The 63,197-nt window shown below is 48.1% G+C and overlaps 1 protein-coding gene and 1 long non-coding RNA gene across 2 annotated transcripts; one reads left to right on the top strand and one right to left on the bottom strand.

Annotated features, from left to right (window-relative positions):
* The first annotated feature begins 33,048 nt into the window (after positions 1-33,048).
* Positions 33,049-37,899, top strand: PDYN (prodynorphin). Its single transcript, XM_042930154.1, has 3 exons — positions 33,049-33,086; positions 35,343-35,490; positions 36,785-37,899. Exons 2-3 carry the CDS (start codon positions 35,362-35,364, stop codon positions 37,424-37,426), a joined length of 771 nt encoding a protein of 256 aa, XP_042786088.1. The 5' UTR covers positions 33,049-33,086; positions 35,343-35,361; the 3' UTR covers positions 37,427-37,899.
* Positions 37,900-38,578: 679 nt separating this feature from the next.
* LOC122214947 lies at positions 38,579-45,975 on the bottom strand. The gene is made up of 4 exons (XR_006200164.1): positions 45,759-45,975; positions 40,008-40,010; positions 39,801-39,896; positions 38,579-38,647 (listed from the first exon to the last, which is right to left on the bottom strand). It is a non-coding gene; the product is annotated as an uncharacterized LOC122214947 (long non-coding RNA).
* Positions 45,976-63,197: the final 17,222 nt, after the last annotated feature.

Below are 63,197 nucleotides of genomic sequence, written 5' to 3'. Positions count from 1 at the left end.
CCTGGGGGACTTGACTTCATCTTGGAGTCAGGGAAGGCTTCCAAGAGGTGATGGCTGAGAAAGAGCCATCCATCCACCTGGAACCCCAAAGGAGCTTTCAGGGCAGAGAGAAGAGCCCAAGGACAGCTCTGAGGTGGAGAAGAGCTCGGGGTGAGCTAGGGGCAAAGAGATTTGGTGTGCATTAGGGACATTAGAATGACAAACGACTGGGTGGGGGGTGGGGGCATTGGGAAGTCCGACTGGGGTGCTAATGGAGGATTTGGTGTCTGGAAATGTTCCAATTTCCCTGTGGTTCCCTGTGGTTTTCTCTGAAGTGGGAGTTTCACAGCCTGGTTTAACAGGAAGGCAGTAAACCATGGTGGAAAAGCACAGAGCTGGGCTGAGCCGTTGGCTTTACCATGCTTCAGATGTATGACTTTACGAGGCAAGCCCTTTAACCTCTCGATTAAATGAGATAATGCAAATAAAACATTCAATACCGTGCCTGGCCCACTGTATATGCTTATTAGATGGTGGTTGTTTGGTTATTATTTTAAAATGTAACCGAGGAACACCTTCCCAACGTTGTTCAGTATACTGAACGCCCCAAGGAGATAGCAGGTGGCATTTTTCTCTGCAGTCCTCACACCCCCATTCACCTGTTCTGCCAGCTCAGAAATGAGAGGCATCCTTTATTACTCTCTCCTCCTCATACCCGATAGCCAGTCACCAAATTCTGCCCTTCCTGTCTTCTAAATATCTCATAGGTACCCACTCATCTTCAGCCCCCATTCATTGACGTAGCTTGGGGCTTTTCATCTCACACCTGTCTGACAGACACTGTCAACTGCTTACCCAAAATGTACATTCCCTCCTTCTTCTACACTGAAAGTGTCGTTGTTTGTGCCTGTAATGCCCATTATCTCAGGTTACTCACATCCCCAGCCTCTTTTGCTCTTAGGCACGAGAGGTATGACCAAGAAGAGGGAAACAGAAGTCTCCCGGAGGTAAAAGGGATAGGTGTGGGGTCTTATACCTGTGCTGAATTTTTCTTTCTTTTTTTTTTTAAAGTAGGCTTCATGCCCAGCATGGAGCCCAGTGTGGGGCTTGACCTCATGACTCTGAGATCAAGGCCTGAGCTGAGATCAAGAGTTGGATGCTTAACTGACTGAGCCACCCAGTGCCTCCTGAGTTTTTCTTTCTTTAAACATGGATGTGATGTCTGGAGCTGTGGCAGTCATCTTGGAACCGCATAGTGTTAAGATGGACCATAAAGACAAAAAAAAAAAAAAAAAAAAAAAAAAATCCTGGATCCTTGGTGAAATAGCTTAACACCAATAACTGCCAACCTCTAAATTTCTCGTGAGAGGAAGAATAAACTCGTCTTTTGTGTAAGCCACTGTCAATCGGGTTTTCTATTAGTTAGATCTCAGTGGATTCCTAAATGGTCTATGTGTTGTCTTATAACAGCTTCCCAACTTGCCTCCTTCGGGTTGAGCCCCCTAATTCATTCCCTGCATAGCAGCCACAGGTATGTTTTGAAGCATACAGATCAGATCCCTTCTGCGCTGAAAACTTTTCGAAGGCTTCTCATCGCCTACAGTAGTCCCTGGGCATGGTGTTATTTTCTGGCTAAATAAGGGTTTTCAAAGAGCATCTCGGCACTTGATTCGTTTTTTTCTGATGAATATTGAGGCAGTAATCCCTCATGCAACTCATATGACGCTGGTGTTATTGCAACAGTATTGTAAATAGAGTATTCAATTTTACCCAACTTGAAGGAAGAAGAACCGAAAGTGAAATTGACGTCATTGCTCTTTTTCAAATAATGTTTCCTCACACAAGGGATCTTATGTCTTAACAGACTCTCTAAGGAAATTATTATTATTTTTTTAATGTTTATTTATTTTTGGGAGAGAGAATCAGTGGGGGAGGGGCCGAGGGAGAAGGGGACAGAGAGGATCTGAAGCAGACCCCTCTCCCATAGCAGTGAGCCTGCTGCGGAGCTCGAACTCAAGTACTGCGAGTCAGATCAGGACCCGAGCCGAAGTCAGACACTTACCCGGCTGAGCCACCCAGGTGCCCCGCTCTAAGCAAATTATTAAGGACACGTGACCACTGAGTGCCATGTGGGATCGGGATCAGATTCTGGACCAGAAAAAAGACATCATTGGGAAAACTGGCAATATTTTAATAAGACCTGTAATTTTGTTAATGGTATTATATCGGCGCCGATTTCCTGGTTTTGATAACTCTATCTGGTCATGTAAAGCGTTAACGTGAGGGGAGACTGGTGAAGGGCCACAATGAATCCTCTATATTATTGTTTCGACTTCTCTGCAATTCTAAGATTACCTCAAAATACAAAGTTTTTTTTTTTTTTTTAAACCACTTTAAATTTAAGAAAACATTTACAAAACACGAATGATTAGGTTTTTTTCTGCATTACAATGGACATACGGGATTAGAGTGGTTTTTAATTAGGTTTTTATTCAAGAGGGTATGGAACGCCCCCTGTGGTGAAACATGATGGCATCCGCACCCCTAGAATTCTTCTCATTTTCTCCTCTTAAACGTGCACATTTTCGTTAATTATCTTGATGGTGTCAAGATTTTAGAACATTGACTTCTTTGTGGCCGTCATAATTGTTACCAGAGCTGTTTAATCTTGATTATATATTGAAATAATTCTGTGCTCACCACTGTTTGTTTGGTTTAACTCTTTATTGTCTGGATTTCATAAATAAATACTTTTTTTTTTTTTTTTTTTTTGAACTGTGTCTCTTTGCTCCTGTATTCACACACACTTGAAAATGTCTTTGTGCCTCCATGTCCGTTACACAAATGAAAACTTGACTGGGTATGAACTTATGGGGTTTTGGTTCAGAACTTTGTAGACATTGCTTTACTGTTTTTTCTGTCACGGGGTGTTTTCCTTCTTCTTTTTTTTTTTTTCTAAGTTTATTTATTTTGAGAGAGAAAGGGCGTGAGCAAGGGAGGGGTGGAGAGAGAGAATCCTAAGCAGGCTCCGCACTGTCAGTGCAGAGCCCAACTTGGGGCTCATCCCACAACACTGGGATCATGACCTGGGCTGAAACCAAGGGTTGGACGCTCAACTGACTGAGCCACCCAGATGCCCCGGTCATCGGGTGTTTAAAACAATTTACACAGGGTTGGCACTGACGATTTTTGCTACACCGTTTTATGAAATTTAACACATGTAATGTTGATATAACCACGACCAGAATCAGAATACAAAACAGTTCCGTGGGGCGCCTGGGTGGCTCAGTCGGTTGAGCGTCTGACTTCGGCTCAGGTCAGGATCTCACGGTTCGTGAGTTCGAGCCCCACGTCCGGCTCTGTGCTGACAGCTCAGAGCCTGGAACCCGCTTCCAATTCTGTGTCTCCCTCTCTCTCTGCCCCTCTCCCGCTCATGCTCTGTCTCTCTCTCTCTCCTTCAAAAATAAATAAAAAACATTAAAAAAAAAAAAGAATACAAAACCGCTCCATTATCCTCCCAAATTTCCTATTTTTTGTGTTATTACTGCTGAATTTTGAGAGTTCTTTACATATCCTGAATAAAAGTCCCTTGCAAGAATATGTGATTTGCCAATATCTTCTCCTTATATGTAGCCCGTTTGTTCACTCTCTTAGTAGAAAACAAAGTTTTAAATTTTCATGAAGCCCAGTTTACCAGTAATTCTCAATGGGTTATGTTTTTGGTGTCCTATCTGTGAAGCCTGCCCAACTAAAGGTCATGGAGAGCTCTCCTATCTTTTCTTTCAGATCATTTAGGTTTTACATTTTACGTGCGATCATGTTGCATTAATTTTTGCATAAGGTATGAGGTACACACTGAGGTTTAGTTGTTTTTGTTTTTTTGTGTTTTCTTGGTGCATATGAGTGTCCTATTATTCCACTATCATTTGTCAAAAAGACTGTATTTTCTCTACTGAATTGCTTTTGTGACTTTGTTGAAAAACAATTGGCAATGTTTATGTGGGTCCGTGTCTGTACTCTCTATTCCGTTCTGTTGATCTATGTGTCTGTCCTTTTGTTAATACCTCAAGGTCTTTATTACTGTGGCTTTATAATAAATGTTAAAACTGGTTAGTGCGAGCCCTCCAACACTGTTTTTTTCATCAAGATTGTTTTGGCTGTTCTAGTCCTTTTGTATACCCATATAAATTTTAGAATTATCTTGTCTGTATGTACAGGGAATTCCCTGCTGCAGTTAGTTGGGGGATTATTGACATCTTAACTATGCTGTCTCTCAATCAGTGAGCATGGTGTGTCTTTTCATTTAGTTTAGGTTTTTTTAAATCAACATTTTGACATTTTCAGCATACAGATCCCATGCATGTTTTGTTAGGCCAATGCCTAAATATTTTACTTTTTATTTATTTTTATTTTAATTTTTAATTTTGTTTTACTTTTAATTTTTTTATTTTAAATTAAAAAAAAATTTTTTTTAATGTTAGGGGCACCTGGGTAGGTAGCTCAGTCGGTTAAGTGTCCGACTTCGGCTCAGGTCATGATCTTGCAGTTTGTGAGTTCAAAACCCTGCATCAGGTACTGTGCTGACAGCTCGCAGCCTGGAGCCTGCTTCAAATTCTGTTTCCCTCTCTGCCCCTCCCCTGCTTGCTTCTGTCTCTCTCACTCTCAAAAATAAATAAACATTGAAAAAAATAATGTCATAAATTTTTTTTTAGTTTAAAATTTTTACTTTTAATTTTTTTATTTAAAAAAAATTTTAAAGTTTATTTATTTTGAGAGAGAGAGAGAGAGAGTGCACATGCATGCAAGTGTGGGAGGGGCAGAGAGAGAGAAAGAGAGAGTATCCCAAGCAGGCCCCGTGCTGTCAGTACAGAGCGCAATTCTGGGGCTCAGTCCCAGGAATGTGAGATCATGACCTGAGCTGAAACCAAGAGCCTGACGCTTAACCAGCTGAGCCATTCAGGCGCCCCTAAATATTTTACTTTTTAAAGACTTACTGTAAATGGTACTGTTTTTAAAACTTCCGTTCCTAATTGTTCATTGGTAGTATATATAAATACAGTCAATAACCATTTTTAAAAATAACAGTTTACAAGTTGACCTTCTATCTTACGACCATGCTAAACTCACCTATGAGTTCTGGAAGGGTTTCCTTTTTGTAGCTTGTTTGAAATTTCCTGTATAGACAATCATGTTGTCTGTGAATGCAGTTTTTCTTCCTTTTCAATCTGGATGGCTTTAATTTCTTTTTCTTGCCTTTTTGCAGTGGCTAGGACTTACAGCGCAATGTTGAGTCAGTAGTGAGAGCGGACATCGTTGCCCTGTTCCCAGCCAGGGAAAGCATTTAACCTTTCACTCTTATGTGTGATGTTAGCTGCCTGTGTTCTGTAGAAGCCCTTTATCAGGTTAAGGAGGATCCCTTCTAATCTTAGTTTGCTAAGAGCCTTCAAGAAAAAAAAAAATGGATCTTGAGTGTGGTTTAAGTGCTTTTTCTGCGTTAGTTAATTTGATCATGTGCTTTTCTTCTTTACTCTGTTCATGTGGTGGGTTACATGGACTTTCAGATGCTGAACCAGACTGCACTCCCAAGATAACCTGCACTTGGCAAAGATATATTATGTGTACATGTGTGTATATATACACATTACACACACACATTTTATATATATATATATATATATATATATATATATATATATATGTTTGATTTGCTAATATTTTGATGAAATCATGTGGCCCTGGAGTTACATTGTTCAGAATATTTTAAGCTGCTTATTTGATTTCTTAGACATGGGAATATTAAGGTCATCTATTTCTTTTTGGGTGAGTTTTGGTAGTTTGTGGTTTTTGAGAACCACAACTTTTCAACTAAGTTGTCAAATTTAAGTTCATAGTATTTTTTTAAAATGTTTATTTATTTATTTTGAGAGAGAGAAAGAGAAAGAGAGAGCACAAGCAAGGGAGGGGCAGACAGAGGGAGAGAAGAATCCCAAGCAAGCTCTGCACTGTCAGCTGCAGAGCCCAACTTGGAACTTAGTCTCACGAACCATGAGATCATAACCTGAGCCGAAATCAAGAGTTGAGCTCTTAACCAACTGAGCCACCCAGGAGCCCCTTCATAGTATTTTATTATCCATTTATTTCTGTGGGGTCTGTAGTGATAGAATCTATTTCACTCATTTGATAATTCATGTCTTCTTTCTTGTTTTCTTTGTTAGACTGGCTAGAGATTTATCAATTTTATTGATCTTTTTGCAGATGCAGTTTTCGGTTTGAGCAATTTTCTCTATTCTTATTTTCCAATTCATTGATTTCTGGCCTTTATCATATGTATCTTTATTATTTCGTTCCTTCTGATTATTTCTGGTTAATTTTGCTCTCTCTTTTCCCCGTTTCACAAGGTGGAATCTTAGATCATTGATTTGACACCTATGTGACACCTTTTCAATATATGTGTTTAATGATCTACATTTCCCCCTACATGCTGCTTTAGCTGTATCCCACACACTTTCATTTTCCTTCAGTTCAAACTTTTCTAATTTCCCTCAAGACTTCCTCTTTGACGCATGGATTATTTACGAGTGTCTTGTTTGTTTGTTTGTTTCATTTTTTAATCTTTCTAAGTGATTGGGGGATTTTCCAGATCACTTTTTGTTGTAAATTTCTATTTTAAGTCCGTTATCTTCAAGGATATGTCTTGGATATTTTCAGTTTTTCAAACTTGTTAAGGCTTTTTTTCATGACCTGGAATGTGGTCTATTTTGGTGACTGTTCCTCAGACATTTGAAAGGAATGTGTATTGTGCTGTTCTTGGATGAAGTGTTCTATGAATGTCAGTTGGATCTAGTTCCTTGATGGTGTTGTTTGGTTCCTCTCTGTCCTTGCTGATTCTCTCTGTGCTTGTCCTGTCACTCACTGAGAGTAATATCACATCTCCAAATATAATTATGGATGGTGTTCATTTCTCCTGCCAGCTCAGCAGTGTTTACCTACTTTGAAACTCTGTTGTTAGATATGCAAATTTAAGAATATTGGGCCTTTTTGTGAATTGAATCTTTTATCATTTTTAGTGCCCTCTTCATATCTTTGGTAGTTTTCTTTGAGGTGTAGTTTGATATTAATAAAGCCACCCCGGTTTTCTTTTTCTTAGTATTTGTTTGGTATATTATTTTTCATCCTTTTACTTCTTTTTTTTTTTAAGTTTATGTATTTATTTTTGAGAGAGAGAGAGGGAGAAAGAGAGTAGAGGAAGGACAGGGAGAGAGAGAGTCCCAAGCAGGCTCTGCGTTGTCAGCACAGAGCCCAACTTGGGGCTCAATCCCTTGAGAGACTGAGCTGTGAGATCATGACCTGAGCCAAAATCGAGTCGGATGCTAACTGACTAAACCACCCAGCCACCCCAAATTCTTTTTTTTAAGTTTCTTTCTTTCTTTCTTTCTTTCTTAAATTTTTTTAAGGTCTATTTATTTTTGAGAGAGAGAGATAGAGAGACAGAGTGCAAATGGGGGAGGAGCAGAGAGACAGGGAGACACAGATTCCAAAGCAGGCTTGAGGCTCTGAACTGTCACCACGGAGCCTAATGCAGGGCTCGAACCCATGAACTGTGAGATCATGACCTGAGCCAAAATCAAGATGGACACTTAATGGACTGAGCCAAAATCAAGAGTCAGACACTTAACGGACTGAGCCACCCAGACACCCCTTATCCCTTTACTCCTAACCTACCTATGTCATGAATTTAAAATGGGGTTCTTCTAGGCAGCTTGTAACGGAGTCTTTTTAAACTTTAAATCTGATCATCTCTGTCTTTTAATTGGTGTGTTTGCACTATTTTCATTTAATGTGATTATTGGTAAGTTTGAATTTAGGTCTTCTATTTTATTATTTTTTTTCATTTTTGCCTTCTGTTTTTCTTTGCTTTGTTTTCCTTCTCCTGACTTTTTTGGGGAGTTTGTGAATGTCTTTTAGTATTCTATTTAAATTTGCCTATTTTTATTTACTATATCTCTGTATGCAGGTTTTAGTGGTTGCTGTATTACAATATACATACTTGAGGTAGGGATTACAATATGCATACTTGACTTTTAACAGTTTACTGAAATCAAGAGGATGTGGTAATTGACTTAATGCGAGGACGGGAGGTAAAAAGAAGGGATTAAGTATGACACTGAAGTTTCTGGATCAGGAACAGGGTATAAGGTGATATCATCCACTACCAGGGCGAATTTAAATGGAGGAGCAGATCTCAGGGAAATGAGTTTTGTTTGGAACGTGCAGAGTTGGAGATACTCGTGGATCATTTAAGTGGAGAGGTCAGGAGGCCATTTATCACACGGATCTCAAGCTAGGACAAGGTTCTGGGACTGAAGGATAGATTTGGAAGGTCCTCAGTTGCACTTGGCATCCTTTGTTTTTGACACTTAACACCTGTTTGCCTCTGGCACCCCACCCCCAACTCTTGGCTTCATGAAAGGGACTAACCCACTCTCAACTGTAGAAGTGGGCCTTGAGTGGACTCAACTAATTATCATGTCCCATTCCACCTGGCCACAGGGATTGGCTCAGGGTTAGACCTGTAACCAAATGTGGCCAACGAGAATAAGGTCCAGTTCTTCTGTCCCACCATCTTGGAGAGACACACTCTGTTTCTAGTTGGAGTTAATCTGACAGGTGTAAGATCTGAAGATGCTGCTGCCATCTTTCATCACTGAAGGAAGAAACATCTGTAAATATGTGAGCAAGAGAGGAGGCAGAGCTGAGGGATGCTGGGAATGAGTGGGTCCAGGGGATACCGTCTGAGCCCCCTGGCCAATCTGTGCTCAGGCTCTGGACTTTTCAATCACACGAGCCCATATATGTTCCATATTTCCTAAATTATGTTTCATTAGGCTTTTGGTTCCTTTTGAGGGAACGAGTTCTGGCTGACGTGTAAGCATCTAGCGGGTATAGAAGCCATGGTGGTGAAAGAGAGGCTGAATAAGAGTGTGTTGTGTGAGAGAAGAGGGGTAGGTAAAGGAAAAGGAGACCATGAAAAAAAAGCATGACAAGAGTGCTCAGAGAGACAAAAAGACAGTTCTTTGTCTTAGAAGCCCCAGAAAGAGAGTGAGTCATGAAATAGAGAGGAATTAGCAGTGTAAAATACTAACAGGGGATCAGTCAAGATAAGGACTGAGAAGGGTCCTTTGGATCTTCCAACAATGAGACTGTTTGCAAAACAGTTGTAGTTAACCAAACTAGAAGGATTCTCTGAAATCATCACTCTATACCCTCTTCTGCAAATGAGGGAATTGAGGCAAGGAGATACTTAGATTTTTTTTTTTTTTTTTTTTTTTTTTTTAGTGGCTGATATAAAATTACAAGTAAAGAACAGAACTCTAAGGATCCTTCAAGGTCTCTTGATCTAATTACTCATCTAATACTTGAGTCTCTTATACAACATGTCTCCGAAGCCTGTGCTTAAATGCAGCTACTGAGAAAGAACTCATTACTTCCCAGGTCTGATGAGAACCCCTGGTTTCCGACTTCTTAGCCATGTTCTCTTTACAGAGCAGACACATACCAGGAGACGGTATGCATCCTTAGTCGAGCCCTTGGAAAGCTGGTTGGATTTGGGAAACTCAGAAGATTAAGTCAGATTTTGGATTTTAAGGAGGGTTTTGGTGGAGATGGAACCCTCTTTTCTTGACTCCATCCACTCCTTCAATAAAGTCAAATCCTTCAGGAATTCCAGGACCAAGACAAGACATCCCAGGCCCAGCACAAGATTTCCACGTGTATGCTCATAGGTAACAGACACCCGGTATACCAGAAGTTGAACCCCTCACCTTCCTCTAGTAAAACCTGCTTTTACTCTTGTGATTCTTGTTTTTAAAAATATTTATTTATTTATTTTAAGAGAGAGAGAGAGAGAGAGAGAGAGAATAAATCCCAAGCAGGCCCTGAGCTGGAGCTGTCAGTGAAGATCCCAACGCGGGACTCCATCTCATGAGCGGCAAGTTAAGGCCTGAGCCAAAGTCAAGAGTTGGATGCTCAACTGACTGAGCCACCCAGATGCCCCTACTCTTGAGATTCTGACTGCCCCTTACATCAAGGTACTGGAGGTCTCCTCGACTCTTCTCTCTCCTCCACTCTCCATTGCTTGTGAATCACCGTTATTCCTCCCAGGTATCCCTAAGACTTGTTAACTTCTCTTTGATCCACCATCACACTCAAGAAGAGGCCACCATTACCTCCTACCTAGACAACGATCAGTCTTCCAACTGGTTTCCTACCACCAGTGTCTTCCCATGTAATCTGCTCTCCACCCTGAAGCTTTATCAGGCCCCTGCTCAATACCCTTCAGTGACTTTCCACTACCCTCAGGAATGGTCCAGAGTTTGTCCTTAACCCTGAGGCTTCTGCCTGCCCTTTAGCCACATCCTGTGCCTCCTTTTCTCACCCCCGTGTCTTCCACATCCTTGAAGAAGCCATGGTATTTTTATCTTTCATTCCCTTGTGCTATGTGCCATTCTTGGGACTTTCTTGTATCCCCTCCTGCTCTCCTTCAGTAACACCTTAGAATCCTTTGTTTGGATTTCACCTTCCCAGGAGAGCCTCCTCTAACTGCGTCCACCACGGGCAGAATTGGTACCACCAATTCTCACTAACCCTTGGAACTCCTCTGTTCCAGAACTTGTGCTATTCTCTCCCCATTTTGGAATATTCCTCCTGCTTGACTTTAAGACCCATGAGAACAGGGAACACGTCTGCCCTCTTTATCACTGCATTCTTATAGCCTGGCACAGTGCCTAGCACACAGTGTGTGTTGTATATACAATTCTGTGGTTTAATTATTTGTTTAATGCTTATGGCGCTGTTGGCACCATTTGGCTGAAAAGAAGCTGAGCTCAAACGAGTTAATATTGAAACATTGTTACTGCACCTTATAAAATCCAGCTGGAAGTCCTCTAAATCCTCCACTGCTGTCTCAGAAGGTGCTAACTGTAATACCTGAAATGGGAATCATTAAGGCCTCTCCAAGAGACCAGCCCTCAAATGTCTATCATCTTTAAGACTGGAAACGTCTTCCCTGAAGACCAGGAAGCCCCATTGACGACATCAAAGCCAATGAGATCTTCTGATTCGTATCAACTAATTTCTACTAATAAAGGTGACTCAAGCCCACATCTAAAGCCTTGAAGGTCCAACAACCCATTCACCCATTTTATTCAGCAAATATTTATTGAATGTTTATGTCAGTCTCTCTGCTAGATGCTGAGGACGCAGAGTGTTCTTCAGGCAGAGGAAGCAGCAGAACAAAGGGGTTTAGAAGATGGCAGGGGGGTGTTATGCTTTTAGTTGCTGGAGGGAGACAAGTGGCAAGGCACTTGAGAGAAATGGGCAAAACAATGTTGGAGAAGAAATTACATCCAGACCATACGGGTCCTCATACAACACAGTAGGGATTCACAGATTTTTATCCGAGAATAATCTAAGACTAGTGACAAGCTCTCACAATGGACTATTCAATCCTCTGAGGAAGCAGGAGTAGCTGGTGTCAATCATTTGACAAGCATTTGATTGTTATGACGTCCATGCACCATAGGTGTGGTGGTTTTAAAACTTGATTGCAAATTGACACTCCTTTCATTTACAGCTGGGGTCTATGCCCCCTCCCCTTAATCTGGGTGCTTTGTGACGGCTCTAACAAATAGAATACAAAGGAAGTGACACAAGGTGACTTGCACGAAGTTGCCAGGTCATAAAAGGTCGTGCAGCTTCAGCCTGTTGACTGGAACTCTAGTGCTGTGGGTCCTGAGCCACCCCCTGAGGCTGCCATGCTAGAGAGAGCAGAGCTAAGTGTTCCAGTCATTGTTCCAGGTGAATTTAGCCTTTGAGTCACCTCAGCCTGGGACTCGATGAGTGAAGAAACCTCCAGGCTATTCCAACTCCCATCATCTGGGTTCTCCCATTTGAGGTCTTAGACTTCGTGCAACAGAGACAAGCCATAACTCCTATGTCCTGTCTGAATTCCTGACCTAATAGTCTATGAGCATAATAAAATGGTGGTTTTATCCAGCTGGAGAAAGTATTAGTGTGGTTTCTTTCTTTCTTTCTTTCTTTCTTTCTTTCTTTCTTCTTTCTTTGTTTTTAAGTTTATTAATTTTTTGAGAGAGACGCAAGGGCAGAGAGAGAAGGAGAGAGAATCCCAAGCAGGCTCTGTGCTGTCAGGGCAGAGCCCAGTGTGGGGCTGGAACCCATGAATGGTGAGATCATGACCTGAGCCGAAACCCAGAATCGGACACAACTGACTGAGCCACCCAGGACCCCCTTAATGTGGTTTCTTATGCAGAAATAGACAATTGGAAGAATAAACACTGTTATCACTATCCTGTTTTACAAATGTGGAAACTGAGTTTCAGAAGGATTAAGCAACCTGATCCAGGTCCCACAGGTAATCAACAGCAGAGCCAAGATCAGAACTAAGATCTGGCTACCTGTAGGGCTTGTTCTCTTCTGGTGATTCTAGATGTGTCCGACGGAGTCAGGCCCCTTGACAAAATCTCCCAAGTCCCCCATTACTGTCCTTGAATCTGGAGATTAGCCTTGGCCACTCTACATTTCAATGGCTAAGATATGGTTAGAGAAGCAGCCTTTATGAAACATTTGATTCACATCCTTTTCAAATAATTTAAAGACATTTACTCTGTGATCAGTTCTTTCCTGGTTTTATTTTCTCCTCCACACTCCCAGGCAGGATCCAGATACTTCTGCTAAGCCTGACGGATCTGTTCCTCCTCTCCCCGCACTGCCCCCGGTGCACAAATACCCACTGGCCCCCATTAAATCCCAATCAGGCCTGGAGGTAGCTGATTCAGCCCCCCTCCCCTGCCTCCCAGGAAGAGTTAGGGATGAGCAAATCACTTATTGGAGTAATTCTGGGAGCTGAGGCAGAGCCATGGCTGGAAGCCACCCGCTAACTAGAAACCCAGGACATCAATCAACCAAACTGATTTTTCCGCTGCTGCAGCCATTTAAACAGTTATCTTTGCTCAGGGCTTTGTCCAAAGTTACTCAACCAGTGGGTTCCTGGGCGATAAGTCACTGCAACCTCACTCCACTGTCTCTGTGTCCTGGGGCTGCCTCTTTACTCACTCCTCAAGAGGGGTTGAAGTTCATTTGTTGTACTTGAAAAAGAAGAGAGCCTGTACTACTTGTGCACACGTTCCGGTTACAGCAGGAAGATGAAAAGGGAGCCCAAGGTCTGTTGGGATATCAATATACTTCTCATTTGGTGCCCTGCAGAGGCTGGGGAAAGAGGTTTTAAATTCATTTTACACCGCCCCCTGCTGGTCCCCTCGCTCAACTGCAAAGGATGCATGATTCAGCCAGCGGATGGGGGTGGCTAGGAGTGGGGAGCCCTTATAAACCAGGTGCAGGGGGAGGAGAGCCTTTAGCCACACCAATCTCCTTTCCTCCCTTCACCTATGGGGAAGCTGATGCCAGAAAGAAAAATGTGATCTCCTCAAGGTTGTGATTTATTCAAAGTCATGTTAAGGTTAGAACTAGTCTTTCCACGGCTAGTACTGTTTCTAGGTTCTAAGAGTGCTGAGCACATACTAAGTATCTCTGATTGGCCTCGTAGCATGAAATCAGAAGGTCTTAGTTTTGAATCCAAGCTCTGCCACTTAATAGCTGCCATGAGAAGACAGTTCTCTGAGCCTCTGCTATCTCATCTGTAAAATAAGGGAAATAGAGGAAGGTATAAAATAGGGTTTTATAAGAATTCTTTTGTCTACACATCTATTCAAAAACTGCTGAGTGTTTACTCTGTGCCAGGCACCGTGTTGAGTATTTGGAATATGACAATGCATAGGATGGCGCATTACCTGTTCCCTTTGAGGGTGGAAGTCCAGTGAAAAACTTAGATGGCATGAGTCAACACACAGGCAGAAATTCAACAATTGTTGAGAAAGAAAACATTTTCCGTTTGATTCTCCAAATTCTCAACTATCAGGAGGCTCAGGGCCTTGCCCCAGCTGTATCAGTCTAGTTGATGACTCGAAGAGATTAAGTTATTTGAAGGTCAAGACCACATAAATCTTTGTATTCTCTCGTGTGTCTGGCCCCAGGATGTGCTCAGTAAATATTTGTTTGGCTGCATAGATGCCCCAAGTTCTGGCTCCCTCTGCCTTCCCGGCTGCCAGGCGATTGCTGTCCGTGGTGCTGAAAAGCAAATTCCTGCTACTCACCATGAGGCAGCGCAGGTGCTGAGGCAGAAAATGGAGCCCAGGGGAAGTGAATGGAGAGGGGGAAGAATGAGCCAACTTTTCACTGGCTATTAGTGACATCTTCATTTTGCCATATCTTGGAATCCAAAGCTGGTATTTCTTTTTCCAGCTGCCCCCATTTGGCATTTCTTGCTAGCTGGGAACATTAGGTAGATAGGTGTTCTTTCTAATAACCACACAGCGTGATAACCTCTCCAATGGGTGGGAGAGTGGTTTCTGGGAGCCCACAGCCCTATAAAGCACTGCTTGAGAAGGTTCTTGAAAATCGGTCGTCCTTTTTCCAGTCTCTTCCCGGGCAAGTAAAAGGCAGCAGTTACAGATGTCCCCCAACCCCCAGTTGATTTCACCCATGTCTGTCACCCAAGAATGTGTGAAGCTCTGAGTTAGAACTGACCATGGGGAAACCAGAGAGAGGCCAGACCTGAGATTGACAGTCTGGAGCTGGGTGAGTGCTCCAATCGGCTAAGGATTCATTTTGACCGGTATTTTATATGATAATATGTTTGTTCATTCATTCAGTCTATAAATATTTATTGCGTACCTAGCATGGCCTGGCATTGTTATAAGAGCTCCAGATAGAGTCAAGTACAAGAAAGTCAAGGCCTCTGGCTTCCTGGAACTTGCATTCCAGTGGGGGAGAAAAACAATAAACAACTATATAAATGAATGTGTCATATAGTTCCAGGCAAGAGGAAAGATCATGATAAGGTACGCTCTTTTAGGTAAGATGATCACAGGAGGCCTCTTTGAGGAGGCAAAATCTGAGCATAGATGCAAATTAATTGAACATGTAAATATTGGGGAAGGGCAGTGTTCCAGTCAGAGGAAACAATAAGAGTAAAAGTCTTGAGTGGGAAAAAGATGTTCAAGGTACAGCAAAGAGGTCAGTGTGAGTGGAGCAGATTTATCAAAGGGACGTACCTGCTATGTACCCAAAGATCATTGTCTAATGCAAGTCTCCAGTCTAGGCACTGAGGAAAAGAGGGAATGAATCACTGGATGGAACCAGAATATCTAAAGGCAAGTAGGAAGCTCCAGAGAGCAGAAGGCTGAGGTCAAGCCACTTCTCTCTGATACTTATCTGCTCTCCAATAGGGCTCCTTGAGACATAGGAACAGCAGTGTTCTAGAATAGGCTACATCTTAAAAACAGGTGCTTTAGTCGTCCCCACCGCTGCGGTTCAGTATGAGTAAAGCAGCGTGAGCTACATTCTGCCAGATGGCATAGGGCAAACAGCTCACATTTCAGGCATCTTTGCTGAGGATTTTATTTAGTCTTCACATCAGTCCCATGAGGTACTTGGAGTCTCCTTATCACTCCCATTAGGAGACTCCCAAGTCCCTGAAATAAATCCTGCCAAACAAGAAGAGTCCCCCTTTCACTGGTCTTAGGTTGCAAAGGAATTTTATACGCCCTGCCTTGTAGCTGGAGGACTGTCAGCAACTTTGAGATGTTAGCAGAGTAAATCTATTCACTTGACAAATGACAAACCAAAGTTTGGACAAGTTAAGCGACTTCTCCAGAGTCACAGATTGCTTAAAGAGCAGTCACAGATTGCTTAAAGAGTCACAGATTGCTTAAAGGGACCCAGTCCCGAATCTGCCTGACCCCAAAGCCATTTACAGTCCTAGTATGTTCTTGGATCTCAAGCTTGGAGCTCATGTTTGGCTTAAAAAAAAAAAAAAAGACCAATCCCCTGGATATTCAGAACCAACTCTGATACTGGTCGCACCGGACATCTCTGCCCCCCTCCACACAATCTCATTCTTAATCTCTCTTAATCCTCCCAGCAGTGCTGGAAGGCAGCAGTGATAACATTGATAGCTGGCATTCGCTGAGAACTGAGGATGTCCCGGGCACTTTCCTAAGCATTTTGCAGATACTAATGCCCTATTTGCCATAAACCCATGAAGTAAGTGCCATTTTATTCCCATTTCACGTATTTTATTTCCCATATTCCGATGAGAAAAATTGAAGCCCAGAGAGGTTAAGTAACTTGCCAAAAGTCACACAGCTAGTCAGGGGCAGAGCCAGGTAGTGTGATTCTGGGGCCCTTGCTGTCCGTCACTCTACTCTGCTGATAAGACAGCCATTACTCCAAGAGGTCAGCAACATGCCCAGTTGTGCATAGTCCAGAAATGACGGTTCAACTCAAACCCGGGACCAAGCCCCAGAATATTTCCACGGCCCCACACTGCCTTTCTCAAAGGTAAAGCAGAAGAAAGGAGAGAGCCTGTTCTATGACCCCTTCATAGAGGCACAGAGTGATTTTAACGCTGCCAAGGGCCCCCCTGGGGGTTTTATTTAAACGACGATCTGCACGGTGAGGTTGTCTGATATTCCCACCCACTCACTTTTCTCAAATGTGGAAACCATGTCGCTCTGTGCACCCTTCCCAGCACATAAATGCTTCACCAGGGAAGCTGAGCCTTTTTTGTACAGATTGGAGGTGCTCATACAGCTTCCTCCTTAAGTGCTGTTTTTTCCAGCGACCTATAATGATGACTCAGAGAGGGAGAAGCTATAATGGAAAATTAATTATTTTATCAGAGATGGGACCCAGGCTGAATACTCAGAATTAGATTGATGAAGGCCTTTCCACAAGGGCTGGGAGTCCTGCGTGGTCACGGACCAGTTAGTTACTCAAAGGGAAGTCGAGAACGGGGCTCCCCAGCTTTGATTCCGTGCAATTTTTAATACCCCTGCTGTGTCCCAGAGCTGTGAGGGTGTGGGGGGTGCCTGTCAGAGGGTGTGTTTGCAGGTGGCTGTCATGTGCGTGTTTGGGTGTGGTTGTGTCTCTCTGAATTTGTGTCTGGATTTGTGTGAGGGTCCTTGTGGGTCTCTGGGTATAAGCGTCTGAGGACCCCCATGAGGGGATATTGAGTTAGAAGTTGACACGCAGGTAGGCCAGGACAGGGGACACGGTCATAGAGCGGGGCTTTTGATGCTGCTGTGATGGAAGAGAAGAAAAGGACATAACAGCCTAAACCACTATAAAACCTTCAAAAATTTTTTTTTGTTGTAAACAGGGGAAGATGAGCTACTATTAATAATAATAGCAGGGGGCGCCTGGGTGGCTGAGTTGGTTGAGCGTCTGTCTCTTGATTTCGGCTCAGGTCATGATCTCGCGGTTTGTGGGATCGAGCCCCACATCCAGCTCTGTGCTGGGCGTGGAGCCTGCTTACGATTCTCTTTCTCCCTCTCTCTCTCTCTCTCTCTCTCTCTCCCCCCTCCCCTTCTCTTTCTTCCTCTCTCTCTCAAAAAAAATAATAGCAGTTTAGAAATTAATAGTATAGTAGAACTTGTCATACTAGCTCTATTTAGAGAGTACCCACTGTGTGCCTTTTTTATACACGTTAGCTGCGTTCTTGTCACTACTCTGTGCTACCATTATGTCCGTTTCAAAGAGGAGGCTGCTGGGGCTCAGAGAGGTAAGGTAACTTTCCTGAGGTCACACACCTGGGAGGACTGGGGCCAGGAAGAGAACTCGGGTCCATCCGACTCCGGGGCCTGAACTTTCCCCCCATTCCGGATTGCTTTTTTCGCCTGCACCGGCTGCCACTCCCAGCTCCAGCCAAGCCCCAGCCATGGCAAGATGCACCCCAGGACATGAAGGAGAGGGGCTTAGCCTGGCTGGCAGAACAGGTGCCATACGACAGGAGTAACTAAGTTCCAGGCCCAGCTGGCCTCTTCTCTGGACCTCAGTTTCCTCGTTGCTAAGATGACAATTTGGATTCATCTGGTTTGATAAGTTCTTCCCATTCTGACCATGTGGGCCACAGGGCCGAGGGCTTTGTGTGCACGGTGGGGGGGGTGGGCCCACATTATGTGGGGAGTGTTGACTGGGAAAGCGGGTTCTGTACTGGGGCAGACAAAGTTCAAGACGTGCGTCCACCCAGCCTACGATACCTTCCTTTCCGCGTGCAGTGGATACGCCAGCTTGGTCGTCAGGACGCACTCCCACCACCTTCTCCTACTTCTCTCTCCCGTGCCTTCCTGGACTTCAGCAATGCAAACTGTTTTTCTCAGACTCCCTTGCAGCTAGGGTTCTGGATGCAAATCCAGTTCTGCCAATTAGCAGAGGTTCGGACGACAGAAACGAACTGGAGGCCATCTTTCTGCTGCTTTGGCGGTTTCCTCCAGCAAGAGCAGTTGTGGAGGTGCTGGGTGGGTGGGGGCGGGGGTGCTGCAGGCCCATTTCAGAGACCAGTGGCACCCCCAAGTGGGTGGAGAGCCTGTTGTGATGGCGGCACGGTGGCTCCCTGGATCATAGTGTTATTCTAAGTTCTTGAACTCACTGTGTGCGGGGACGGCCTCCTGTCTGCCCACTTTCTGATGGTGTGACTGGTGGCCATACAGTGTTCTGAGAGTCATTCCTGGAGGCCATCTAGTCCTCCAGCACATGCCCCCCACCAAAAAAAAAGAAACCACCTTTTTAAATTTCCCAGTTTGCCGCATGAAGTCTCTGCTGATGAAAGCTTGGGATAGTTTCTATCATCTGCACTGAACCTTGGTGGACCAGAGTGGCGCACTCCTACTTTACCTTCAAAACCCAGCCTCATCCTCCAGGCCGGACATGACATCCCCTCTCAGCTGGGCTGACCTAGGTATCTCCCCTCTGTGATCCCACAGTCTCCCTCCCCGCCCCCACCCCTATCTCCGACTTTTCCACATGGGACTGAAATGAACTGTTCGCTTTCTGTCCTCCCTTGCCAAACCATCATCCCCAGATGGCAGGGACCGAGTCTTCTCCGCGGTGCCCACCCCACCCCCCCCAGGTGTTTAGCAGAGAATCTGGCCTAAGGCAGGTACTCTGTGAGCATTTTGTGGCATGAATACAGAAAAGGTAGCAACCTGCTAGGGTAATGGGATTTAGGAGAAACTCCGAGAATTACAGGCTGAGAATAAAGCGATTTAATCTCCCCTTTTGGCAAAAAGAAACTCGCGTCTCATTAAGAGCTATTGTTAAGGGTGACGGGCCTCACGGAGCTCGTGGGGTGATGAGGGGCACTTCTCATGTCAAAGCTCTCATTTCGGATCAAATATCCAGAATCCCTTGGTAGATCTGTCCTCCCACTGATGCCCGGGCTCCTCCTAAGGGATGTAAGAACCGGGGGCTTTTGAGAGGCCGTGTGATGAGTGAAGAGACAGACCCGCCGGGATTTACAGCTCAGCTCTACTGCTTCCTGGCTGTGCAACCTTGGGCAAGGGACTGCACTGCTCCGAGCTCAGTTTCCTCATCTGCAAAGTGGACCTAATGCTTTCTGCGTCATGAGGTGGTTGTGAGGGCTCAGAGGGGTGGTTTCGCAGAAGTGCCCAGTGCCTAGGGGAAGCCTGGTACGCGGTGGCTGTGATAAGACGTGGGTGATTGGAGATGCCAGTGTTTTTCTCTTCTTCATCTGGGCAAAGACATTTCCCACCATCGGCCCCTTGTTTGACGGGTGGCAGAGGTCAAGAGCGGGCCCCAGATAGGGGAAGTTCTCTCCAGGCTCAGGCCACCGACTCGGCTATCGGCATCCATCTGTGCCACTTGGCTATAGGAGGAAGCAACCGCTTTTTCTCCGTCGTTACCCCAGAGCTGTCCTCAACAAGGAAAGCAGACACCTTCTCCCGTGCCTCCGCGCCCTCCATTTTTAACCATTTAAACGTGCACCGTTCGGCGGCCTGAACTACATACACTGTGCTGTGCGTTCATCACTGCTGTCTATTTCCAGAATGTTTTCATCGCTCTCAACCAACACGCTGTGCCGTTTAAGCAATACCCTGCCCCGTGGTGACCTCTGTTCCACTTTCTGTCTCTGTGAGGTTGCCCGCTTACAGAAGCACTGAGCTGGGCACAGGTCAGGTCCTGCAAGAAAGGAGCGTGGATCTTATCCTAAGTGGGATGGAAACCACTGGAGTGTTTTAAACAGGGGGGTAGCACAATCGGGGTTATGGGTTATTTTTTTTTAACTTTTTAATGTTTATTTATTTTTGAGAGACAGAGAGAGACAGACCCTGAGCAGGAGAGGGGTAGAGAGGGGGAGACACAGGCTCCAGGCTCCGAGCTGTCAGCACAGAGCCCGACGTGGGGCTCGAACCCATGAACTGTGAGATCATGACCTGAGCCGAAGTCGGACGTCCAACCGACTGAGCCACCCGGGCGCCCCAGGGGTTACGGTTTTAAAAGAATCTCTCTGGCTGCAGAGGAGCCGGTAATAGGTGGGGGCGAGAGTGGAAGCAAGACCCAAGGGGACAAGTGGTGGGGGCCAGGCCAGGGCGACAGAGCCTTGGGCAGTGAAGGCCTCTGATGGGTGGGATGTGGGGCGAGAGAAAGAGGGGAGTCAAGCAGGAGTCCTCTCCAGGATGGCACCCTCCTCAACTCTCCTTGCCTCTCGGCCTTTGCCTGGGCCATTCTCTCTGCCTGGATGTCCTCTCCTCCCCTCTGCCTGGACAGCTCCCACTTGTGATGAGTTCTCACTTAGCTCTCCCCCCATCCTCCAGGAAATCTTCCGTGACTCCCCTCCTCCCCCCACCCCACCCCTGGCTGGGTTGGGAGCCCCTCTTCTGTGTTCCCACGGAATTTCTGGTCTCCTCCCAGCCCGGAACGCGTCATGCTGCCGGGCACTGCCTGTCCCTGCGTCGCCCCCCAACCTGGACCATGAGCGCAAGAGACAAAGTTAGGTGTGGCACATTTCACTCCCAGGGCCAAGCACAGAATGGCACACTGTGACATTTCAATATGAGAGTAGGAGAGGGAGGCAGAGGGAGAGAGTGAGAGGCAGACAGAGATGGAGTGCTGGGACCCTTCAAGCACAGCTGCTGACTTTCTGGTCTCTGTTCCCGTGGCAGCCACACACAGCCATGGTCACCACGCCCGCAATTCACTGCAGCATGAGAGTGATCCAGGAGATCAGAAGCCAGCTGGAGACGGGGACCGAATTCCACCCAAATGCTCCGGACGGATCCATGTCAGCGGCTCCTACGTTCCCGGCGCAACAGGGGAAGAGAAAAAACACACAGAGCTTTGAGATGAGACAGAGCCGGGGCGGAGAGAAGCTGGGAGACCCTACGACTCATGCTTGGGGCCCAAACCTGGGACCCGCCGGCCTGGTTTCAGGCTGGGCCCTGCCCTTTTTCTCCCTGCCAGTGACTTAACCTTCTCCCAGCCTCTGCTCCTTACCTGTAAAGTGGGGGTAGGAATTGCATCCAATTGCAGGCTTGTTGGGAAAATCAAGCGTGTTAATAACTGAATGGTTTCCAACAGGGCCTGGCGTGGAGGGAGGCCTTAAGAAATGCTGGCTTTATTTGTTCACTTTTCTGCTCTCTGCCAAGTTCTTCCTTGTTCCTACCTAACAGAATGATTCAAGCTGGTTGTTTCAAATATTTCCTTCCCTTCAGTGTTTGCTCTTGGCCCACTTCGAGATCTGAGTTGGAGCCTCGTCATGCGGGGAGGAACATGGCGGGGCTTTGGAATGAGTCCCGACACCTGCATGGAGCTAGTCTGCCTGTCTTCAGATGACTCAGGAGCCCAGGGGGGCGAGGGACCCAACAACTGCCACGCAGTGAGTAAGGAGGAGCATCGGGGCTCCACGTAACCGATTCCATGGGTTTCCTGTCCCACCTGCTGCTGCCCGTGGCCCTGACGTGACCCTGAGCACCACTGAGCCGGGGAGAGGGCTGAGCTTTACGACAAGCTTCTCTAGAACCGAGGGAGAAAGCTGTTCCTGGCCTCGTCCTGCATGTGTGCGTAAAGGATGCTCCAGAAGGAAAGGCAAGGCAAATGAACAAAACCATTTGTTTCTGGGGCTGACAAGAGGCTCCAGGAGTGAAAGATGCTAAACACCGATGGCATAAAGCAGGCTTCTCGCAGGGTCTCTACCCTGGCTGCCCTTACTCCTCTCGAGGATCAGCAATGGTCAAGAGAGTCACCTACTCCTCTCGTCCGGTGCCGGCTGGCCCCCAGGAATGGGAGCCGTTGTACCCCATATCGGAGAGCCTTTCTCTATGCCAAAGTTTTTACCAAGAGCTTCTAGAGATAGGGGTGGGGAGGACGACCGGGTATGGATTTGGCCTTGCAGGTGAGGACGTAGCTGTAGCCCCGGGCTCCCAGATTCCCAGGGTGGCAGTGAGCGGACTCCACCCAGTCCTCTGGGTCCCCAGGCAGAAGCCAGCCTGAGGTGCGGCCAAACTCTCACGGAGCCTGGGCCATGGCCATCAGACGCTGGGGACGGGGGCTTCCACACTGGCACCCGAAGTCCTTTGCACCTGCCTGTCGGATCCCGCGTGCTGCCTGGGAAGAGGGACAAGGAGGAGAAGAAAGACAAATTCGGATCCTGAAGAGCCCTCTCCGGAAGGGAGGAGGTAGACCTCAGCTTGAGGCTGGAGGGGCGTGTGCGGGGGCTGAGCTCTGGGGTGCGAGGCAGTGGGCTCAACTCCTCCTCCCTCCCTGTGTGGCCGGGTTGTCCCCGAACTCCAGCGGCCTTATCGGTTTGAGGATGCATCGCGATATCCGTGCCACACGTCTGCTCGTTGTGAGGATACGGCGCCACACGAGGAAGCGCGTGGAACATAGCAGGTGCCCGGCAAAGGGCTCCTGCCATCTTCCTCCTTGAAATGAATCAGGCGCGGGGAGAGGACAGCGCCCCAGGGAACGTGGGTGCGGCAGAGCTGGAACCACATGATCAGTCACAAGGACAGATGGTGGTGGAGGACTCATTAAGTGTCTGCTGCGTTAGGTGATGTTGCCCACATCCTCTGTCTCACCTCCCCCCTCCCCGGAGCCCGATGAGTTCATTACTGTTATGTCCCCATTTTACGGATAAGCAAACTGAAGCTGAAGGTGGAAACTTCTCAGTGCTCTCTGCTGGTTGAGCTGGCAGAGCTGGGGATCAAACCCACATCCTCAATACTCCCAGGCACAGCCCTGTCCTACGTTGTAAGGGTGGAGAGACAGTCCCCAAGAAAGGCAGCCCTGGGCCCCCACCCCTCCAGGTGGGCAGATGCAAGGCTTCTCTCCCAGGAGGGCTGAGTGGGGGCGGGGGAGCAGGGGACTCTGGGGTCCGACAAGCCCGCATCTGGACCCTCCCGGTAGCTGGATGACTTAACCTGCTTTACGTCTTTGGATACGTTCCTCAGCTCTGGGACCTGTCTTTCCTCACCCGCAAGACGGGAATCATATTCGCTACCTGGCCAGGTGGTGAGGACAACTTTGGCTGACGGCCTGGTACAGCGTCAGCTCCCGGGGCGCGGGCAGTCCCCACCAGATTTCTGCGACAATTGTGCCTCCCACCATAAACTCCGTGTCTGCTGTTGACTGAGGAGAGAACATGTTCTCCTCCAAACTCAGTCCCCGCCCCTCCCCCGGCCGCCCTCCCCCCCCACCCCCCATGTTCTGGAAGGTATTCGTAGCCACAAGGGTGCAGCCTTCAAGCTGCTGCTGGCAAGGGCCGAGGGCTCACATGAGGTAGGGATGCCCCCCACCCGGAGTGCAGGCAAAGGCACATCGCAGCCCATATTTTGAGGGGGATTTCGTGATCTTCATTTTGTGTTGCTATCGGAGGAAAGTAAACTGTGGCTCCTGGCTGCCGGGGAAGGGGCTGAGCTCCTGCCAGGGCTGCTGGCGGCTGGCGCCGGCCCAGGCCCGCACCCGCGTCGACTGCGGGCGCAGGCAAGGGCACACACAACGTTCCAGCACACGCGTGACCGGCCGCACACGGAGGTGCCCGGGGGCTCAGCGCAGGGCGACGCTTGGCGGCCGGCTCCGTCCACCTTCCCCTCCTCGGCACTTGCCCTGTCTGGGGACCCTGCCTCTTCTGTTGTCTCCAGATGGCTGTGGGGTCTGAGCCTGTCCTCCGTCCTGGTTTCCTCATCTCTCTTCCTCTGGCTCTCCCTCCGTTTCCCCCGGTGTCTCTGGGTAGCCCCGTTCTCTGACACGCTGTGTCTCTCCGATTTTCTCTTTCCTCCCCTGCTTTGTCTGTATCATGCCCGACCTCTCTGCTGACACTGTCTCTTTCTCTTTCTGATTCTCTCTGAATCCTGTTTCCCTGCTTCTCCAACTCTCTCTCTGTCCCCATCTGTCTCCATATCTGTCTGATTCCCTCTCTCTGTCTCCATATCTGTCCGACTCTATCTCTTTCTGTGTCTCCATCTGTCTCTGTATCTCTCTGTCTGCCTGTCTCTGACTCTCTGGGACTCTCTTTTCCCAACTCTTTCTGTCTCTGTCCTTCCTACCTCTCTCTCTCTCTCTCCCTCTTTTTTTTTTTTTCCGTGACACTCTCCTGGAAACGCATCAAAGACTGAAGTGGCCGGATTTCAAGTGACAAACAGCACTACACCCAGGATCCAGCCCCCTCCCTGCACGGCTGCTTCCTCCTCCACATCCCCTGTCACGAAGAGAAGCCTATTGTGTCAGGCCCAGGGAGTTCGAGTTGAAGGGCCCGGGGGTCTGCGCCTCTGACTGCTCTGAGCTACTTCCCCATTGGCTCCCAGCAGCCTGTGCTCAGCAAGGGCTGAGCGACAGGAGGAGGCTCTAGTCCATAAAAGGGGGGGCGAGGCACCAGAACTGCCATTCTGAGGGGCTTTGGTGGTGCTCACAGCTGCCTCTTTGGCACCTCCTTCCCAGCCAGAGTCAGGGAGACCCCTGAGCCACCTGCCACCACCCTCTGTCCGACCTGCTCGGCCAGAAGCTGCCCAGGGACGAAGAAGAACACAGGTAATATCCACAGGGGCAATGGAACCTCTCTTTTGATTGTATTTGTTTTTCCCGGTCCTCTGGATCTGGGGGCTGTAGGAGCACGGGCTGGGGGATTTCAGCTCTGGGTCTGATAATCTGGCAAATATAGTTACAGTTACGAGGCTAGTTTACAAACGCCAGATCAGTTAGCGGGAGACAGACGGTTCTTCGGAATTTCCCTCTCGGTACAGCCCCGGCTTGCACAGGTGGGTACTCCTCTCCCAAGAGGACCACCCCTCGGTTTCAGCTCCAAGGTCGTCTTCTTCCCCAGCAGTCTGCACACATGGTGCCCAGGTGAGGATGGGAGGCCCTGGGTGGAAGAAGTGAGTTTAGCCACTCGGGGCGGTTTTAAAGGTCAGTGATTCTCGCCGGACGTAGAGAACAAGGTCTGGGGGATGTTAATGAGATTCAGGGCTCTGGCATTTACCAAGTATAATGTACATCAGTGTACAACCAAGTTCAGCCTTTTCATTCTTTTTTGGATCGTGTTTAATTGCTGACAGGGTGCCGGCTTGAGTGTTTCCTTGGGCATGATTTCAGGCAGAAATGAAGTTGGGGCTTATTTCGTCGGGAGGAAATGGGGAAAGAGAGTGACAGCATGCCAGGAGACTCAGGCTGAGCAGGATTTTTCTTGTGGGTTTTACTTCGAAAGGACTTGTTGCTTTCATGTAAATTACAGCAGGGAAGTGGGGCAGGGAGGAAAGCTCAGATGGCAACGCCATTTGCTCCCTGGTAAAGATATCCATGTTCAAAGAAAGTATTACAGAATCCCAAAGTTTGACTCCAGCAAAACAGGCTGATGAGTTTCGGAGGAAAGAAAAAAGGAGGAAAAAAAAAAAAAAGCCCGGTGACGACATAAAGGTTGAATAGTAAATTCTGCGACCTTGTACTTTTTCCCCGGGTGTCTTTTATCTAGAATCTCTCCAAGCTTTACAAACATTCCTTAATTAAGTCTCCAACCTTCCCAGGGGAAACACGCTCTTCAGGTTATTGGATCTGATTTCAGTTCCCTTCCCACAGACTGCAGATCTTCATTTGGTAAAATATACAAGTCTTTCTCCTTTGACAGGCATTCCAGGCAAGATCCGTTGCAAATTTCAGAATGTCAGTCCTCTTTGCCCGCCCCCCAACCCCCTGCCTCCCCCTCCCACAGCTACCTTTTCCCTCTCTTCTCCCCTTTCTTTCTCCCCTCTATCCCACCCCACCTTGCCTTTTGTTCTATTTTTGCAGGTCATTTATCTCCAGGCTTTGAGATGTGCGTGGGGGAGCTGTTGCAGCAGCCCAGGGGCGGGGGGGGGGGGGGGGGGGGGGGGGGGGGGGGGGGGGGGGGAGGGGGGGGCGGGGGGGGGGGAGCTGAGCTGCCCTGGGGGAGGTTTGCGTTTGCTGCCGGGCTCTCAAGCCCACTGCTTTGCCCCAGATGAGCTAGAGGTGTGATGGGGGGCAGGCAGATCCTGTGTCTCAGCTGCCAGCTGGGAGCGGGGTTGTCGGGGATGTCGCAGTGCTTCCTCGGGAACCCAACATGCTTTAGCAAGAGCGGGCACAGGGACTGGCTCCGGGGCTGTTTGAGAAATTTGCATTCTCCATAAAGCAAATGGAAAGGGGTTAGGGTCTTGAGATAACTCCTGGGAGCCATGAACGTTCCATGTATTATCTACATGAGTGTCCCACAGATCTGGGTTCAAATCCCAGAGCCCATCTGTCATTTGCTGTGTAATTTGGGGATGATAGCTGAATGTTCATTTCCTCATCTCCTCAGTAAGGATGGTACTGTTGGCCTCCTAAGGTTATTGTGAGACTCCCATAGGATGCTGGCATTCAGTAAGTACTCAATAAATGCTAGCGTTGACTGCTCACGTTCTCCCTGTCCACCCTGGCAATGTGTTATAATATCCTTCATCATCCACTCCACGGAGCCGTGTGCTATGTCCGGGAAGGATGTCTAACATCTGGTATTTCAGTTTGTGGGGCTGGCACTCTCCTCCCCTTCCCACCCCATAATCTCCACACCAACAGAAGACCATCCCTTCGTCTGTCGCCTCGGGACCATGAAGTCTCTTCCCGATCAATCCTCCCGGGCCCCCCTTCCCACTGCCTACCTCCTTGGGCCATTCTTGCACAATTGTTGTATTTATTAGATGTCTTCCATCATTCTAAGCAGGATCAATAGTCCGTGGTTTGATTTCGATGCGTGTCTGAGAAAGCACAGGCAACTAGCTGAATTCTCTCACCGTTTTCGTTCATCTCAGCCCATCTCGCTGCGTCTGACAAAGGGCTAAAAGGATCTCACCGAGGCTGGGTGGCCGGCTGAGCCCGGCCATTGAGGGCAGGCAGTAAATATTTCTGGGGACACCCAGTAAGCCCAGGATCAGGCCCTGGAGACAGAGAGGTGTCCTGGGTCCTTTGATGTTGGGCCTCATTAATCTTCCCCAGCCCAGGTCCAGACTTGTGCTCCTGGCAGAAGGGTAAAGAGCCCGGTCCACGAGGCACAGGAACGTTCTGGAGGCTTCTCCCTGAGGCCGTCCGGCTGTCCCACCGGTCTGAGTGGGAGGCTGCGTGCGGCAGGCACATTCATCGTGTTTGTCCACCGTCCTTTGGCTCTTTGACCTGTTACTGGACAGTTCAGTTTAAACCGAGAAGGGTTTACTGAGCAGTTACTACGTGGCTGGGTCTCTGGTCCACTGACAGGAGGAGGGATTGATATTTGTGACTCACACGGTAGGTCAAGGCCCCGAATCCAAGTCTCTCTGTCCCTTCCTCCTTCCTTCCTTCTCCTTTCTCCCCTCCTCTGCTCCTTCTTGTACCTTCTCCCTCTGGTTCCCGGCACCTCTTCCAGCTCTGTTGAGTTTCCATCATCTCTCTGCTTCTCTGGTGTCTTTATCAATTTCTCTGTGCGTGCAAGAGTCTCTGCCACTCCTATGGGCACACGCGTGTCTCTCTATGTGCATGTCTGTCTCTGTCTCTCTGTTTCTCTTTTTTTCTTCATCTCTTCATCTCCACCCCTCCCTGGCCCATCTTCCTTGGCCTTTCTCCCCATCCCTTCATTGCGTCAAATAACAAAGGGTGAGGGTTTCATGTGACTCCTGCTCTTAAAAATCGTTCTTCTAAGGGGCGCCTGGGTGGCTCAGTCAGTTGCGCATCTGACTCTGGATTTCCGCTCAGGTCATGATCTCACAGTTGGTGAGTTCGAGCCCTGAGTCTAGCTCTGCACTGACTGCCATCGTGGAGCCTGCTTGGGATCCTCTCTCTCCCTCCCTCCCTCTCTCTCTCTCTCTCTACCCCTCCCCTGCTCATGCTCTCTCTCTCTCTCTCTCAAAATAAATAAACAAAAGCTTAAAACACATGTAAAAAAAAAATCATTCTTTTATAAACGAGGTTAATAATCCCACCATGATCCCTGAGTGCAGGTTTGTGCTTCTCTCTGGTCCCTGAACCGCAAATGGCCCAAGAGAGGCTCTGCGCTTTGAGTCTTGCTGGACTCCATAGTAGGTTCACTTTCCGTCCGGAATCCGAGGCCCCTCACCGCCAGCCAGGTGATAATCCATTCCTTGTTAATGACCCTAAAAACCTCACGGGGACAGCAGCCCTCACTTCTCAGGGTCTCCCTTTGCCAGCCCCTGGGGACCCACAAAGGTGAACTTTGTGGTTTGGGGTGGTCTAACACTCCAGAAGACTGTCTCATCTTCAGGAATGTGGGGGCTCCGTGGGAGGGTCTGATGGACACTTAACGTGACCCCTTGCCCCGGGGATGGTTTGTAGGACGAGCAGCAGGCTGACTTTTTAAACCTGCTTCTTCTATGTCCTTGCCTCTCGGCCCTGACCTGGTGATCTTGCCTCTCTAAGACTCTATGTGCCCATCTGGAAAACGGAGCTGATCGTGCCAAGCCTACTGGAGTCTCCAGAGGGTGAACGTGCAGTCACGGAACTGACATGCATAGCAGGGAGCCGGGTCCCGTAGTGGTGCCTTCACCAGGGATGCTATGGGCTCAGAGAATCCCAGCTACGCCACGCAGGTGCTCGGGACCCTAGGGCGCTTTGTCACTTGGTCCTCCTCGCTCTCCCCACCCGGAACCCGAGCCTGTAACAGTAGCACCTGTCCCGCTAGAGGCCAGGGGAGACCAGGGGAGGCCAGGGGCCCGGCACAGGGAGGCAGTGCAGTGGGCTGTGGGAGGGTCATTGAAAGCCTCAATGCGAGTCAGTGCGAGTCATGGCCCGGGTGTGGGAGGCCCCAGCTCTGTCTCCGCTTCCCTCCTGACTCATGATGTGACCTTAAACAAGTGACTTCATTCCTACCTTTTCCCATTTCCTCTTCTATCAAATAGGGATAATCATATGCAATAAAGTGCTGGGAGAGATAATTGCAATGTTAAATCAAGCCATTATTATTCCATGCTGGCTTTTTAATGCTTGCTGTTCCTCTGAGCCCTCTGACTACAATATAGAAATATTGCCAAGAGGAGATGAGAGGGCGGGCAGGCAGTCCCTTCCCTTTCAAGAACTCTGGGCCCTGGGTAGGAAAGGGGACTACAGCGTGCTGGCCCTTTAAGTGATGCCCTCTGGGCAGCCCTCCTGAGGGACAGGGGGGTGACACGGCCCACTTATAGACCAGAAGTGAGAAGCCCAGACTCAGGGAGGAGAGCGATCCCTCTCTGATTTTTCCCAGAAAAGTCAGCTTCCAGATGACGAGAATAATCCGAATTAGAAAATGGTTATGTAATTGATGAAAGCAGGGGTCAGCACGGCTTGTCCGTAAAAGACCAGCTAGTATATGTTTTTGGCCTCTGGGCTGTGCGGTCCCCGTTTCAACAGCCCGCTGTGCTTTGTAGCACGAAAGCAGCCGTGGACCGCGGTGAGCAGTTGGGGTGGGGGTTGTGTTCGTTCTCGGGGTTCTCCAGAGAAGCAGGATGTGTACGTATTGAGAAAGAGATTTAGTAGAAGGAATTGGATCATGGGATTGTGGAGGCTGGTGGGTCCAAAATTTCCTTTTCTGCCAGGGGAGAATCACCGCTCCTCCGCACTGGCCCCTGCGTCCCTCACTGGGCTGTCACTAAGCCCACGAGGCAGTGGCCGAGGAAATGTTTTATAGACCTGCAAGGGAAGAGGGTTTTTCCTTGGGAGGGCTGTGAGGACCCTGCGTCCCCCCACCCCACCCCCGGCCCACCCAGTCCGTGAAGGAGGCCCCTCCTTCCCCCTGGGCCATGCACACTCTCCACTGACCTCTATGCACCTGATACTCGCCCCCCGGCTGGGCTCGCTGCCTTGTCTTACCCCGGGAGCATATCTTTTTCTCCTCAGCTCCTTCCAGATCAGGCCTGACTCGCAGGCAGGGCTACTAATCTGATGCATGACTTCGAGCACAGCCCCAGAGCAAAGGTGAAATGCGCTCCCTCAGGACCCATCTGATGTGACCCGATCCTTTGTTTAGCCAACGATAAGGAAGGACATCAGATTCCTCAGGAAAATCCGCAGGGCTGATGTGTCTTTATTAGAGTCGCCTTTTAACCCCGAGAGATCTGGACAGAAGCCTGACTCTCACTTACAGGCCAAGCGAACGTGGCCAACCTCTCCTCCCCCCAGCCTCAGTCTTCTCCTCTGTACAAAGGGTACAGAGACACTCACCGTGCCCCCCGCCCCCCCTGCCCCGGCTGTGGTGACGATTCGAATCACGTGTCTAACAGTAATGCACAGCTTGGCACCTAGTAGGCTCTTCAGATGTGCTGGCACTGTTATTGGACTGGTGTTACCAGGAACAAGGAGCACTCAGCCCTGCCTGGCACACAGTAGGTCCTCCATATGGCAGTTGATTCGTTCACCAACTTTTTTTTTTTTTGGAATTTCAACTGCGTTCCAGGACTTTTTGCCGTCTTCTTTTCGCGCCTCCTGTAGCCCAAGAGTCGAACGGGGCCCCAGCCTCTGCTATGAAGCCCATCATAATATCACTGTGTGCCAGGTACCCCCCCCCCCAACGTGCCCTGTGCGTGATCTCTTATTTGATTCCACCCACCCCCTAAAGCATTATCGTTAGCCCCATGATGGGGCTGAGGAAACGGAGACCCAGCAACGTCAAGTAAGTTCCCCCATCTGGTGGTAAGTGGCAGGCTGGGATTTGAATCCACATAAACTAAGCACGTGGTGACCCTGCTTCGGGGCCAGGAAGGAATTGGAGGCGCCCCCCTCTTTTCTCTCCAGCTGCACCCCTCTGGCCCCAGGCTGCCTCTCATGGTTGTTAAGAGACGACAGTTCAGGGCCGGCAGACTCAACTATCCAACTCTGCTCAGCAGTGGAGATAAAGGAAGCTGCTGGGTGGGGACAGTGGCGACCAGGCTGCATGTGTCCCTTGGGGCGACTGTTGCCATACTGTAATGCAGGCCCGATGTCTCCAGGACTTCTGTTTTTTTAAGGTAAGGTGGAAATTACGACTTTGAAGTGTAAAAATTTCCCAGTTTAAAAATGTTGGCAAGAGAGTTTAAAAAAAAAAGAAAAGAAAAGAAAAGAAAATCCCGGTGCAAAGTCAAAATACCCAGTGCCCATTTTACTGAGTTTGTCCTGCGGGCAGTCACTCTGAAGTGTCTGGACTTTTGCAGGGCTTGGGTTAGGGTTGGTTAGGGTTAGGGTTGCTGGCTGGGTAGGAGGATGCCAGAGGTCTCAGCCCTGCCCCACCCTGCCTGACCTCCTTCCCTGCTCTGACACTTCTTGGGTAGCCCTCTGTTCTATCTTCCATGCCATCAAATTCTCTCTCCAATTTCTTCCTGGGAGACCCTCTGCGGCCACAGAGCCATGGCTCTGATGGTGGAGTGTGGGAGCCTGGGGTGATCTGGGCTTTCTCGGAAGCCAAGGCCTCCTAGACCATGCCCTTCATGGGTCAAGGAGCCCCTCCTCAGATCATTGCTTTGAGCAAGTGAGGGAAAAATTCAAAGCTTCAGAATAATGTCCCTCATGTTCAACCTGTGACCTGTTTCCTTGTGTCTCCTGTCTGGGACCTCCCTCTTTTTGTGTCTGGTGTCTGTAGTGTTAGTCTCTCTCCCTACATCTCTCTATCTCCCTCTCTGTCTCTCTCTGGACCATTTTGCACTGTCTCTCTCCTTTTCCCCTCCCTCCTTCCCTCTTCCTATGTGAGGTTTTCCCTTACTTCCTCTTCCCTCCCCTCTCCTGGCTACCTGGTTTCATTACCCTTTGCTGAATATCCGTTGGCCTCATTGGTTTCAGACAATTGCAGACTCCATGGCTTCCTTCCTGCCTTATGCCTCCTCGTCCACCCGGGTGTCCTTATCATCCTCCAATGCACCACACACCCTCACTGTAGGGACCTTCACTTACAGAGATAAAGTGCCCTCTGGGTAGGAAACTCAGAAAGTGAGCGGCCATTATTTGATAGAGCCAGCATAGGTGACTGTGGGAGTTCACAGGAGGGGCCCAATACAGACAGCCTTCCTGGAGGAGGCAACTGAGGTTGAATTTTGACGAACAAGAGTTATCTGGTCAGAGGGAGATGGGAGTAGATGGGTGGGGCGAGACAGGTGTTCCAGGCAGAGGGAACCCCTTGGGGGAAGCTTGGAAGGTGGGGCCCATGGGGCACTCATTTGAGAATTGCAGGTGGTTCGAGCCAGACCCCCTGGATACAAATCCCAGCTTTCCCTCTTACTAGCTCTAGAATCTTGGCAGGGTTCTTAACTCAGTTTCCTTATCCGTGAAGAGGGCACGACAACTGTACCCACCCCAGACAGTCGCTGTGAGTAGAAAGGAGTTTTTTAGAATTCACGAGAATTGCTCGGAGCATCATGAGTACGTAACAACCATCTGATCAGCTAGAATTACTATTAAATATCAAGTTAGTGGATGAGAGGCAAGGTTGCCGACACTACCTCTGCCTGGGACAAAAAGGATTTCAAATCGGGCCTCCTACCTTGGCAGCCAAGCTGTGTGCGAAGCCTCTGGCCAGGAGTTAAGAATGTGCTGGACGGTCTCCTCCCCCGCAGGCAATTCACTGCTGATCTCGTCACAAGCCAGCTCTACCACCGCCACCGGCCACCGCTGATACCAGAGAAAACACGAGCTGCCTGCTTCGCATCTGCACATAAAAGGCACAGCTCGCTCTCCTGGAACCCAATCCACTCAGCAGCCGGTAGAATGTGAGAGAACACGGAGGGCGGGCGGGAGAGGTGGGATGGACCCAGGTCCACTTCCCTGGGCTTTCTTCTCTGAGCTTCCTGGCTTAGGGGAGCAAACCTTGTTCAGCCTCAGGACAGTTCTCACCTTCAGTCGCTGTGTGACCTCAGGAGATCTACCAAGCCTCTCTGAGCACCAGTTTTCTCGTCTATAAAGTGGGGATGATGATACCCACCTCTCACAGTTGGTGGGTGGACTGAAAACAACAGGCAAGTTCAAAGGTCCTGTGCATTGGGTCCTCTGGGTCTCATGGAGGTACCCACGGTAATGAGTTAAAGTTCTCGAAATTGTAGTCATTAAGGGCACACGAGTGGGGAGTCAAGCAAACAGCCTTGCACCTTCACTATTGGACACAGGTCTTGGGTGATTCCCTGAACCGGAAGTGCCCACCTCACTGGGAAGGAGTAGATAGGATGACGGGCTTGAGGAGGGGTGGGGGGACCTCCTGTGTGCCCTGAGGGGGAGACTCAGCTCTGGGCTGTAACACGGGGCTCTGGGACCGTGGGGGAAATACCCTCTAAATCCCCCGAAGAAACAGGGTCGTTTGCAGGCTTGGGAGACTTGGAGGAGGGAGGGAGGGAGGACAGCATCCCTGTGAACAGAGTGACAGGCGTCAGGCTATAAAGACCAGGCTGGGAAGAGCCTGGAGCCTCCTGCCCGGAGTGGGGTGTCTCAGGGGATCTCCCCATTTCCAGCTGGGAGAACGGTGCTGTGCCCCCATTTGAATGGCTTTGAGTCTTGATATTTGGTTTCTAAGGAGTTAATTAGGAGAGGAAGGAACCGACTGAATTCGTATGCCTAGCGAGTGCCTGCTATGGGCAGGTCAGGGTCCCGGTGCTAGGATACGGCAGGGACTGTGACAGGTAGCGCCTGTGCCTGTAAGGAGCTAACGCTCCAGTGGGGGAGACGAGGATCACCGACAGGGAACAAACACCTAATCGATAGGGTAGTAAGAGATGGTGAACGCCCCGATGCCAACAAAGCAGGGTGATGTGAGAGCGGCCCGGGAAGCCACATTAAACACAGGAGTCAGCAAATGCCTCCCTGGCGATTTGCCATTTCGTTCATTTGATCACAAGGAGGAGCGAGCCATGTTTAGATCTGGGCGAAGCGTATTACAGAGGGAGGGACAGGAAGTGCAAAGACCCTGAGGCAGGAGCAACGTGGCATATTTGAGGAACCCAGAGACGGAAACAGGACACCGCTCCTGCCTTCGCGGAGCCAAAGTCTGAAGAGATACATAGATAATTACCAAATAGTGGGATATTTTGATGCAGGGGTGAATACAAAGCAGGAATATCCCATTGGGCCTCAGAGATCTGGAAAAGCTGCCCGGAGGAAGCAATATCTAATATAGGGCCTAAATGGCAGGTAACAGAAGAGGAGAGGAAGGGTTTTTCAGTAGAGAGAACAGCATATGCAAAGGCCCAGAGGTGGGACAGGGCCTGAAACATTGATTAGAGGAATGGCAAGTAGCTGGATGTGGTTACGGTGTAGGGATGGGATTGAGGGTGTTCCTGTCATTTAGGAAAAGGGCCAGGCCTGACCTAGGGTGACATATCTGATTGCTTAATTGTCATGCTGAGCAGTTCATTTCGGGGTGGGCAGGAGGGATCCAAGAAGGAATGAGAGGCCAGAAGGCCAGCGTGGAGAAGGTGGAGCTATGGCCAAGGTAAGAAGAAGTACTGGGGGGAAAAAGGCAAATTTCAGAGACCTTTCAAGGCAGAAAGGACTGGCCTGGGGACGCGCTGAAGAGTTGGGGACAAAGGCAGGTGATGGCGCCTCAGGAAATCCAGGAAAGCAGATGCCAGGTGACTTCTGGCTTCCTGGGTGGGCAAAGTGGGTTTTGAAGGCCCACAGACCCAGGTCAAGTCCCAGCTTGTCCACTGCCTAGCTGTGCGGGCAGGTCCCTCGCCTTCCTGAGCCTCAACTTCCCCATCTGTCTGATGAAAACAGCACAACCCGCCTCAGGAGCCATTGGGCAGATTGAACGCACATCTGGAGGAAAGCTACTCAGCAGGTACTCAGTACATTAATCCCCTTCCTTGACCCTTGGCCTGGGGCACCCACGGTGCCTCCTGCGGCCTCTATTTTCCTGTGAAATGGGAATGAGACCGTTTGCCTTGCAGGGTCGGCCGCAGGGCTTGGCGAGATGGCTCAGGACACAGACGCCGAGGAGGCGCTCATGGCTTCATTTTCTTCTCTTTCTCCCCCCGCAGCAGGAAGAGCTGAGACGGGATGGCGTGGCAGGGGCTCGTGCTGGCTGCCTGCCTCCTCGTGCTCCCCTCTGCCACAGCGGACTGCCTGTCCCGGTGCTCCCTGTGTGCTGTGAAGACCCAGGATGGGTCCAAACCCGTCAACCCCCTGGTAGGTTTCAGGACGCCTAGGTCTTACACCTGCGTGCGGAAGGGACCGTCTGCGTGTGGAGTTTGGGTGGCTGTGTGTCTGTCCTGTAGACTTGTCCTACCTGTGCGGGATGCGTCCTGCCCTGTGGTCAGCCTGGGCACCTGAACTCCATCCCCACCTCAGACCTCAGCACCCCCTGGCTCGCTCAGGTCTGGGACCAGCACTCAGGTTTCCAGGGAGTGTCATTATCGAGGCAGTGCTGGCTCTGGGAGTTTGCAGCCTGATGGTAACTTTTCAGGGCTTCTTAGCACCGGGCTGACGGGCACATCCAAATCTAGCCACTCCTATGGAAGGAGCGCCTTCCCCAGCCACTGGTGGACAGGATCCAAGCCTCAACCCCTCTCCTGGGTCTTAGCATCTCTTGGCCCATCCTTATTGGCTTTGCTTTGAATCAAACGCCCCCCCATGTGTCTCTCCCTCGATGGCAGCCAGGTTAGAGTCAAGGTCCCAAAGGTGCGATGGACGGAGCACAGGCTTTGGTTCTGCCACGTTCTCATTCCGTGACTTCTGGAAACTCCCTCTTTGAGCTTTAGCTTCCTCATCCGCAAAATGGGGCGATTCTGTGAGACAGTGACGCAAAGTGTCAAACACACGATTCTAGCAGCTCTTCACAGAGATGCACGCGGTGCGTAGGGCACAGTGGTTAAGCGTGAGGACCTGTGACATTTAGGCTGCCTGGGTCCAGGTTCCAGAATCGTCCGGTGTTGTCATCATCGTCCTCATGATCACCATCATGATCACATTTGAAGCCCCCCAGCACTCCCATGAAATGGATACGATTGTCCCCCCAGGTTTGATGAGCCCCCAAACCTCTCAGTGTGTTTTTTCTACCATCCCGCATTGCTTTGGTGCCTCTCTAGAAAGTTTTAAGAGCATCCTTCACACCGAGGAAAGGGTGGGAGAGGCAAGTGCTCCCTCTGGAGTGAGAAGTTGAGGAGGATGTGTGAGCACCACACAATGTTCTGGGAAGATCTTACTTCCGATGTTGGCATCGCCATTTGCAAGCCACGTGTCCTTGGGAAAACCGTCTCACCTCTCCACATGGCTCCTCTTCCACTCAGACGCAGGGTCACCTACCTCAGTGCACCTGGGGAGGGGGAGGGATTAAAGTGGGAAGCCTGAAGTTTAGGAAAGGCAGCTACTTTCGATTGTCTCAGACATTGGACAAGGGACTGTCTGGGGCAAGGGGGGGTGCATGTGGCTTGACAGTTGGATGGGGGCGACGTTACCGCTGTGGTTTTTTGGGGATTTGCAGATTTGTTCCCTGGAATGCCAGGCCGCGCTGCTGCCTGCCGAGGAGTGGGAGAGATGCCAAGGCCTTCTGTCTATTTTCACCCCCTTCACCTTCGGGCTCAATGGCAGAGAAGATTTGGAGGCCAAGTCCTCTTTGGAGGGGCCTTATAGTGAGCTGGCCAAGCGCTCTGGGCCCTTCACGAAGGAGCTGGAGGAAAACAGATTTCTTCTCCGCACCCCAACAGAGGAGAATGCTCTGAGCAGGAGCCTGGCGGAGAAGCTCAGGGGTCTCTCTGGCAGGTTGGGGGAGGGAGGGGAGTCTGAGCTGATGGGGGGCACCCAGCTGCATGATGATGCCATGGAGGCTAGGGCACTGGATTCCAATGAGGAGGACCCCAAGGAGCAAGTCAAACGCTATGGGGGCTTCTTACGCAAATACCCTAAGAGAAGCTCAGAGGTGGCTGGGGAGGGGGACCGGGATGGGGATAGGGTGGGCCACGAGGACCTGTACAAACGCTACGGGGGCTTCTTGAGGCGCATCCGTCCCAAGCTCAAATGGGACAATCAGAAACGTTACGGGGGTTTTCTCAGGCGCCAGTTCAAGGTGGTAACTCGGTCTCAGGAAGATCCCAATGCCTACTCCGGAGAGATTCTTGATGGGTAAACCCCTCCCCATCATGGAGTTGAGTCAGGAGCTTCCCCTGACACCCTTCCAGATTGGAGTACCCTCATTCATCCTACCTTGTACCCCCCAATCCCCATGCTCAGTTCAGCACTGTCTGCAAAACATTCAAACCTAGCCTGCCTCTTTTCTGCCTGGGGTGCAGAGCTTGTCTGGAGTCAGCGGGGAGAAAGGATGGAGGTTCCCCTGTCCAGTAGACTCAGTGCTTGGCTCCAACCCTAGGCCTCTGAACTACCGCCAGCAGCGGCTTTTGATATTAATCCCTCCACCCCATTAATGTGCCCCCACCCCCACTCCGGTCCCAGGAATCCAGACTGACTTGTTCTTCATTCCTCTAGATAAATAACAAAACAAGGTAAACAAACAAATAGAAATCCTAACACTTTATCCCAAACCTTAAAGGACCTCCTTGTGCTCCCCGCTTCGGAGACCGATGCTTTAGATAAAACGCTCAAACACCGCATTTTATTGGAGCAGGAATGCCTGCACTGGAGAGTTCAGTCCTCCAGTGGGCAAGTGTTCAGTTGTACTCTCTGTGTTCTCATTGATTCGAAACACACCTCTTGAGGAAACGAGTTCCTGGACTCCCGTCCATGTTGGTACCCTGGACAGCACCCAGCTCCTCACTGGAGAGGAAGGGGGCAAAAACCCCTTCCAAAATGGTAATGAGAGCAGTGCTCCTACTGAATACTTAAAAGATCATGGAGAGAGCGAGACAAACCAATTTGCTCTGTGTAACAAACTCAAAATGTGGACCAGTTCCCTCAGCCCTCATTAAACTAATTAAACAGATCGGTATCACACTCCTACCCCAGGATGAACTGAAGCTGAGTCAAGTCGATGAGGTTAAGCACAACCATGTTCTTGAGCAGCTGAATTGGCCGCCAAGAGTCTTAACCATCTGGCCAAACATATGCAATGGGCACTGGGTGAGGAAATCCAGAAGCAACAGCTAGAACGACAAAAAAGGACGTCTTCAACCCCTGTGATGATTCTTTCCTCTTCATGTCTCCGAATAAAACCAGAAAGGGGAATGAAATGATTAAGTGCCTGAGGCCAAATGAATTCCCTTGATTCAAATGAATCAGAGGCAGAGACCTCCCAATTCCTTGGTTTCAATCAAAGTCTCTCTCTTTCTCTCTGCTGCTTTTGCTCGCTCATCCCCAGGCATTATGGTTTGGTTTGTGGGTCCAGGAGGCTGGGCTGGAAAGGAGAGGAAATAGTCACGAGTTCAGTTAATTTGTCTAAGATGCTACTGAGCACATACCTCTTTGCGTGCAACCCCCAGCTCTCTCATGATGTTCCGAAATGTATAGATTGTTTTAGGGTTACTTTGTGTGCTTTTAAAAAAATCCCACGTATGCAGTTTACCTAGAATTTGCTTATTCCTTAGTAGGCCTGTGTTATTTCCTACTCTTCCAGTGCAATAAATAAAAGAAAGTTGGTAATGACTCAGAGTGTGTATGCGTGCGCCTCAGTCCCCAGAGCATGAAAAGACCATTTGCAGAAAAGAGTGCTGGGGAATGAAAAATACACACACACACACACACACACACACACACACACACACTCATGTCAGAAAACTAAGGGCAGGATAACAGAAAGAGCACAAACTTTAGAGTGTCATAGACCTAAATTTGAGATCTGTGTGATGTTGGCTAAGTTATTGGACCTCTTTGAGCCTTTGTTCCCTCTTCTGTAAAAGACCGACCTAACTCCTAGAGACTGTCTCCTGTGTTGGATTACCAAGGCAAGAGGGACAAATTTTCCTAAGACAAAGGTGCTGGTGATGAAGAACTCTCTAGAGAATGGATGGCATCATGTACTTTACTAAAATGACATGGTTTATTAAATGGCATTGAGGACTGGGTACCCAGGTAGCTCAGTCAGTTGAGTGTCTGAGTCTTGATTTCAGCTCAGGTCATGATCTCACAGTTCATGGTTTGAGCCCCAGGTATGGTTCTGTGCTGACAGCACTGGAGCCTGCTTGGGATTCTCTGTCTCCCTCTCTCTCTGCCCCTCCCCTGATCTCTCTCTCTCTCTCTCTCTCTCTCTCAAAATAAATACATAAACAGTAAAAAAAAAAAATGGCCTTGAAGATTAGTGTGAGGGGCATCTGGGTGGCTCAGTTGGTTAAGCATCCAACTTCAGCTCAGGTCACGATCTCATGGTTCATGATTTCGAGGCCCACATTGGGCTCTGTGCTGACAGCTCAGAGCCTGGAGCCTGCTTTGGAATCTGTGACTCCCTCTCTCTGCCCCTCTCCCACTTGTGCTCTGTCTCTGTATCTCAAAAAATAAATAAATGCTAAAAAATACTTTTTAAAAAAGGGTTAGTGTGAAAGAGACTCACTCACTTAGTGGCTCCAGACCTCATGGGTCCCATTTGGCCAGTGGCTTTCTGTGTGACTTCATAGAAAACACAGGGTCAGAGAGGTCTCCTTTCTTCTTTCCTTCATTCAAGAAAGAATTAATTGAAATCTTACTGTGTGGTAGGTCTTTTTCTAGGTGCTGGAGGTATAGGAAAATAAAATGGACAAGATCTCAGCTCTTGTGGAACTTACAGTCTGTGGGGAGAGAAAAATAAACAAGTAAACAACAATATAAATCTAAAATTAAATTTAAAAACAAAATATAATGAATTTAAAACTAAATATAAATGAAGTTTAAAATAGTGGCAATTATTGTGAAGGAAACAATTGAGATTTAGTAATAATGGATGATAGGGGTAGGGGAGGAATATCCCCAGGCTGTTCAGAAAATCCTTCTTTTTAAAAAAAAATTTTTTTTAACGTTTATTCGTTTTTTGACAGACAGAGACAGAGTGCGGCTGGGGGAGGGTCAGAGAGAGAGAGAGAGGGAGACCCAGAATCCGAAGCAGGCTCCAGGCTCTGAGCTGTCAGTACAGGGCCCGACACGGGGCTCGAACCCACAAACCGTGAGATCATGACCTGAGCCGAAGTCGGCCGCCCAACCCACTGAGCCACCCAGGCGCCCCAGGAAATCCTTCTTGAGGAATATTCCATTCTTGCTGTTCATAGGATCATCAAGTTAGAAGGAATCAAGTTGGAAGGAACCTAAGGTTGGGATTATCTCCTCCAACTGCCTACTCTGTGCCAAAATTGACACATTGCCTATAAATTTTAATCTACTTGAATGCTTTCATTGAATTTGATTGCACAACATATTGCTACTCCTTAATGATTCAGTGTGGGGAAGTTCTTTCCGTATATTGGGTTGAAATGTAGGCTTCTATCACTTTAATGCATTGGGTCCTGATCTTGCTGTCTGCCAGCCTTTCTAGCAAGAATTTTTTGTTACTTGCAAACAAATGGCTTCTAACAATGTCAACTAGGTTAAGTGAACAAACAAAAAACCAAGTAATTTGTTGGCTCACATAAATAAAAAGTATAGGGCATTTAGCTTCAGTTCTAGCTTGGTCAAGGGGCTCAGACAGAACACTGGGACTTCTCTATCACTAGGCTCTTTTCTCTCTGTGTTGGATTCTTTCTAAGACTGCACATGCGTTTAAGATGCAGACAGCAGCTCCCGGCTATACCATGCAGGTTCAGGTCTAGGATGCTGTTTTCACAGAAAATTCCCATCAAAGTTCACTGTACCTCATTAGCTCTGATTGGGTCATATGTCCAACCCTGAGTTAATGCCGACCATTATGGACAGGTTAATGTGATGTGCTGATTGGTCAGGACTGAACCTCATGGGCAGTTACGGATTAATTCCACCCAATTCAAAGTAGTTAGACAAGGAGCGGGAAAAGGGAGTGGTTTTTTTTTTTTCTGTTTTGTTTTGTTTTTTGTTTTTTAGGACAATTGGAGTATGATTCACAGTAGAAGAAAGAATAAATGCTAGCCCACCAATCAGTAGGTGGTCACTCCTCCTAGTGAGTGAAAGTAGCTCCGTGGGAACCGGGGCAAGCTGGAGAGTGTGTGTCATGGGGAATACGGGCTTAGAGTGGCCAGATTTGATTTTTTTTTTCAGATTTGATTTTTAAGAGACCACAGAGATCAGAATTTACATTTCTTCCATGTAAATTAGAATTTTTTTCAAAGAAGTGGTGAGTTAGGACAAACAATACCATGACTGAGATGAGACAGATTGCTTTCTTACCACGATTTTGTGACTTATTTCTAAATCTTTTTTTAAAAAATAAGAAACACTTTTTTTTTTTTTTTTTTTTGGTCTTTAGATTTTCCCCATATGCCAGGGATCCCAGAATGCTATTGTTCCAGATTCCCTTTCTGGGCCCATTTCACTTGGTCAATGGGGCATGGCCACGTAAGGTGCAAAGAACACGGCTAAGGGTCACAGAGACCTGGGCACAGATCGCACTTTCCTGGTTGGCTCTGGGCAAGCCACTGAGCCTCAGTTTCCAATCTGTCAGCGAGGGGAGGAAAATACTTCAGGAGGCGAGGATTCAGTAACATAAAGTCTATGATGCCCCTGGCACTCAAGAGGCGTGTGACCCAAGTTGCCGCCCCATCTTGGTGCGTGGTGCCTCTGGTTACGGTATTCCAGATGTCACCTGAGTGAGGCATACACCTGTTGAAAGAACAAAATTCTCTTGATGGTAAGAGAAGGAGGAAATTTTTAAAAACCGTTTTATTGAGCTGTAACGTACGTGCTATAGAGTGTACTTAATCTTAAGTGTGCAGCTCAGGGGGTTCTTACATATGCCGACACCCGTGTGACCACCATTCGGATCACAGTATAAAACATTTCCAGCACCCCAGAGGGGTGATCATTTTTTTATGAGCTGTTGGAGGGGGATGGAGAGCAAGCCGGAGGAAGAATTGGAACAAAAATATCGCAGACCCTGCGGAGTACTGATTCTTTGTCCATGTCACCAAGGCCACTGTGCAGCGATCACAGAGCAGTCATTGGTTAAGGGATGCCAACATCCCGGTAACCTTAAAAGAGCGCGTTACTAATAAGCACGCCGTTTCCATGACAACGCCATACAGCATCAGCAGCGAGGAAAGTCTTGTTATAATGATCATGACAATCATAATGATCCCGCGGATTTGGATCGCCCCTCCCCCACCCCCAACTCCGAGCCCTTCACACTAACGAGCCCAGTGATGGGGCTTGTCTATTAATTAAAGGCCCCAAAGTGAAGACAACAGAAGTCCCCACGACAGTGCCAGGGACAATGCTTCCCTAATAGATGTCATTTCGCCATTCTTGATTCATGTGCTGGGTCCGTGTGGACTCCCCATTGTAGCTGTGGAGATTTACAACAAAGATTTATAATTACTCTTCTGATATGTAAATTTGCACGCAAGTCGCGCCCCCGCCCTATTTGTCTTGTCTCTGTCAAACTTAAGCCAAGCTCATTATTCTTTGTCCCCGGGACTCCCTCGTTCTTAATCGCTTTTGACATGAAGTTTGCCACGTGAAAATGCCCACCTTTTTGCTCGTAAGCTCCCTGTCATGCCAGCAGAGCTCCTAAAGGACCCGCCCCAGTGTTTGTGAAATTTGAGAGTACTTTCCTGTCCCCCGGTGAGATCCATGTGGGGTATGGAAGGAGCACTGGACTGAGAGTCCACGGGCCTAGGGACCTGAGTGTGGCCCGCTCTGCCAACCGGACATGGGGGTGGGCTCTGAATTCTCTAGGACACAGTTTTCTCTTTCGTACAATGGAAAATGTAAAACAGCTAATATCGTAAGGGCTTTTGTCCTTCCCAGAGCTCACACGTGATATTTGCACCAAGCACTGAGTCAGTAAACGAGGAGCAGAGCAAGTGACTCTTAGTTCCCTTGTCTGAAAACGGGGGTGGTGATTTCTACCTGGCGGGTGGAGGGGGAGGGTCCTATGAGAAGACACAGGGGATGGTCCCTGGCTCCAAGCTGGGTGGCCAGTGCCAATGCCGTCCCAACTCAAATCCATCCAATCAACCTGATGAGCGTTTGTTTATTGAGCAGCTGTTGTATACCCTGCACTGGGGTGGGGGCAGGCACTTCGACGGTGATTAAGCAGAGCCTCTACGTCATCGGGCTCACTTTCTCGGGGGAGACCAGTCACCTATAAATTACCCAATGGGTCAGTGTTGCAGTGGTCACGAGTGCTATGAAAGAGCATAAGAGGGTACGAGATGCAAGTGATGGCAGATAGGAGGGGGTGCTCAGGGGATCCTGGAGGCCTGTCTGGTGGGGGAGGACATTTGACCAGAGGTCAGTGTAGGAGGTTGAGGCGGGGGGAGCTTTGTGCATATCTGGGGGGAGTCGGTGGGGAGCATTCCAGGCAGGGGAGCAGCACGTGCAAAGGCCCAGAGAAGGGTGCACAGTCGCTGTGTAAAGGAGAGTAAGAGAACCTAGGGGAGGGGTGAGGGCAGCGGGCAGATGGCAGGAGGCAGGAGCAGAGAGGACAGGTCACGGAGGGCCTCCAGGACTCGGCACCACCCTGATATACACTGCCCTGTGGAATTACTAAAGCCTCCTTCACTCTCAGAGTGCCCTGGTTTGGGCAACGTATCATCTTGCTGCCTCACGTTCGGGCATGGGAAGGACCTTGGCTTTTGCTCCGGGTGAGCTGGAACGCTAGAGGGTCTTCAGCAGAGGAGGGACGGACGTTGTCTGACACACCAATTCAGAGGGATCAGGCTAGCTACCGTGTGGACAGCGGGCTGCAGGGAGCATGGGGGTCGTTCTGTGGTCCTGTCCGCCAAGGGCGCCCTCCAAAGTGAACAGGAGAGGTGCATGAATGCCGCAGGTGCTTTTCTTCCTTGGGATCGAGGCCCCAGATACAATATTCTCTTCTCAACTGCCAGCAGTGATGGGCACCAGGACCGCGGGCGGGCAGAGGCGAGCTCTCAGGACTCTGCCAGGGGTGTTGGTGGCTGGCACTTAAGAAACCGGTTCTGCACAAGCCAGCCGGCCTCAAACCCCACTTGCCCTGCCACATCTCAGCCTTGAAAGATGTGGCCTCGGTGGTTTGAGCTTTGAGCTTCTGGGGAGAAGAGCCCCTGAATTGGGACTTACTTGTTTTATGTAAGGATGCATCATTGGAAAGCGTATAAATCAAGTTTTTGCAAGTCCAATTGTATTTCAATGGATTAGGGAATATGGCTACTCAATTTCCTTATTGACTTTACAGATTTTAACAGGGTCCCCTTTGGAAACATTTGAAAAACTCAGAAAAGTATCCAGAAGGCTCCCGTGAAATGAACCCACGGTCAGGGTTCCCACATCAGACGTTTACTGAGCCTCTACCCTGGGCCGAGGCAGTGTGGGGGCCAGAACACGTGTGACCTCGGCCCTGAAGGAGTTTCCGGTTCAGCAGAGAAGACCTGATACGGCAAATAACTGTGGAGAATACAAGAGGAGTTACTCTGGAGAGGGGTGTGTTACATAGTTTGCTGCAGGTGTGGAGAACAGGGGCCCGGCCTGATGGCGGTGCTGAGAAGCCTTCGTGAAACCCCACCCTCCCCGAAGCTGAGATCTGCAGGAGGAGCAGGAGTTAGCCAGGCATGAGCGCAAGTGAGCGCAGGGCAGGTTTTCAGGAGAAGGGTCGGCAAGGGCAGACAGAGCTCCAGAAGGTGGAAGGAGCTCCGTGGGCCCAAGCATCCGGAGGAAAGCCAGAGTGGCCGCGCAGGGATGCCGAGAGGGCGCTTGATCACGCAAGACCTGTAGGCCTTCTGGGATGGCTCTACTTCAAGAAGAAAGGAAGCAAGTAGAAGATCTCAAGTCATGAGGTGACATGGGCAGATGTGCTGAACCAGAGTTTTCTGGAACAAGGTGGGGCATAAAACAGTCATCTATTAACCTACAACCAAGAAAAACAATACCACCGTTGATCCCGCCCCCTAGAAACGGCTGTGATGAATGCCTTGGCGCGCCTCCTCCAGGATGGCCTCTCTGCTCATCTCCGAACACTGGAGGACACCCTGTCCTCACTGAACACTTGGTGCCTTAAGCATTTTTTAATACATTCTTCGTAAGTGCCATTTCAAAATCTACGTAATCGCAACAGTTCACAAACCGGATACCCCATAACCTACCCAAGCATTTCCCTGTGGGTGGAGGGACGGAACATCCCCATCTGTCTGGAACATTCCCGAGATTGTGCCTTCGCTCTGGTGTCATCCCAGCACTGCTTTTCATTTTTAAAAGAGTCCTGACCGAAAGATTACGTGGGCCCCCTTCCTAGGGGCTAATCGTTTGAGTTGTTCGTGTTATTATCAATATTATTGCCCCGCGGTTGTGTACAACCCTGCGATAAGTGCGTCGCAGCCAATCGGCTTAAACAAACCGGACGGTCGCCACCGGACCTTGCTGAAAGCACCCTCAGCACTCACCTCGTCGTGTTCCTCAAACTTCATCTGCCACAGACGCGCTGCCGACACCGCCCCATGTTTAACGTTTGTCTTTCGTCGGGCTTACTCCTTTTTTCGAAACTTCTGTGAATCGGTTGATTAAGGAAGAAAGCTTCCCGTCACCAGCATCGTTGGGAAGCCCGTATTCGATTCCATCGGTAGAAGGGGCATCACGATGAATTCAAGGAATAACATTGCGAGGGGGCAGCCCCTGTCTGCCAGAGACAGAAGGAAAGGAAGGTTTGCAAGCGTCGCAGGGTGGCTGTTAAAGATTCGCTAGCATTAGGTGGAGCCTCTCTCTCTGATAGAATCAGAAGGTTGCAAAGAGTATGATAACCTTTCCCCCTCTGGGGTTTTGGGGGGGAAGTGCCAAAGCGGGGCCCTGCATCAGTGAGGGCTGAGATAGTCTCAGACCGTGGCTTTGTGTGCGGTAATGAGTTTGGAGTTTACTCTCAGGGTTTTCGGCGTGACGGTGGCACTGTTATGCCGGGTTTCCGTGCAACAGATGCTACTCTGTGCCAAGCCCTGAACTGTCAACTGACTCACCGGCTCACTCGTCATTTATCATGGGGACACACGGGCCAGCTGCCTGTTCTCCTGGAGAATGTTCCCTCTAGAAAATGAGACGGCGGTGAACCAGTAAAACCCCATGGTAACTTTACGTGAGTTAAATGCCGTAAGAGCTTTGAATTTTGAAGACGTCAAGAAGCTTTATTTTTTAGTTTTAGGTTTCCAGAAGAATTGAGTGAAAGTACAGAGTTCCCATATACCGCTTTACGTAGGGCAACACGTATGACATTCGCTATTCTTACCATCTTGCATTGTTATGATGCATCACGATGCATTTGTTATAACTGATGAGTCACAGGCCGATACATTATTACTTGGGTTCACTCTTCGTGCTGCATAGTCTATGGATTCTTGTTCCTCTACCGTCTCCGTGCTTGTGTCTTTTCCAGAACGTCATATAGTTGGAATCATACTATATACTAGGTATAACATGGATAATATTTTTCAGACTGGCTTCTCCCACTTAGCATCGCATTTAAGCTTCCTCCGTGTGTATTCCTGGCCTGAGAGATCATTTCTCTCTAGCCCTGAATAATGCTCTGTTGTCCCAAGGCACCACAGTTTATTTATCCACTCACTTACTGAAGGACGTCTTGGTTGTTTCCAAGTTTTGGTAATTCTAAATCAAGCTGCTATAAACATCTGCATTCAGGTTTTTGTTGGGGGCGGGAAGTTTTCAACCAAGAGTTTTACTTTGTATTAAAGTTGCAATTTAACTGTTAACATTGTTTTTATATCAAAAAAAAAAAAAAACCAAAATAAGACATGAAAAGTGGGAAGGAGTCAGCCATCGCAGGGCTGAGGGGAGAGCATCCCAGACAGGGAACAGCAAGGGCAAAGGCTCTGGGTGGGGTGGGGCGGGGCGAAGGGGGGCACTGGGGTGTGGGGAACAGCAAGAGGCCAATGTGGCTGGTGCTGGCTGGAGGAGGTGGTGATCTAGGCAGGCCTCCGGGCCACAGTGAGTATCCGAGATTTGATTACCAGTGCTCTGGGCAGTCATTTGGGGCCTTAAAGCCGGGGGTGGAGGGCCGAGAACTGCCAGGTGTTTGTAGACATTATCTCAGGGAATCTCCCAGAACCCCGTGGGGTCAGAACACAGTCTCCATTTGCAGAGCCGAAAACTGAGGCTGAGAGCCAGAGGAGGCTCGCAGTCCCTGTCTAACTCCACTTCCGGGATGCTGTGGCACAGAGCATGGGAAGAGAGAGAGGCAGAATCCGAAAGGAAGACTCGGAATGTCTATCTGAGTTGCAGCTGGGGCAGACAGCTTCAGAATTCAATTAGGCCTTAAGGAGATTAGCGAAGGAAGTCGGCTTTGACCTCCAGGGCAGAGGGTGGGCCACGCAGGGAGTGGGGTGGGGGGGTTGTGGTTTCAGAGCAGACAGAAGAATTAGGTAATGGGTATGGCCAGAATCTAATTGCCCAGGAGCCCAACCTCTTTAGAGGAAATGGAGTCCCCCTGTTGCCATGGCAACCAATTAAAAAAAAGGGCTCAGCAGGTCCATCACCGCAAGAGAGACATCACCCTGGACACCGAGGTATCTATCACATCCCAGCCAGCTCTCTGGTCAACCGGTGCGTCGGGACCTGTAGCAGTGATGCCTTAAACCAGGTGAAGTTTCTTTCTCATGAAAAAGTCAGAGGCGGGCGGCCCAAGGCTGTGTTTTTATTAAGCTTTTGCTGCAGAAACCGACTGCCCCAACTCTTAGTGGCTGAAAACAACTCTTTACTTCTCCTCTTCGGTGTGAGGGCAGAGCACCTCCCCTGCGGGCTTTATCTGGGCTCCCTCATGCAGCTGCCGTTAGCAGGAGGCTGGCAGCTGGTGCTCAGGGCTGAGACCCTCACCCTGGGGTAGGCTGAGCTGGCTTCCTCACATGGGGTCTCAGGTCAGCACTCTCAGGGGGCAGACGCAGAAGTTGTGCGGCAATAGCCTCGCCTTGGAAGTCACCCCAATGCCATTTCTGCCTCGTTTGACCGATCAAAGCCCATCCCAGGACCAGTCCAGATTCAGGGGAGGGAAATAAACATCTCTTGATGGGAAGACAGCAAAGTCACATGGCTGGGAGGCATTGGGATGGGAGGGATTGTTCCAAACGACCACAGGCGAAATGGACGTTCTGCTCTACGGAGTCATCCGAATCCTGGGGTCCTTCCTGCTCACCGCTCCCCTATCCCTAGCGCAGAGCCCTGGTCCTCAAGGTCCAAGAGAAGAGTTAGACACAGACTACGACACCCAAGGTTCAGCTGGGAGACTGGAGGGACGAACAAAACAGAGGGAGGAAGGATATAAAACACCAGCTGTCTTTTCAGAAGGGTTGCTGGAGGGGTGCCACAGAATGTTTCTGCTTATTTCTCACTGGCCAGATCTTAGTCACATGGCCACACTTAGCTGCAAGGGATGCTGGGAACTGCCATCTTTATTCCAGGTGGCCAAATGCCCATTTGGAATCTGAGGTTCTATTTCTATGGAGAAAGGGGAGCATGGATAGTGGGACCCAGCAGTTTCCGACACGAGATGACATTCTGCCCCTGAGATGACAGTGTACTGAAGGAAGTCACCCCAATCCACTCAGGATGGAGAACTGTCTCCTCACTGGACAAATGCCCGGAACCCCACAAAGGTTTAGAAGTGAGACCCATATCATTGTGTATTTGGTATTTAAAGTATTCATAACATTGAAGACACCTTTTTTTTGCATATTGAAGTCTGAACAAATTAGCCTTGTGACTCCAATTTAAACTGTGTAATTAATTTTAGACTTGTGATTTCTTCTGTCAAGACGCAAACAAACCCTCTTATACCAGATTTATAAATAAGACCAAAATGTGTAAGAGAGTTTGAGACCCATTGTGTGCATAAGTTTTTAAATTAGATTTTCCAACGCGGTTTAAGTGCTTTGGAAAGTTTTGCTTGTCAGGTCAGGCAATGGGAGTACTTAAAACAAGGAGATTGGATGTGTTAAATTAGTAAGTCCTGTGTAAAATGTTGAAGATAATTTAATTAACCAAGTTTGCAAATGGGATGGATCATTTAACTGAGTATGAGTGGATTGACCATTAATCAAAAACCCCTTGAAAGTGACTGTACAGAAATAGAATAATGGTTTATAAATTGAACTTAAAGCCTGAAGAATAAGTAGGTTTTTTTTTTTTTTTTAAAAAAAGCTACTGTAATACATTGAATGTTAATTAAATAACAAACGCTAGCAAGGAAATTTTTCTGTATACAAAAGAGCTTCTCCACACTGACATTCTCAGTCTCGCTCGGGAACTAAGTTGGGGTTTGGGGGTGACCCCAAAGTCCCTGCTTATGTCCTGGCCACACAGTGATGCCAGCCTGGGGGGGGGGGGGATGGGATGGAACTGGCAGGACATGGCACCTGCCTGGATGGCGGTGGCAGGAGAGGGGTAGCAAAGGAAAAGATGGAGAATATACTGCCTGCATGCTGGGCACAGGTGTGTGTATTCAGAGTCTAGGTAGCTGCAGGTGTCCTTGAGAGGATCCCCACGGTCCCATCTCACTCGTCTCACTCCCAAGGCTACACATTGACTTTCAATGGAGACTTGCCTTTGGAGAGAGGGGGGAGATCCCGGGAGACAGTGATGAGAGTGTCAGGGTTGACACTGGGAAGCTCTGGAAGGCAAGGGCTCTGTGAGTCATCCCCGCACCCTGTGCCTGGGAAGGGACGATCCCGGACATAGTGATAGCCTGGAAATGACCATCGCTGACTTTGGTAGTCAATGCTGGGAGCTACACCACATTTCCGGCTGGTGCACCACCACTGCTGTGAGTCCAGGGCACCTTCCCTGCCCTCTTCTCCAGAAAAGTACCTTCTCTCCAGCAACTCTGTCCCCGGCCACCCCAGGCTTGGAGGTACAAAAGCCCAGTCCCTCACCTGGTGTAGGTGCAATTCACACTCCAGAAGCTCATTTGGGATCAGGCTAAACTAGTCCACGGTTGGCACCACTTTCTTGCTTAGCGACGTGTTGTGGGAAGTGGTGATGGCTGCTGATGAAGTTCATCTGAAGGTCAAGCTTCTTCCTTGACCCTCAGTCTACTCTGCCTAGTGGATAGCCATCATCAAAGACCCTCAGTACTTGTGGAGTGTTGACTTGAGTTATGTAAAGCCCTGGCACACAGTAGGCCTTCCATTTAGTGTCCATTGCCTCCCCAGAGCCCCAGCCTCTTTTGTGGTGATCCAAGGAAGTCTCAAGGAAAATCCCGTTCCTCTGTAGTGACCTTGCTGCAGTCTTCAGAGCTGCACCTGGTCTTCATGGAGGTCTTAAGTGGGCAGCAGCCCCTTGGTCCAACTCTTCTGGATGGGTCTGCAAAGATGCTGCATCCACAGGAGGTGGCAGCAGCGAGGCAGGTGGCTGAGAGCCACCTGTGTCTGATCTGGGAGCGCCCCCTTGTGGCGAGACAGAGCAATACATGCTGAGGGAGGTTTCCCACCATCCTGGTGGTCTTGTGGTTGCAGACAAAGAGAAAATGAGAATTTCAGGTGAGAGCTCAGGATCCTATTTAATATAAATGGGTGGTTGTGAGCATTCTGGTCAGAAATCTTCTCTGCACTTCCTATTAAAACAGGCTGTTCTTAGGGCTGTCTTTTTCCTTTGGCTGCAAATGATGAAGCAATTTCCTCACTGTGAAGAGAAGGAAGTCATGCTTGTTGTAGCTCTCGTCAGCAGGGAGGACAGGGAGCTTGGGCAATTGGCTTTCAGAAATTTAAGCCTCACTCGAGAACAAAGCACTTTTCTGTTTCCATGCATCCTATCTTTTTTTTTTTTTTCCACTCAAAATTTACAATTAAGATAAAGCCAGGACCGATTTATTTTGTCGTCTGGCCCTGAAGCTCTGGGGGAAAATTTAAATCATAACGATGATGATGATGATGATGATGATAAAAGCAACAATAATAAACTACACACGCTGAGGGCTCTCAACCAAGATTGAAATACGTGAGTGGAAGAGCATTTCCTGAGCAGAGACCAGAATCCCAGGAGGTGTCATGGGTTAAATCCAGCTGCTCAGATGGGTAAGTGAGAAAGTGTGCCTCCAGGAGAGGGGAGACTAGGAGGGGCTTTGTAATGCTAAGAAATATTCAAGGTATTTCAAATAGGACAAAAACGTGGGCTTGCTGGAGTGAACTAACATTTGTTGAGCCCCTATTATTACCACGTGGCTCTTATTACTACCTCTTTATAATAGACTTGACAAATAAAGGCAATCATCTCATTTACTAACGGGGGAAATAGAGGCTTAGAGAAGAAAAAGGATGAACTCAAAGCAACAAAATCGAAAACTCGAGGGATTGAAAACTGATTAGAACCAAAGCCTCTTACTATCAGCCCTAGTGTTTGCCACCGCATTGGGTGAACTCGTCTACCGACATTCATTTGGTCCTTCATTTATTTAACAGATGTTTGTTGAGTACCTACTATGCTCCAGATGCCTTCCAAGCTCTGATTGCTTGGGTGGCCCAGATTATCTTCCTTCTCTACTTTTGTTCATCAACTCATTCACCTATCTACTTGTTCTTGACTTTATTCATGCAAGTTGTTTACTCATTCATTCATTCATTCTCACTCATTTTCTCCTTATTCATTCACTCACTTGTTCATCAATTCACTTGCTCATTCATTCTTAGTATCATTCACTTACTCATTTATTTATTTGCCTGCTCATTGTTTGCTCTTTCTCTTACTCCATCTTGTCGCTTCTCTAATCCTCATTTACTCATCGCTTCACTAATCTGTAAACTCACTTATCTGTATATCACTCCATCTACCCATTCCTTCACCTATCCTTCACATATCCACTTACCCTTCCATTCATCCATAACTCACTCATCCATCCATCCTTCCATCCACCTATCCCTCACATACCTATTATCCCTCCATCCATCCATAACTCACTCTGTCCTTCCACCCACCCATGCAACTATCCATCCACCCATCAATCCAGCCATCTCTGTTATTTCAGGCCTCTTGTTGGTCCTGAAAATCAAGAAGTAGATAAAACACAGTTCTAACCCCTGAGGTACTCATCATCCAGTGGTGGCAAATAAGAAGAAAAGCTGTACTTCACTGTAATTAGAACTATGGCAAGGGGCTGGCAGAGCACAGAGGGAATCCTAAATCATCTGGAAGGTGAGAAGTCCTGGAGGAGATCTCGGCAAAGTCCTAAAGAAAGAATTAGCAAAATGAGGCATGTTGGAGGCAGTAGGAATTTTAGGCAGAGGGAATAACATGAACGTATACTTGGAGGCAGAGCAGGGACCTGCAAGTGTGGCTGGAACTTAAAAACAAATAGAGGGAAGGGCAGAGAGGTAGTGAAGGGTGAGTGTGACTGCCTGGGCCCACACCTGCTTCTCTCCCAGGCATTGACTTTTAAGATATTTGGCTCTGTGCATTGTGAGGATGGCCGTGTTGGGAGCTCTCTGCCCTAATCCCCTTCTGGCTTCCATTAGCTCTGAAAGAACAGGCCTGTAGGACTATGAGAAATCCAGGCATCTCCACATGTCCTTGGTGACAGAGCCCACCTCTCCTGATCACTGTCACAGCCAGTGGTGAAGAGTCACCCTTAGCCCTCTCCTCTGTCTGTGGTCATATCTTCTAGATCAGTCTAGCACAGCCCTCCCCCGCTTCCACTTCCTCTCCCATGTCTGGTAATTCTCCAGGCCCTAACATTCCACCTCTTCACCCCATCCACCCCCTACTTATTAGCCAGACTGACATTTACCTAATTTGATTCCCCATTATTTCTTGCCAGTATCTCTTTACCAGCCCCCTCTCTCATCTTTCTGTCTCTGGTGGCTTTCTGCAGTTCCCATCCACACGGCCATTCCTCTGGCACCAGAATGGCCTCCCTGAAACTCCAATATCCCCATGCCATGCACCTGCATCAAACCCTTCAAGGGCACCTTGTTCCGGGCCAATGGGTCAAATCCAAACTCCCTGGCCAGGCATTCAAAGTCCTTTCCCATTTCTCCAGGCTTGCCTGGCATTCAGAGTCCTTTCCCATTTCTCTAGGCTTGCCTGGCTTCACCTCCTTACATGTATACTCCATGCTTACCAAAGTCCTAGGAGCTCCCCAACACATCCTTCTATTCACCTCTGCCTCTGCAACACTGGCCCTCACCTACGATGGCCTTCCCTATCTTGTCTCCCCAGAAGACTCCTGTTCCTCCTTCAAAACATGGCTGGTTACATCCATTTACCTTGTCATGGCTGCTATTTTTCCAGCCACCATGCTTTACTGCAGAGACTTTTCTTCTGGCTGGCTGTCTCCCCCAACTAGACTGCAAGCCTCTGGGAGGCAGAGCCTTTTCACAGTCCTCACTGTATTCTCAGAGCCGAGAGCAGTGCCTGACATGTGGAAGGTGCTCATTCAATCTATAGAAGAATGAATGAGTGAACAAAATATCTCTATGGATGCCTGACTCTCAATTAGACCAGTGTTCCTCGGTCCTCTGAGGTATGTGTCCAGCCTAGTCATTTATCCTGCCATCAGAACAGGTCTGCAGACCTTGGCAAAGGTCTGAAAAAATGCTGGGACAATCTGGTTGCTTGGCATTTGGAACTGGCTTCCAAGGGCTTGTCCTCCCAGAGAGATCTTATCTCTAACGCTGATGGGCAGAACAGTGTTCTGAGGGTGGGACAGGCCACCCAGAGAATACACAGCTGCCAGGCTCTCAGTGAGCTCTGGTCTGGAATCACAGCCAAGGCCCCTGGGAAGAAGGCGGTGGCACACGAAGATTCATTTGGAGGTGCTAGCAGCTGCTTCCCCGGGCTAACTTGATGCTGCTCTGCACTGACATTCCTGTACCACATGCTGGGAAGTCCTCCTCATTCTCAGCCCCCGGCACAGATGGCCCAGCCTTCTGCTTTGGCCCTACAGGGGAGGGACCACACGTCCAAGAGGAGGCAGAGTGGGATGTTAGAGCACAGCTACTGGGGCTCCACCTCTGACTTGGAGGTGGAGTTGTCAAGTTCCTCCACTTCTTCGGGCCTCAATTTATAACCTCAGCCATAACACAAGGGTGACATTAGTATCTACCTCATGGGGCCATTGGGAGGATTAGATGACATAATACATCTCAAGTCCTTGAAACACTATGAGGCAAATAAGAAATGTTCAATAGGAGTTAGTTGTTATCATTTCCTGAGTCTTTACCACAAGGGCAGCAAACACCAAGTGCCTAAAGGACCAAGCATATTATTGGGTCTCTTTTTTTTAAGTTTATTATTTTTTTTAGTAATCTCTAAACCCAACTTGGGGCTCCAACTCACGATCCCAAGATCAAGAGTCACACACTCTTCCAACTGACCCAGCTAAGCACCCCTGGGGTCTTGATTTTAATCCAATCTGATAATGTCTGCCTCTTTAATTGGGGCATTTAGACCATTTACATTTAATGTGATAACTAATATGGTTGGGTTTAAATGCACCATCTTGCTCTTTGTTTTATATTTGTCCATTTGTTGTTGTTTGCTTCCTTTCTCTTTTTTTCTGCTTTCTTTTGGATTGACTATTTCTTATTATTCAATTTTATCTCCTTTGTTGGCATATTAGTTAACAGCTTTTTTGTTTATATTTAAAATCTTTATTTTTTTAGAGCAGTTTTAGGTTCACAGCAAAATCCAGAGGAAGGTGCAAAGATTTCTCACATACCCTCTGCTCTCACACATGCACAGCCTCACCCATTACCAACATTGCCAACAGAGGGTACATTTGTTACACCTGATGAACCTACATCACCCTACAATACAATGCTGATTCTTCCCAGGATCCACCACCACCACCCCTCTTTGTTTCCAGACCTAGACCTGGACTTAAATATTGGAAGGTCCCAACATTTGAGTTACAAAGTGAATTACACTCTGAAAGAACTACTTGAGTTTTCCAATTTTTATGGGCAGAAATTCCAGGAACATGTGTGAGAATGAATACTAAGGTGGTAGGATAATAGTGGAAGGAACATAAAGTAGGATCAGGCCAAATTTATTGACGTGGGCTCACTAAGCAAGGGTTCCCCATTTGACATTGTAGTTCAAGGAGTCAGGAAGGGCTCTGTTTGGTTGATTGGCTGAAGCATGAACCAAAAGATAGACAGCTCACTGTGAGTGAATGGAAATGCCCAACGTCCCTTGGTTCAATGTAGGTATAGGGATTCAGAGGCTTAGGGAGATGGGAATGTTAGAGTGGATTTGTAATTTAAGATCTAGCTTGATCCCAGTGTCGTGAGACTGAGCCCCACATTAGGCTCTACGTGGAGCATGGAGCCTGCTTAAGATTCTCTTTCTTGGGGCACCTGGGTGGCTCAGTTGGTTAGACATCAGCCTTCAGCTCAGGTCATGATCTCACAGTTTGTGGGTTCAAGCCCACATTAGGCTCTGCACTGGCAGTGAGAGCCCACCTTGGATCCTCTGTCTCTCTTTCTCTGTACCTCCCCCATTAGTTCTCTCTCTCTCTCTCTCTCTCTCTCTCTCTCAAAAATAAATACAACATTGAAAAAATTATTTTAAAAAAAGATTGAAAGATTCTCTTTCTCCCTCAGCCTTTCTCCCCTGCTCACACTCTCTCTATAAATAAATAAATAAAGTATTAAGATTTAGCTCACGTGAGGAAGTTCCAGAAGACATATCTTTCACCAGTACTCTGAGAAATCCATTTGTGAGAGGAGTCCCAGCATCCTTGAAGAGCCCTGTGATTGCTCTTCTCTATAGGCTAGACCTTAGCCTGCGAACTGAAGCCACGCAACTGGAAGACCTAAATGCAATGGGAGCAAGTGGGTCCTGGGGTGGTAGGAGCCACGTGGTTGCACTCAACCACAACAAAGGCAAGGTTAGTGTGATTGCCAGAATGGACAGCAGAATCCAAGCATCAATTAGAATAGTGTGATGTGTGATGACCCATGGTATTCCTAGAAGGGAAATAGGTATTCATGGTATTAATCATGGCATCCCTAGAAGGGAAATAGGAAGCCTAGTAAATTCTTACTTGATCTGTTTAAGCAGAGGAGTTCTAGGTCAAGTGAACAAGAGTCTAACTCAAATCATAACAATGGAGTCATGGCCCCTCAATTGATCCCCAGACTTGAGTCAGTTTACAGATCCAGAACCCCTTAATTGAGGGGATGCTGGGTCCCCTTAAGGAAGGATCCTGATATACTCCCCAGAATTTATACTGATAATCTTTTCCCAGTCTTCCCCCCCAAAAGACCTACAGCCTTTTGCCAGGGTACCTGTACATTAGGGAAAAGGAAATAACCAGACTGTTCAGGGAATATTGGACACTGGCTCTAACTTTAATTCTAAGAGACCCCAAATGTTGCTGTGGCCCACCAGTCAGGGTGGGGGCTTATGGAAATCAGGTGATCAATGGGGCTTTAGATCATATCTGTTTTACAATGGGTCCCCAAACTCAACCTGTGGTCATTTCTCCTGTTCTAGAATGCATAATCAGAACTGACATACTTAGCATCTGGCTGAATCCCTGACTTTGCTCCCTGACCTGTGGAATGAGGAATGTTATTGTAGGAACAAGTGAAAGGCCAAGTGAAAACCACTAGAACTGCTGCTATGTAGAAAAATAGAAAATCGGAGCGCCTGGGTGGCTCAGTGGGTTAAGCGTCTGACTTCAGCTCAGGTCATGATCTCAGGGTCTGTGAGTTCGAACCCCCCCTCACCACCCCATTGGGCTCTGTGCTGACAGCTCTGAGCCTGGAACCTGCTTCAGATTCTGTGTTTCCCTCTCTCTCTCTGCCCTCCCCCCACTCACACTCTGTCTCTCAAAAGTAAATAAATGTTTAAAAAAAATTTTTTTAAAGAAAAATAGTAAATCAAAAGCAATACCACATCCCTGTTGGGTTGCAGGAATAGCACCACCATCAAGAACTTGAAAGATGCAGGGTTGGTGATTCCAAACCATATCCTCCTTCAATGCTTTTATTTAGCCTGTGCAGAAGAGAGACACAGCTTGGGGAATGACAGTGGATTATCATAAGCTTAACTAAGTGATGCCTCCATTTGCAGCTGCTGTACCAGATGTGGTTTCATTCTGTGAGCAAATTAACCCATCCTCTCTTGCTGGTGTGCAGCTACTGATCTGGCAAATGCTTTTTTCTCCATCCTTGTCCATAGGGCCCACCGGAGCAGTTTGCTTTCACCTGGCATGGTGAGTAATACACATTCCCTGTCTTACCTTGAGGGTATATCTGCTCTCCAGACCCACATTATAATTTAGCTGGCAGGGATCTTGATCACCTTTTCCTTCTACAAGATGTCACGCTAGCCTGTTACATGGATGACATTATGCCAATTGGACCCAGTAAGCAGGAAGTAGCAACTACTTTACATTTACTGGTAAGACATTTGCGTGTCACAAAGTGAGAAGTAAGTCTGACAAAAATGTGGGTGTCTTCTACCTCGGTGAAAGTTCTAGAGGTCCGGTGGGGTGGGGTGTGTCAAGACATCCCTTCCGAGGTGATAATCAGTTGCTGCGTCTGGCCCCTCCTAGGGCCAAGAAAGAGGCACAATGCCCAGTGGGCCTCCGTAGATTTTGGAGGCAACGTATTCTCCACTGGGGGATGTTAGCCCAGCCTAAGTAGTGAGTGACCCGAAAAGCTGCTAGTGTTGAGTGGGGCCCAGAGTAAGAGAGAGCTCTGTCATTGTGCCATCTGATCCAGCAGATCCAGTTACAGAAATCAGGGCGATAATTGTCTTGAGTATTTCCTTCTTATTTAATTATGAATACATTTGTGTGGATACATATTTCTTAAGTAAGTATCTTTGTTTCCTCTGTTCTGTTATTACCTTATCATGTAACATAAGATGTTTTGACTTTAAAATACCGGTATTTAAGGATTGTTAATTTTACATCGTATTTCAGTAATCCTCCCTTATCCATGGTTTCACTTTCAGTAATTTCAGTTACCTGTGGTCACCCACCGTCCAGAAGTAGAGGTTCCTCCTTTTGACAACATCCGAAAATCCATAGGAACCCAACGCTTCGTCAGGAAGCCCCTGTCATTCACCACACTTCATCTCATCACGTGGGCACTTTAGCACTTTACATCATCACAAGAAGAAAAAGAGTGAGTACAGTACAGTAAGATATTTTGAGAGAGAGAGACCACATTCACATATGTGAATTACAGTATGTTATTATCATTACGGTATGTTGTTATAATTTGTCCTATTTTATTATTAGTTATTGTCGTTAATCTCGTTCTGTGCCTAACTTACAAATCAAACTTTGTCATAGGTATACATGTATCAGAAAAAGCATAGTATATTTGGGGTTCAGTACTATCCACGTTTTCAGGCATCCACGGGTGGTCTTGGAATGATCCCTTGCACATAAGGGGAACTACTGTATTTCAGTTATGGGATTGTCAGGAGAGGAGTAAACATCATTCAAAGACCTTTCGCTTCTTTTGGGAAAGAGATTGGTACATTTTTGGTTGTACACGGAGTAATTCTGTCATGTTAGATGGAATTACAGCTTTTTATTGCTTTTATTTGGAGATTAAGTATAGCTTAAGGAAATATATATGTGCACCAAGTTGACAAGTGGTAGATTTATGATGATGATGGTCATAACCTCAGTTTCCATGCATACTGATGGTTAATTTTATGTGTCCAGACTAAGGAATGCCCAGAGAGTTGGTAGGACGTTGTTTCTTAGTGTGTCTGTGAGAGCTTTTTGGGGAAGAGATTAGCATTTGAATTGGTAGACTGAGTAATGAAGATGGCCCTCACCAGTGTGGGTGGGCCCCATCCAATCCCTTGAGGGCCTGTCTAGAACAAAAAGGTGGAAGAAAGATGACTGTGCTCTTTGCTTGAGCTGGGACATCCATCTTTTCCTGCCCTCAGACATCGGACACCACTCTCCTGGTTCTTGGGCTTTTGGACTTGAGTTGGGACTTAAATCATTCGTCCCTGGCCTTTACATATTGGATATATATATACATCTATCTCCTACTGGTTCCATTGCTCTGGAAAACTCTGGCTAATCTAGATGTGGTCATCAGTATTCAGAAGAAGACTCAAAGTCTTCTCTGCAGATCTCCAGAACTTTTTCATGCTTGCTCGCTCTCAATCTTTCTTTCTTTCTTCCTTCCTCCCATCCTTTCCCTCCCTCCCATCCTTTCCCTCCCTCCTTCCCTCCTCTCTCTCCCCACCCATCTCCCCTCTCTCCTCAGTGACACTACCCTGTGAATTCTAGCTGCCTTGGCCTCCCAGGTGCACCTCCTCCACTCAGGGAGACCACTGGACTCCACCTAGGGGCACTGTGGCTTGAAAACTCTGTCTAGATAGTCAGATGGGGGCAATTGTTGGGATCCTCTCTCTCTCTCTCTGTCTCTTTTTTTTTAATCTCTTAGGGATCACTTCCTTTGTTCTCTGATGCCTAATGTCAAACAGTTGGCTTGTTTATTTTGCCCAGTTTTTTGTTTCCAGTGAGAGTATAAACTCATTTCATGACACTCCATTGTTACTCCATGTTACTGGCCAGAAGGAAGGTCAGTGAATGAGCCCAGCTCTCTTCTCAAGCAACCAATACATCTCCAGGTGTTTCTCTTGGTCAGCTAAGATGGAGAACTATTGGCCCAAGCCATCCTAACTCCTCCTTAAACATTTTTTCATAACCACTGGAGAGACCCAACAAGACCTTCAGGCTATATTTGGCCCTTGGGTCACCATTTTGAGATTCATTGCCTCCCTGTTTCCAGATATTCTTCACTGATTTGAACTCATTTGAGTTCAAATAGCCTTCACATTTTACAGGTGCAGAAATTAAGACTCAGAGAAGTTAGGCAATGTGCCCAAGGTTAGGAGCTGGAAGGCACAGGATTTGAACCCAGGTCCACTCTGACTTCAAAGCCATGCCATTTCTTAGGAAATTCCTACCCTTTTGTCCTTATCTGCACCCTCATTTCACATTGTGTGTGTGTGTGTGTATTTTCTGTGTAGCTCTCCCCACTCTCTTCACCCCCATGTGTGGAGACTTTCTGGTTTTTGCGTTCACACCCCTCTGTGTTTAGCAGAGGGACTGACCTGTGGGGAGACGATGAGGGAATTTTTGTTGAACAAATGACTTCTCTACCTCTGTTTGTCCTATTAACGCTTCATGCCTTCTCGAGTCCACACCTGTCTATTAAGTGGGAGGTATGTTACCAGCAGCCCAGGTGGGATTTCAACAGGCAGCTCTTACCTGTGAGGTGATGCCTCTGCTACCATGGGGCTGAGTGATGCCAAGATATTTGGTTCATTGGAGGGGAAAAGGGCTGGTTGACTTCACGTAAACACAACTTTTGAGGAGTCTTTTTTTTTTTTTTAAGTTAAATCCTAAGGTATTGGAGGGGATACTTGACTCCGGTAGTCATCAAAAAAATTCAAATTAGCAAACCAAACGTTAGCATAATTTAAAAACCCAACACGGGCATTAACAAAAATAGAAGAGATGTCCCCAGATGCTGCCGATGGCATTATAAGTCAGTAGAACTCTTCGGGAAGGCCATCTAGCAAAGCATATCAAAAGCCTTAAATATGGTCATACCATTTGACCCAGCAACTTTACATCTAGAACATTCTATCCAAAGGAGATAAGCAGACAGGTACACCATGATTTATCCACGAAAATGCTTATTGCAGCCCTGTGGATATTCTATTAGTCAAAAAAACAGGGACTTGATAAACGGATCAGTTTGAAAGACAACTCTGCAGACTTTAAAAAAACAAATATGTAGGGGCGCCTGGGTGGCTCAGTCAGTTAAGTGTCTGACTTCAACTCAGGTCATGGTCTCACCATTCGCGAGTTTGGACTCTGTGGTGACAGCGCAGAGCCTGCTTCAGATCCTCTGTCCCCCTCTCTCTGCCCCTCCCCGCTCCTCAAAAATGTGGAAGAAAAAAATAAAATAAAAAACCAATACGCCGAAAAATAATGACTTTAAAATGTTTATGAACAATGGTTGAGCTCAGAAAGCTCAGGTATAAAATTATATTCACATTAACCATAATTAATACTTCCTGTGTGCCTCACTTCTCTAATTAACTCATTTAGTCCTTCTAATAATCTTATGAGGCAGGCAGTGTCCTTGTGGAGGTAGAAGGTAGGAGCACGGAGGCCCATGATTTCCCTGCAGGCAAGTCGTCGGTGGCTGAGTCAGGTTTCCAATGCTTTAAGGCTAAAACCCAGAGCCCAAGACCTTAACAGCCACACCAGGAACTCCCCAAATGTGGCCTCTGGACCAGCAGCTCTGTACTACCCGGAGCTTGTTAGAAACGCGAATCCCCTTCAGAGCAGAAGCTCTGGGGTCGGGTCCAGCAATGTGTGTCTGAGGGAGCTTTCTAGGCGGATGCATGCTGGTTTTGGAGAACCACAGCTCTCTCTACACTGTTGCCTCTTTTCTTGAAATTTTGTTCAAAAAAAAAATCTATGAATGCAAAACATCTGATGAATTAGCCACTAAAGTATTAACAGAGCCATCTCTGGATGGTGGAATCCTGGGTAATTTTGATTTTCTTCTTTGTGAGGTTTTTGTTTTGTTTTGTTTTGTTTTGTTTTGTTTTGTCATTTCCAAAGCTTGCACAATGAACACTTGTGACCAGGACAAAAAAAAAAAAAAAAAAAAAAAAGCCCCAGGGAGAAGGCATATATTTGCAGGGCAAGGGGGATGTACAGAAGGAAACGGTTTTCCTCAATCGTGCGCAAGCTCAAGCAGTGCCTCTCAAGTGTGAATCACCAGGGGGTCTGTTAAGACGCAGACTCTGATTCGGGAGCTCAAGGTGGCTTGAGGTTCTCCATTTCCAACCAGCTCCCAGATGAGGCAGGTGCAGGAACCACACTGTGAGAAACAACGGACCGGGGGGCTGTAAGCCCTCAACCCCCAGAATGCAAGCGTCACGAGGGGACACCTTTTCTTGTTCAATGATGTATCCCCAGTGCCGAGAAGAGAACAAAAATAGTCATCGAATAAACCCGGGGAGACCCTGCCGGCCAGGGAGGTCCTGCCGGGGATCCAGGACGCTGGGTTCTGATCATGGTTCTACACCTCCTGCCCAGGTTCACGGACAGCTGGGCAGGGTGACACCCAGCTGGGCAGGGTGACAGCTCGGGGCCCTCCTTTCCTCTGACCCGATGCCGAAGCCCCCCCTCGGCGTGGGCTGGGGCTGCCTTGAGCCTCGCTCCAAGCAGCACTGGGAACTCTGCAAGTCTTGGCTGGGAGTTCTGAGAAGCCCAAGGAGAGAACTTAGCAATGAAGAAATCCCTAAGTTGAGGCTTCTGCAGAAACCTGAAGTCATCCACGTAGACTGCGCGCTGCATTTGGATTACAGGTTAGGCTCGTAAGCCTGAAATAAATTATACACTCTTCATATTATTCAACACTGTACTGTATAATAATAAATTATACAGTTATAGGCCTCAGCCCAAGTTATAACAAATTATTCCACAGCATATAATTACCCTGCACTGCACCATATAATAATAAATTAGACAGCTACAAACCTAAGTTGCGATTCCAGAAAAGAGATATGAGAAAGAACAGGGGTTGTTGGTCCATTCCTCTGATTATAACCTTGTTGTTGGGCAAGGCTGAGGAGAAAGGGGTTGATCCTTCCTCCTTCCTCCCTTCCTTCTTTTGTTCTTTCTTTCTTTCTTTCTTTCTTTCTTTCTTTCCTTCCCTCCTTTCTTTCTTCTTTCTTTTCTTCCTTTCTTCCTCCTTCCTTCCTTCCTTCCTTTCTTTCCTCCCTCCCTCCCTTCTTTCCTTCCTTCCTCCCTTCCTCCCTCCCTCTCTTCCTTCCTCCCTCCCTCCCTCCCTTCCTTCCTTCCCTCCCTTCTTTCCTTC

The sequence above is a fragment of the Panthera leo genome, chromosome A3 (genome assembly GCF_018350215.1).
Source record: "Panthera leo isolate Ple1 chromosome A3, P.leo_Ple1_pat1.1, whole genome shotgun sequence".
In the NCBI taxonomy this organism is placed as follows: Eukaryota; Metazoa; Chordata; class Mammalia; order Carnivora; family Felidae; genus Panthera; species Panthera leo.
This window is presented reverse-complemented; position numbering and strand designations above follow the sequence as displayed.

Bases quoted from the DNA above. Each gene is read 5' to 3' on its own strand.
- PDYN (XM_042930154.1), top strand. From the start codon at position 35,362: ATGGCGTGGCAGGGGCTCGTGCTGGCTGCCTGCCTCCTCGTGCTCCCC. The intron at 35,491-36,784 runs GTAGGTTTCAGG...GGGGATTTGCAG, and splicing joins CCAAACCCGTCAACCCCCTG to ATTTGTTCCCTGGAATGCCA.